The sequence below is a fragment of the Electrona antarctica genome (genome assembly GCF_951216825.1).
Source record: "Electrona antarctica genome assembly, chromosome: 7".
Classification (NCBI taxonomy): domain Eukaryota; kingdom Metazoa; phylum Chordata; class Actinopteri; order Myctophiformes; family Myctophidae; genus Electrona; species Electrona antarctica.
In genome coordinates this window covers 12,861,443-12,932,951 of record NC_136812.1, presented here as the reverse complement: position 1 = coordinate 12,932,951, position 71,509 = coordinate 12,861,443, and the positions used below count along the sequence as shown (strand labels likewise).

Sequence of the window (71,509 nt, the reverse complement as noted above, 5' to 3'; positions counted from 1 at the left end):
TGGAATATGAAATATCGGACAGATCCCACTTGAGCACATGACCATAGAGATAGTGTGTAACGATTTGTGAGATTTTTTGACAGAATCTGGAGGAGTAATATCAAAAAATGTGTTTTACAAAAGTCGGCCTCATGGTGGCGCTATAACAGGCCGTTCTGGAAAATGTGGGGCAGAGGTTCATCGTTGGCATCCAGGGAGTGTGTGTGCAAAGTTTGGCATCGACCGGGTTAACGGTGCCGGAGATTAGCTGGTAACAGACGGACGGACACACACACACACACACGGACACACGGACGGAGTGCAAAACATACTCTCTCCCCATGCCTTCGGCCTGGTGGAGACAATAATAATCAACACAGGGCATATATGATGCAGTACACAAGCTAGATATAGCTTGGTGACGGTAGAAGGCTGCAGGTAAAAGTGCCCATTTATTATACAGTTCAAACATTAACTCTAATTTCAGATCTATACAGCAACCTTTCCCTCAAGGACCAACTAATAAATCAGTTTTATCTATAGGGAAAGTGGTAATTGTGTGCATGGAACAAACTCTTCATATTCTATTGGGAGGCTCTCAGTTCTCTCTAGTAGTAAAATCCAGAGTTAGTTAGTTAAATACTCAGGATGTTGCATTGTATGTACCTCAAGACCAACACACAACTTTGCCCCCTATTGCTACATATATTTAGACACAGTGACTACTAGCCTACAGTAATCACCCTGTGTACAAAAGCAACAATACACTTTTACTAATTACAATGTTTGGTACACAAGACGGACACGTTGTCCCCCATAATAATAACAACTGTGTTTATCTTTTTTAGTACAGAAGAAACACACAAAACTAACCATGACTCTAAATAAGTATCCAGGGGTGACTGTGAGGTCTATGGCAGAAGATCTACTACCTTCAGTCAAAATGTTCTTCCCATCAAAGGTTGTCAATACTGGAATGAGCTCCCTGTCACACTGAGGGAGATCCCCATGCACGTTCACAGCTTTTAAAGGACAATTGAAACAGTGGCTAAAAAAACTTAGACCACAATAGAGTTGGCCTACCCTAGCAATAGTTCTAATCTTTTCTTTTACTGTGTTTGAAATGCATTAAGTTTCTGTATGGTGTCCTCTCATGTCTTATGTTATGTCAGTTTTGTTTAATGTTCAATGTCCAGGGACTACGTATGGAAATTAGCATCTCTGCTAATTAAATCCGGTGTATTTATGCTAATTTATTTTATGTAATTTTCATGAATATACTCTGTCCCGTCCAAATAAACAAATAAAGTAAAGTAAATAAATAATATGATCAGCAATAGAAATTAGAGTTAACTTAGTTAAGCCTTCTTAGTAAGGTAGTAAACAGCATAGAATGGCAGGATATTCTGTATGCTAATGATATGTTTGGTCTGTTCTGTTTTAAAGGCAACTGAATAGACAAACACATACTGAATAATCTATTCAGTATGTATTTGTCTATTGTCTGCTGATTAGGCTACTCATTGTCTTACCTTTCTGAGCTGTACAGCTAACAACAGAGAGCAGCAGACAGAACAGAACTTGTAATATAGACATCTTAAATGTTGTGCAGATCACACCTGGATGAAAGAGTGAACAGGTCTAATGCTGCACTCAAATATATGCTGGACTATGTACAGCTCTGTTGAGATATGTGTGAATGTGTGTGTGTGTGTGTGTGTGTGTGTGTGTGTGTGTGTGTGTGTGCGTGCGTGCGCACGCGTGCATTTTACTCTAATTAGGTTCAAAGTCCAGAGGAGGTGGCCAAAAGGTTCCAGATTGCCAATGATTGCCATAATATCCTTGTTTATGGCTGTGTGTGTGTGTGTGTGTGTGTGTGTGTGTGTGTGTGTGTGTGTGTGTGTGTGTGTGTGTGTGCAGGGCCGGATTAACCCCCATGAGTGCCCCTGTGCAGATCATTTTTAGTGCCCCCCATGGCGTGGGTGCGACCGACCCCGAACACCATAAAGAATAGGCAAATCATACAACTTCACTGGAATAAAATGGGTAACCATTGCAATAAATTACATTGGTTTTCTTTTTTTAACCACCTCACTCAGTGCCACAGGACGCCTTATGACGCCTCCCCCTTATATGCATTTCAGAAATGGCTAAAATAGCTCATTTACAAGCTCACGTGTTGCTTTGCTACACATCCTGAGCCTGTAGATTAGCCATTTTCACTATTTATTTAATTTGTAGGGCTATGGACCAGAGCTAGCCTAATGTGTAACATTAATTATCCTGAACCAGGATCGAACCCAGTACAATAAATTACATGAATGAAAACAGAATATGATTGGATTTTTATTTCAAAATCCACAAACAAAAGTGCAGTATATAGGCTACTGTTAACGTTGTTACTAAAATATATGAGACGTGTGGGGACAAGATTTAGCGGACATTTGACCTGAATTCCCCTTTCATTGTCAATGGCAAATCTTGAGACGTGTGGGGACAAAAGCTGTACTGTATATAGGCCCCTAAAAAACTAAAAATAAACCCTGCCCTTTTTTTTCTTTTCAAGATGCCCCCCTTGTGCCCCGGTGCAGCTGCACCCAGCGGCCTATGGTTAATCCGGCCGTGTGTGTGTTTCTTCTGTACTAAAAAAGATAAACACGGTTATTATTATGGTGGACAACGTGTCCGTCTTGTGTACCAAACATTGTAATTAGTAAAAGTGTATTGTTGCTTTTGTACACAGGGTGATGTGTGTGTGTGTGTGTGTGTGTGTGTGTTACTCAGCAGTCATTTACAGCATATAGATACAAATCCAGATTTTTACATTAGCAATATCTCTGCCAAGCCGAAGGCAAATGTGTAGATTTGTAGGTTTTCACCAACGTTTACTGGACGGATCAACGCCAAATTTGTTTTTCCAAAACATAAAACTTCACGTTTTAAATTGAAATATTTAACTTACATTTCATAATGGAAGTCAATGGTGAGAAGGTCAAAACCTTATGCAAAGCATTAGTAACAGTTATGACCCAGAGTAGAGTGACTTCAACCAATCATGGGAACTATAGAGGTCGCAACAGCCAATGGGAGTGGTGAATCTGTAGCATCAGGATGCTAGCAGATAAACTGGCTAACACACATACACTGACACGAAGCTAGACAGGAACGCCCAAAAACGTCACATCCGGTTTTAGCCTGGGGTAAGAATTTTCTATGGCTGCCAATGCAACTTGGTCCAATCCTTAATCACATACGGACAAACATCTATGCCGATGTTATCTAACTTGCGGAGGTAGCGTGCCTTGTCCACAGGCAACAGATCTTTCAACGTATGGCATTGCAAATACGTTTGATAATCGCTACTCTGCTCAATATTGTTTTGAAAATGCCGCAGATTGCATTGCAGTGAACGAGCGCAAATCACAACTTCCCCAGGGGGTGGGCGGAGTCACAGTTTGAGGCGCTGATTACGCGCCGTGGTGTCGGTGTATTGGGTAACAGTAAAGAAAGAAACAAGATAAGGTCATACTGTACATACACAGTTTAATAGCTCTTTTCAGAATTTCAGTGATACATCCCAGTCAGTCTGGCCTAGTGACAAACAAATGGAAACTTTCTGTACAGTACAAAGCTATAAATGGGATTTGAACAATGCTCGTTGTCTCACAAGCTACTTGTCTCGCTTTAAATTAGGGCCATGCCATCATGCAATAATCGCTAACCAATGATAAAACAGACGAATTACAGAGGATTGCAATACTATCAGGAACTATTAATAATAATAGCCAGGATTCTTTCAGGTGGTCCACACAAGCAGAACTTTCTGTCATTCTGTCTGAGAATTATAAGCAAATTTGGATGCTTGTTTAGACTGTGGACAAATTATTTAGTCTTTGTGCCAGCCAGTGATCTCAATGCATTTCATTGCAATTTAGGAATAGTACATATTACATAATCTAATCCTGTGGACTAGGTTATGTAGAAACTGTAATTCTTTGTCTGTTTTACCACCACAAAAGGTGAACGATCATGTTAATATCACTATTATAATGTCACTTGGTCTAATGCATGGATGCAATGAGAGAAGACTCAGACAAGTCTGTGTGCACCACCTGAACTCACAGCCATTTAAAAATCATGTAATATTAGGACATCTTCTGGATTTCATCCTCCCGTCTTGAATTCTGATTGGTCTCTCCATCCTCGTTGGTACATGCACATCATCTGTGAATTCCGATTGGTCTCTCCATCCTCGTTGGTACATGCACATCATCATCACGGGTGGGACCATAAGCATCCAGTCTGTGCACACAGATGGAAGAGAGAACGTGTGTGTGTGTGTTAGTACCTGCATGCTTGCATGTGTGATAGATTACGAGGTCGAGAGGGAGATAGAGAGAGAGAGAGGTGTGTGTGTGTGTGTGTGTGTGTGTGTGTGTGTGTGTGTGTGTGTGTGTGTGTGTGTGTGTGCATGCATGCGTACGTACATGTGTGTGCGCGCGTGTGTTAATCCAAGTGTTAGCTGACGGTGTAGGTCAGGTATGGCTATATGAAGGTTAAAGTGAATCAGAGCAGCTCAGACACACCAACCCTATAAGCTGATTAACGGGCAATAACACTCAAACTGCAAAACAATGAAGTGGGGGGCCCTGGAACACAAACTACCGCTATAAGAACGTGTGTGTGTGTCTGTGCAGGAAATGGGTCTGAATATGGGGGAAAAGAAGATCGAGGTCAGTGCAGAACAGAGGCAGTTCAGAGCTTAGAGTTTGACTCGAGACGAGAGCTGTTCCACGCGCCGTGGTTAAAAGCATTTTACACTCCCAGTCCCATTCATTCATTCATTCATTCATTCATTCATTCATTCATTCATTCATTCCAGACTGTCGACAGCAACGTCACGCCAACAGCATGGTCCTCCTCGTTACATCAGCCAGCTGTGTGGATGCAACAGTGCTTACACCTTTGCAATATGGTTGAATATGATGTGCCACCACGTACCCTAAGGTCTTCTGGCCGGGGTCTACTTAAGGTGACCCATAAGGCTAAATTGGTCACCAAAGGAGATCGGGGCCTTTGTTGTAAAGGCCCCGATGCTTTGGAACAGCCTTCCAGAGCAAGGAACTGAGGTTAACTCAGTCTTTAACACGTTTTAAATCCCTCCTAAAGACCCACTTTTATAGAATGGCAGTTATTACTTGCGCGAGCAGAGCGCGCAAGTACTGTTTCCGGCTGTGTATGTCGGTGACTGTCTCGGCCAATGAGGGATTGTGAATTTTGGTGGTCCCCTTGGCCAATTGTGTATCTTGGATTGTGTATCTTTGGTGGCGTCGCTCGGCCAATCCAATCAGGGATTGTGTATTTTTGGTGGCGTCGCTCGATTGGCTGATGACGTAACTATGTTTGTGTAAAAACTGACATTATGTGGATGACGTAACCAATATGAGTTTCAAAGTTGTATATCCCTGTAAAACCTGGATTAATTTCTACTTGCAAAAACCGTACTACTACTTTTTACTACTACTAGGACTTATCAGAGGAAACTTTGCAAATGTTATGCATATTTATAATAATAATTAAAATCATAATAATATAATAAATTAATCATTTACATTTGGGGGATATCTTTCACAATATTAAATAAAACATGTTCTAGACATTCTAATGATCACAAAAAAACATATATTAGTTATTTTACTTACTTTTATCAGGGTTGACCGTCAAAGGTCATAGGTTAAAGTCTAGAGATTTTTAATTTGTGTGAATTTCAGCCTCTGTGGGGGGTATTTATATGCAAATATCATGACCAATGGCATTGCAATGAACATCAATGATGACGTTTAGGTGAAAGAAATAATGAATGAATGCATTAAAACATGTTGTATTATTGCAACGCTGGGTGTTACAGGGATATAGGGAACTTAAAATATTTAGAATCACTTGTAATGGGTATCTCGAATGGGACATATAATTCGGATGTTTCAATAACTTGATTGGAGTCTGCTTATGGCAAATTAAATTGATTTGACATAACTTAAAAAGTCAATTTTATTTACCGTAATTAATACAAATCTAGATTTGACGCCTGTTACCAGACAATCCGGAGGTCAAAGTTAATTAGGTGCAAGAACCTATTAATTCTCTAAAGTATTTTTGTTGTTGTTGTAGGAAAGGGATTTTGTTTTCTACGTGTAAGTTTTATTTTAAATTGTTTGTTTGTTTATGGGTTTCGTCTTTATTTGTTATATTTTATAGAGGGAGGGATGGTAAGTTGACAAGAGTCAGAGGTAAGTTGCGCGCTCTGCTCGTGCACAAGTAGGCCATTCATGGCCAACTTGTGTGCGAAGCGCAGGTTGGCAGCTCGACAGAGTGCATTGTGTCCCTTTTATGCCCATATATGGAGTTCTTTGTCAGGCATGCCAAATGAGGCTTTTGTGCCGGTTCTGGACAACCGGAAATGCAGTACCCGTTCCACCCATCTGTCTGTGTCCCTTTTATGCCCATACAGTATATGGAGATTTCTGTATGTGTCTCTCTATGTCCCTGTATTCCTATATATGGGGTTCTGTGTCAGGCGTGCCCAAATATGGAGTGGTGTGATGTCAGAAGAGGCCAGCTCCATATATGGACCATGGGCCCTGTCCAGAGATAGATATAGTCTGGTTGCCTACTGCGACCACACTAACACAATACAATACCATGTGTTTGGTCTAGGTCTAGGACAGGGGTGGGCAACTGGCGGCCCGGGGGCCACATGCGGCCCCCACCTTCACTTAATGCGGCCCGCATGTTAATATCAGAATACTGATATATAATTGATTTCAGCTGTTACAATTCCCAACCCGCTTTAATTACTTCATGACTAGTATTGAATGACTAGTTATTGTCTTTTTGTGTCCAATGTAGTTACAGTATGTAACACATAAAGTTAACATAACTATAACTAAATGCATTTGAAATTCAATAAAAAGGTTACTTTTCAGGATTCCAATTCAAAAATAGCAAAAATTATTCAGGTTTTCAATTCAAATATAGCAAAAATAGCTGATCTACAAGCTTGTAGATCAGCTATTTTTGCTACGACAGTAACATGCACTGTGGGCCCTCTGGCGCGAGTGTGGAAATATATTGGCCCTCTCCATCGTCGTCGGTCTAGGACAATCGCTTATCCCTTAGCTACAAGCACTGTTACTGTTCAAGTAGCTTACAGTTAGTGTGAATAATAAGAATAACAATACCTTTCAGGTGGTGGTGACGGCTTCTGGATCACCTGGTGATTCTGGCGCCGCCTCAATTGGTTTACAGAAGACCTCTCTTAACAGGAACTGCCACAGAAACACTGTTAAAGAGGTGTTGGTAGTTAATATGCTGATTAGCAGGGGATGCATGGCTGGACGACTGGCTCGCTGGAACAACTTCTGCTCAGATGGCTGGAGGAGTGACTGTGCTTGCTGATTGACGGAGGAAGGCTGAATGAGTCTCTGGCAGTAATCGTGGCTGTAGACTGCACAGCAGGTTGTCTGTTTGGACGTAAGGCTCGGTCCCTATAGAAACAGGGTTAGTCGAGTATTGTTTGGTGATTATGTACTGACGGCTGGTTTGGGGTGAGCAATCCTGCTGATCTGTCTTCCTCTATAAACAGCTTTGATCCTGTTCTTCCCATAGGTGGAATATGCTTCCACAATGAACTCAATCTAACTGCTGCTGGCGCAGCTAAAGTGTGTGTGAATCTGGATTATTATAATCTGTGTCAGTATGATGCTAGATAATACCCACCTCTCGGTGTCTCAGGGGTAGAGTGGCTGGATGGTAACCGCAAGATCGCCAGTTCGAACCCGGGCTCCCCCAGAGTGTCGAAGTGTCCTTGAGCAAGACACTGAACCCCTAATTGCTCCTGATGTGCTGGTTGGTGCCTTGCATGGTTTCCACAGCCATCGGTGTATGAATGTGTGTGTGTGAATGTAATGCACAATCTATGTAAAGCGCCTTGGATAAACGCGCTATATAAATGCACCATTTACCATTTACACACACACACACACACACACACACACAGGTTGCCATATTTACAACGTCCAACATGTCGTTTAAGTCACTTAATAAAATGTTGTAAAATTTGTAGATCATAGTAAATTTGTTAACTCATATGAGATAACAACTTTACTATGCTCAATCTAAAATCCGGCCTGTCTTATTGCTCAGCAGACATTTACATTTTTGATGCAAACAGTTTGTTACTGTGTAATTGTATCAATTAAAACCAGACCCACTTTAGGTAGGTAGTGTGACTTGTTTACATCAAAAGGAGATGTATACACTATGTGTATACAGTGTATACATCTCCATTTTGACCGTTCTGTACACTGTAACAGACAATTGTTCATTATTGACATATAGTTGAATTTCAAAGATAACAACCAATGCGCACCTCCTGTGGACGTAGTCGCAGCTGTTTGTTTGCAAGTTAGTCAGCCAATTTGTAAACAATCAGATGGCATGGTTTACTCCAAAGATAATCTTCCAACAGGAAACTAAAATGTTCAGAAAATAAACGTTACTGTAAACAGATCGGCTTAAAACTAGCTAGGCCACACTCAGCAGTATAATTTGACTGTATAAAACCAAATAACGAGTTTAGCACGGCAGTGTAAATTAAGGGGTCTAAATCAGCCCTGTACTGTATGTCCTGCTTGAGAACATCTTACTGTTTGAGTAAGATCACAGAATGCATTGGAACCTTATACAGTATATTCCATCTTTAGATACACGACCACGTTAACAAAACAAATTACATCAAAAGAACACATGCAACAACACACAGAACATCAGATTCATGATATTTTTAGACTGGCGTCTGCCTTTGAACAAAGTGGTAGCCCAGTTCTGGTTACTCCTTCCATATAGTTAGAACAGAAATTCCAATAGACCAAAGAACAAAATGGCAACCGATTTGAATAGCATTGACTCAACTAGAGTAGAGCACAAGACTGGACAATAGACTAAAATAGATTAGAACAGTCACTATATTAAAATAGAACTGTCTGTGACATAACATAAAAGTGTTGATTTCATCAACTAAAACTATGACAAATGTTCGTCAAATTTCACTGATGAAAACGAAACAAAAACGAAATAGAAACTAAGCTACGATGACTAAAACTAAGACTAAATACACTGACAATTTCGTCCACCACTAAAAACTTCACTATAATACTGGAGAAGAGATCCAGTAGAACTAAACTTGATTGCACCCTGAACATAGCGATCTATTTTCAGAGTGGGCAACCAAGTGTAAAATCAGGCATTACGAGGCCATCAATGCCCACCCAAAACACATATATTAGTCGACAAAATCTACTGTAGATTTAGTCAACTAAAATCGTATGATTTTAACGCTAAAACATTTCAGATGACTTAAATATTACTCAAACTAAATAATTTATTTCGCACATTCGCTGTCAAAATCAACACCACCAAAGTATAGAACAAACCATGTTATACCTGCATGGTCTATTGGCAGTCACACTCATCAGGTTCTCTCCTACAGAAGGCTTCAGTGAGGATGTAAATCCAATAGAGGACAGTGATGGATACGTTCACCACCAGCACACACAGGATCACTGGGTGGAGCATCATGAAAATACGCCACCTTTTGGTCCTCCGTCGTTTAGTGACCAGCTAGCCTATATCAGTCTATCCTCTCATCCGATTTCTCTCCCCTTCAACCACTATCACTCCGTCCTTACATCGTCTCTCTCTACTTCAAGGTGGGAAGACAGTTAAGACACGACCACGGCCAGATTCTGACCTGATAGATTCGGCCCTCAGGAAAGATCACGGTGGAAAATCCTACATTGTTGTGGAGCTTCTCAAAGGCTTTATCACACGGCACCCCTGATTCTGTCCTACAACAGTAGTGGCTTACTTAGTTAAGGCTTCTTTAGCCGAAGGAAGGTGAAAGAAGAAAACAATTCTGCTTAATCACTCTCCTGCTGCATGGGGGTTGTCTTGATGAAGAGTGTGTGTGTGTGTGTGTGTGTGTGTGTGTGTGTGTGTGTGTGTGTGTGTGTGTGTGTGCGTGTGTGTGTGCACGCGCGTGTATGTGCGTGTGTGCTGTGAGTGATGTGTGTACACGTGTGTGTGGGGGGGGGGGGGGGGGGGGTGTCCCAAATGCATTTGGGGGTGTCCCAAATGCATTTTAATGTGACCATCATCTCTGACGCTTTCAAAACTTTGTGTAGCACATACAAATTCAAACTCAATTTGCAGTATACAGTACTAAAAGATGCAGCTCAGCAGTACTGGGGAAGGGAGGAGGCATAGCAAACTGTCCCACTTATCCCAGATAATTGACTTAAGTAAAAGTCGCAATACCACAGTGTAAAAGTAGCAATACCACATGGTGTAAAAACTGTAAAAGTCCAGCTTTCAAAATCGTATCTATAAACGTATCAGTGTCAACAAATACTTTAATTATACCAGTAAGACGCCTGAGGGCAAGAGGTCACGTGCACACATCTGCCTGGGTGACAGCAGACTGCTGGGCGAGCGCTGGCGCTTTGGCATGGGGGGTAAGATCTTCATTTTCGGGCCTGGTGAGAACTCTAGTTTTCGCCGGCTGCCGGGCACGGCTGCACTAATAATTTTGGGGCAGGCCCGTCTAGAGTTTAAATGGACAGGTATCAGTCAAAAGGGAGACATCGAAAAGGAAGGATGGATGGGGAAGGATCAACATATGGAATGTCAGAACAGATCAGCTCCATATATGGAGATCTCTCAGATCTATGGGATTGAGGTCAGATGTAGAGTTGCTGGCCAATATTGATGACATCAGGGATCTCCATATAGACGCCTTAACAGACGTCACACTGATAAGCAACAGCATGCGCACGCATAAAGGCAGCAGAAGAACACCACCTCTCATAAGATGCAATGGAAAAGTTCTAACTGCACTCACGTGTAAAAAATGCCCCATCAAACTTTCAGATGCTGTTTTTATCAGTGTGGAGGAAGAATGAATAGGATTTTTATTGTGATCTCTCACCCTTGAAATATATAATCCATTGGTTTCTGTTGTGTTTGAACAATAATAGCAATTCAAAACAATTGTCCTCAAAACCACACCTCCAGTCGCTGTCATAAGAACGGGAGGTGCACTCATGATCACGGCAGCAGAGCCTGTTTGTCCATGGCTGCACGCGCACCTGCAGCCCATCAAGTATAATCTATGCTTCGTCCCGCGATGGTGTCGCGCACGCAGACCTCTACGCTCACAACTGTCGCATCTGTGATGCGATGTGAGCTTGTATATCAGCTGTTCTCTGTGCGCAATACTGTTGCGCTTTGAAGTATAAATGTCTCCTAGGGTGCATCTCACTTGCCAACACACAAGAGAGATTGAATGGACTGAAACCAGCGCTCCCCAAAACAACAGGTTTGGAGATCTGTTGGGAATTGATTACATGAAACAGTCACCCGTGCGCCCAGTCCCAATGTTTGTAAAGAAATAATTGGTCTATATGGGATTAATATTGATGACATCAGGGATCTCCATCCCTGATGATGTCACGTGCCCGACCAAAACACTAGCTGACGGGAAATGCACGATTCCATAGTTAACACCCCGAGCATAAACGCATAAACGGAGTTCTCCGTCCTATCAAATAGTAACGCCCAATGTATTTCAAGTACCTTGAAATAAAGTTTATGTGTGTGTGTGTGTGTGTGTGCGTCAATGTATATGTTATACATGCCCACAGCGGGTCGGGAATGGGCTGTGATTGTAATCAGGGAAGGCAAGTCAAAGCCCAGGCCATGCCCACATAAAAGTCACCCCCCCCCTAAAACATCATGTCACGCCCACACCACAATATAACCCAAACACGGAATGACAACTTGCCAAGCCCATATCCACGCCTAAAGAGCGGCATGTCATGAACACTTTTTCTATGAACATCCCTATATAGTTATACACCAAACATACATATTCTATTCTCCAACCATCCGTCATATTTTAGATTATATTCTAACCCAGCCATATTCTTCCCAGGAATTACTCCTCAAGTGGCCTCAACCTCCAGTCACCCAGTTTCATTTATAAGCTCTGTTGGATGTTCCTGCTTTGGAAATTGTAACAATCTGTATTGCGCTCTGTCCAGATGTCAAAACCACCAACATTCTCAATCCAGAAGCTTCAAGAAAATAAACATAATTTGGTACATCTGTAACACTCAGTAAGTCTCCGTGTCTCCCCCCCAAAAAAACACCCCAAGGGAGACATGCTGTAATTCTTCCACTACCCACAACGTAAACTGAGCTTCCTTTCGTTTCCTTCACATGCATGTGTGATATAGAATTTTCCAAAGGATCAATACAAGGTCTGTGAGACCTCCCCGGCCCTTAGAGTCAGAAGGTTCTGGTGAGCACCGTGAGAGCACTGGTGATGTGCAGGAGAGAGCACTGGTGATGTGCAGAGCACTGGTGATGTGCAGGAGAGAGAGCGCACTGGTGACGTGCAGGAGAGAGAGCACTGGTGATGTGCAGGAGAGAGAGCACTGGTGATGTGCAGAGCACTGGTGATGTGCAGGAGAGAGAGCACTGGTGACGTGCAGAGCACTGGTGATGTGCAGGAGAGCGAGCACTGGTGACGTGCAGGAGAGAGAGACTATCTGTCTTAAGAGGGAGAGAACTGGTGATGTGCAGGAGAGAGAGAGCGAGAGAGCACTGGACATGATCACCTCCCTGAAGGTAGCCAGGGTTGAAGTGATGGCGTCGTGTTGTAGACGCCAGGGTCGAAGTGATGGCGTTGTGTTGTAGACGCCAGGGTCGAAGTGGTGGCGTGGTGTTGTAGAAGCCTGGGTCCGAAGTTGTGGACCACCCTTGATACGGTCAAGAGGGCGTTAGTGGTGTTGTAGAAGCCTGGGTCCGAAGTTGTGGACCACCCTTGATACGGTCAAGAGGGCGTTAGTGGTGTTGTAGAAGACTGGGTCCGAAGTTGTGGACCACCCTTGATACGGTCAAGAGGGCGTTACTTCAAACTGGAACTGCATGGGTTGGCTGACTCTGACCCATTGACAGGGAACGCCCTTAATGGGTGGCATGTGATTTGATCTTGAGGTTTTTATGACCCACCATAACATCAAAGGAAGAAAGCGGGACGCTTGGACGCCCTCAATGGGGTGGCCTGAATGGCTGACGTTTGCTGTTCAAGCCTCCGTATGCTTGTATTGGGGTGGCCTGAGGGGTCTACTGTTCAAGCCTTCTAGATATGGTACAGATTTCCATGGGAAATCTGGGGGTGGCAATGTAACGAAGTGGAACCTTAGAATGTAACGAAGCGGAGCCTTGGGACACCTGGGATCGAGACGGGACAGGATTTACAAGAGGAATTGCCGCAGCCGGCTTTTGCAGTCTTGACTGTAGCGGGAGAGTCCTTGTGTGTGGGCTGTCCACCACCTAAAGGGAGAGATGTCGTGTTGAAGGTGTGCAGGGTTCTGGTTTGTGGCAAGGTGATGGAAGTGTGTGCGGTTCTGGATGATGGTTCGGGGCGAACTGTTTTGTTACGCACAGTTGCCGGGCAGGTCGGATTGAGGGATCAACCTGGGGAGTTGCGTGTCAGAATCATGAGAGATCTTCAAGTTTTGCACGGGGTGGCGGTAACTTCCGAGGTATCTCCTGCCGCACAGCCAAACCAAGTCAATAATATTGAGGGAGCATTTATCACCAAATAGTTTGGATTGTGAGCATGCTCGCCAAATAGTTTGGATTGTGAGCATACACAGATCGTCAGCAGACTAATGGAGAGATATTAACATCTTCGAGGGTTTCCCTTGCTGGATAACTATCAGGCCTGGCCTGTTAGAACTTATCCGAAAGAAAGGAAAATTGTTCGAGTCTTCTGGATACGGTATAGATTTCAACGTGAAATCTGGGGTGGCTGTAACGAAGACTCTGACTAGGACGTTGGGCTATATGACATATGACATGTCTAGTATGACAATCCCTATATTTGGCCCGAGCCGACCTAGTGCTGATATCAGATAGATGTGGTAGAACCATATATGGATAGATCTAACTGGCTTAGTCATCGTGACAAGCATAGTCGGAGAGTATATAACAAGGGTTGGCTTCAGGGAGAATTAGAAGTCGAAGCATCCTTTTTATAAGTTCTAACCGGACACAACTGCGGTGGGTTCTAACCTAAGTAATCAGCAATACAGCCTTGAGCTATTTTATAATAGGTGATGCAGTCGAATATCAGCAGAAACTATAACACAGATCTAAGATGGAGAGTAACGGATTATTAATGTAGTAATATAGTCAGAATATAAATACATACATTTATCCTGATTTCACTGCAGACAAACAATAATTTAACAGATTCCTGAAAATGTTTTGATTTATGTTCCAAAAGGCAAGGAAGCAGTTACACTTCCATTACACACATTGAACTAAGGGCTGACAGTTGAATGCATAAGCGTTTACGCAACCATTTTAAGTAGGCAATCAGTCATCTTTAGTAGACTACATTTTTAAGATAAACTTTAGAATGACGCACAAAAACAAAAAAACCCTGTTCTGTTTCAGGTATATAATGAGCAAAACAAATAGCAAATGTACAGTCATTCAATTATGACATATCATTTTTAATTGAATAGTGAATGACCCAGGCCTGATCCTAAATCACAACAGTCCGTATGAACACATCAGACCAGGGTCTGAGTCTGACCCAGTCAGAACCTTTTACCACCATATTGAGGTCGTTTCATCTCCACAGCATTAACAATATAAACTTTACTTAATGTATACATTATCTATAAATAAATATGCATATACTGGTCTTGTAACCATCAGTCCTCTAAAATCAACCCATTTTGGCCAATTCTGATGTTTTTGATTACGTTTATATTCTGCCTTACCAAGAGCAGTTGGGTGGTGCAGTGGTAATGTTCCTGCCCACCACCACTGCCCATGTTTGGAGGGAAGCCGGGTGGGGGCTCCTCGCTGGCAGGCGAGTCAGTAGGATACATACAACAACAGTGACAACACACAAATGTGTGGGGAGAAATCAACTGGCAAAACAACTACATTTGGGGAGAAAAAAAAGCAAAGAATTCTGCTTTACGGGTCGGGAACCCAGAATTACAGCAAATGTTATGCGCCGATTGGCACAGTTCAACTTTGTGTGTCCTTTTTAGCCACCTGTTACTTCTCATCCACCATGTCTAGTTGTCTACGGATGTGGTCTCTGAACTTCCTGAACATTTTTATCAAAATTATTAAACACGATCACCAATTAAAATGTCTTTGTTGCTAATTGTGCCAATCATTGACATCTTTAGCCATTGCCTCTGATTATATTGTGCCTCTAACTATGATCTTGACATATGGAAATGGCACAATGTTTTGGCTGATGAACCTTGTGCTATGGTGATGAGATGAGGGCAAGGTGCAAAAGCTGACCAAATAGGACATTTTAACACTCCGAACGCCCAGGACGAAGTTCTTTGTCCTTTCTATTAGTAACGCCCGTCGCCCAGGACGAAGTATTGTCCAAAAGACGAAGTTTATTGATACGAGAACAGATCGCATGGCTGTATAGCCCAGGCGCGCCTCCTGGGCTCTCCTCGGTGATGCGCAAGAGTGAGACGTCATCGAAAAAAAATCATTGTGAAACCTCAAATCACATTATTTGTTTAATTTCGATTAATTGTGCAGCCCTCGCCTACCTGTAACTGAAATTCTAGAAACTACACCAAATTCAAGTTTAAAATGTGTTTTGCAAATTGACTTGGGTGTACATTGAAGTGGGTAAAGTGACATTCACACATTCAGACCTGACTGCTTGCCCTCCTGTGCATTAATCTTATCTCCCGTCAGTACCATCTCCATAGCCAGTGATTTCCCCACAGCATGGGTGAGTCGCTGAGTACCACCTGGTACACACTAGGTTGAAAACTGTATACCAATATAAAGGGTTCATGACCGCCGGGCACATAAAACATCTGCACAATTCAGAATTGAAAACAGAACTTATTTTTGAGTGATTACTGACTTGAAGATAATGTTTTCTCTTGGGTGACTTTTTAAAGGTTTTAAAGCTTTGATCTGTCGGCAAAGGGGCTGAAGTGTGCCAGGTGTCCTGAGGGTCCTGACACCGTTTTCTGCCCCACGAAGGGAGGGACTTTCACCCTATAGCTTTAGACCGCGACGGAGGGGCGCTGTCTCAGGCGAACTTGAGCCGAGAGACACCACCAAGCGAGCGAGTCGCCATGTCGAACATTGCGAATTTCGCTTGAGCCGACTCAGAGCCGTCCGAGTTGTAGTAAATCCTCGTCCCCCCCTACAATGAACACAGCGGAGCGCTCCCTACCCCACTGACGGCCCGTCTCGACCCAATCACAAGCCGCGGCTCTCCTTCCAGCCCCTCTCTTCACGGGGCAGAAAACGGGGCCGCGGCCTGGCGTTCTTGTCCGTATCCCCTCCAGCTTTAGCCCTGTAACCTGGCCAGTCCGTCGGCGTACTGGAACTCATCGCTGTTCTCGTACTCTAGCATGTCCAGGGCCACCTCGCAGCTCTCCTTGACCACGCGCTCCCCGTCGCCGCAGTACCGCTGCAGCACGGTGATGCAGTCGTCTCGGCCGATGGAGCCCAGCGCCTCGGCCGCCTCGTGGCGGACCATGGGGCTTTCGCCGGAACGCTCCAGCGCGGCCTGCAGCGCGGGGATGGCGGCCGGGTGCTGCATCTGGCCCAGGACGTAACCGATCTCATGGCGGAACAGAGCGCTGGAGCACTGCAGACCTAATGGGAGACAAAAGAAAAGTGCTGCTTCAGCAGTGACCTTTTCATGTTTCACGTGGGTAAACGAGGTACACAACCGTTTCACCAGACAGTATAGCAGATGTGAGCCCTCCTGCTTTTAAAAGTAAAGTGGGCAAAGGTTCATTTACTTACAGTACATAGGAGACACACAGTGGAACGACCTCGAAACCAGTGTCAAACTGACAACCAATCTGAGGTCTTTTAAACAGCAGACAAAGGCATGTCTATTAGAAAAGGTTCCCCTATAGAGGGTTATTTGTATAGGATAGATAAGGGAGCTCTTCATGATGTAATGTATATGTTACGTCATGGACTGTCTTGTGAAAATCCTCGAAATGCTGTAACCATTTGGTTTTGAATGCTTTAAAAAAAAAACTTAGATGGTTAAACAAAGACATATTGATATATAAGGAGACGGATTATATACATAAATGTATTGCAAAATTAAAGAAATGAATTGAGCACGTTTCATAAAAATACTCAAAGATCCAAACCTTCAATCTTTTTTCTTTAATACAAATTTTTATCCCATTTTTGTAACCCATTTTTTCACCCGGTGCCAATTGCCTAAAGCTGTAATCCTGAGTGGTAATTTCCCTCTGCCAACGTGGGGAGAGCCCAGAACTGAGCTCATGCTTCCTACAAAGCATAAGGAGTGAGCAGGCCGCTTCTTATCACCTGACAGGGGGGAGTTTCCCCGGTTGGACGTAGCGCGTGAAAAGAACACGTTATTCCAACCAGTTCCTTTCCCCCTCCATCAGGCACCCCGGCTGACCCGGGGGAGGCAAACCTTCAATCTTTAACGCATGTGCTCTTTTAAAGTCTAAAAGTGTTTGTGGAATTCTGTGCTACTTAAAAATACCATCTTACCATCTCCCAGTGCCAGCACTGCCTCTTCGCTGCCGAGGTTACGCAGAGCGAACATGGCTCTGTAACGTTCAAAGAGCGGAAGACTCTCGTCCAGCAGGGAGTCTCTCAGCTCCGGGGTGCTCTTCCTGGCGGCGGGCGGGGCGGGGTCAACGGAGCAGTATGGGTTAGGGTCTGTGACATCATCACCCGCCTCCTGCTTCTCTGCTCCACTCTGGAGCCACTCCAACCGACGAACAGCCAGCTGGCACGTCTCTGCCACCTACCGGTTAGGAGCAGAAAATATACTGTTACGGGTTTTTCACAACAGCCGTAGCCAGCCATAGTAGTATTACATACTGTACTGTGCCCCCTACATTAATCCTATGTGGGAACAAACACGATACAGAACTTCTGCATAAAGGAGGCCAACGTGTGAATGACTATCCACTATGCGTTGGCTATTTTTGCATCCAGCAATGTTATGAATTCCATGTACAGTAAGAGGCTAAAGAGAGAGGCTGCAAAATCAATTTCCTTATTTCTCTTCCTCCATGTGAGGAGGAAGGGGTTTTACCATAGAGTATATAAAAGGATATAGACTGAACTGGCGCGAAGCTCCACCCCCCAGCTATTCATGTCAGTGGAAGTTGCTCAGTGGCGTTTTGAAGCACCCGGAAGACTGCCGGAAGTACCGTCTCAGAACGTCTACTTCCGCATTTGACCACCAAATTTTGGTGGTCAAATGCGGAAGTGCAACCGAGCGCTCAATGTTAAAGCCCAGCTGCACAGGGTTTCCCGGTCATGAATCCACGGGTCCGCCTGTAGTCCCTCCTCCTACCACTAGGGCCCAGAGCTTCAACGTTGAATAGCCTCACTGGCCCCTTGGGTTTTACTGTGTATTTCAGTAAGTCACAAAATTTGGCAGACACCATGACAGTAACCTGACTCCGCCAGATGGGGCAGTAGCGAGTACACAGTAACCTGTGTACTCTCTACTGCCCCATCTGGCGGAGTCAGGTTACCATGGCAGACCCTCTGAAAGGAGTTTTCAGAACCGATCCCACTTGGCATCACACCGAGCTGTACTTAAGAACTATGCAAAGGCTTTATATTATGATATTACATCTTTGCAACCTAGCGGATGGGTGGTGAACAGTATATAATTTTTCACAGGTTCTTATAGCAGACAGTGGTGGTGATGGTGACAAGTTCAGCAAATTAAGATAATGTCCCTGTGGCGAATGGTACATTATTGATTGATATGTTTATTGACAATGCTTTCATGTACAAAAAAATGCACATAGTTATACATCACTATCAAAAGGATAAATGCAAGAAAGCCAACGGCGTATTTCCATTGCAGTCCCTTAGTTACATATATTTATTATAATTTAAACTAAAGCAATATATCACTGTTGTCTAACCTAACCTTGGTATGTCCCAATGATGTGATGAGTTGTCTATAAAAAGTGTGGGAGAACTTTCCTCAAGGTATTAAAAGTCTCACACTGATAAGCTCCCCAGCAGGGTTTCCCTCATAATCATTAGGTTAAGTAGTTTTGGATTACCAATACAAACAGCTCCTACTATACCACTGTACAGTATGAGGAAATATAGTGCATTTAAATGACGACAACCGACAGGTTTCTGGAAGTCACACCAAATTGATATTTGAACCATAAAACTATATGTTTTATGGTTAGTTGACCAGTCTATAGTAGTCCCCTCCATTTTCCCCTCTACACTATATACTGTATCCTCGCCTCAAACAGCTAATCTACATCTAATCCTTGTATTTTTGAGGGGCGCTAGCCCCTCAGGTTTAATGTTTGTTTTTAGTTCAATGTTTGTTTTAAAAACGCCATTGACAATGAAGAGAGAATTTACGTCATCTTGTCCCTAACACAAACATTAAATGCCATTAAAGATGGAGTGCCACAATTTTTGTATTTCCAGTTTTTCATGTGTCTATGAGGTGACAGTACTTCATTAGACATCCTGGAGTCGTTTTTATGTGCAATGGTGTATTAACTTTGTATTTAGGGTTTCTTCCTGGAGGCTGAATCCTTGACAGTCAAACGGGCCAAAGAAATAAACGGTAATATAGTGACATCACACTATCAGCCCCTCCCCTAATCCCTCCCCCTTTATCATATAACTACAGCTGTGGGTGCGGCATCAGTTCAGGTGGATCACCACCCATCACCACCCACCAGGCAAACCAGGCATACTTAATGAACTGGTGGGCGTGTCCACATAAAAGCATGATTTTAACAAATACTGTACACTTTTTGGAAAAAGTTCTTCCTCCTTATATTATAATAATACCTGATGATCATGTTTTAGGGTGGAAAAAAATCGTGGCACTCCATCTTTAACAATAAAGAGAATTTAATGTTTGTGTTAGCACCGTTTGTTTTACATCAGCATTACATCACCTAATCAACATGAGTTAGACTTTAATATAGCTCCCCTCACTTCACACCGGTGTGATTTTCATTTTTAATGTTCGCTACAGAATATGGACATTAGGGTTCATGTGGTTAAAGGTTAGGGTTTATGATTTAAGAAGTGAGCCAGGGGGACATTCCTACCTCTATGACAGGGTCCTATAAGAAGTGGGCCAAGGGGACATTCCTACCTCTATGACAGGGTCCCATAAGAAGTGGGCCAAGGGGACATTCCTACCTCTATGACAGGGTCCCGACTGTATTCTTTGAGCAGGTCCAGAACCTCAGGTTCACCAATTGCTCCCAGCGCCTCGCCTAGAGAGAGACACACACACAAGTTTTAATACTCATCTGTTCCAAATAAGATGAACCCTAAAGGCTCACACATACTCCAGTTTTTAGGTGATAACATACTCACCGCGGTGGTTGGGAAAACTACATGGCGACACTGAGCCGCTCACCCTAGCACATCTCTCTGTTTTTACTAAAACTACAACATGACGTCACTGAGCTGCGGTGATAAGAGACTCACCGCAGCACACCTCATGTTGTAGTTTTAGTAAAAACTACAACAGGACGTCACTGAGCCACGGTGATAAGTGGCTCACCGCAGCCACCGCTGTGGTTAGGTTATCAAGTGAAGTCTGGAGTATGTGTCCCGCTTTACAGTGACAATAGCAGAGCCACAAGCTTGCAACAAGCTGTGAGCTTATAGATCAGCACATTTTCAGCAAAGAGATTTGGTGCAGTGGGAGAAACTGAAGGTACCGTGTACTGTATACTATAGGGTTGAAATAAACAAGGTGTGCATTGGCACTGCCCTCACAATTCAATTAGATTATGATTCACCAGGTAACGATTCGATTCACATTGTTCTATATTACTGCACAACATGGCAATTTTTTCATCAGTCAATACAAGCAGTCTGATATACTTTTATTTAGAATTAGATTATATATAATATTATATACTGTACAGTATTATTATATTATATATAATTATATTTAGGCTTTGATTATGTCACATTGCTGCATTGCAGAATGGTTGAATTATATAATTATTTTTGACACCACTAAACAAGATGACTTGAATAGTCACAAAAATGAGAACCTAACCTCGCTCCATCTTAGACCATATTCTGGCTTCATATTTCAGTAGTTGTACCTACCTGCCTCATGCCTGACCATGGGCTCTTGCTGTGTGTCTTTTAGGACGGTGATCAGCGAAGGTATGGCCCTTTTGTCCTGCATCTGTCCCAGACAGTAAGCCAGCTCGTGTTTCAACAGAGCAGAGTCATCAGCGAATGCTTTGCTGATCCACTCTATGGCTTCAGCACCTAACAGAGTTCAGGAGTAAAAAGATAAGTTACGCTAAAGCTCTATCCAGATTAATGAATTAATCATCATTTTGTAACTTCATCATTAATCACAATGTTTTTGTTTATTGAGGTTTGGCTTTATAGATGGAAATGTGGCCTTTACTGTGTGTTCCCTTAATTTTTAGACCAGTCATGTAGTCCGTTACAAAATACATTTGTAAACATTTCAAAAATAATACTGACATTTTTAGCTTGGGGCCCTTGGACTTTTGCTGAGTGGCCCCTGAGCCATCTTAAGTAATGTTTCTGTTCCCTTAACAATTCTGCTCTCCATCCAACAGCTGATAAGTCCCACTGAATGCAATGTACTACCCTTGTTTTTTTTGCAACATGTTGTGACTTGTGAGCTTGTAGATCAGCCATTTCCGAATATCCCAAGTAAAAAATTGGGTTAAAGTGGTTAAACTGATTTTGAAGATACATATTAATTTGGCTGTGGACCCTCATCAGGGACCCCGTGAGCGGGGAGAACCACTTTTTTTAAAAGCACTTTGGATAAAAGCTGCTATGGAAATGTATACAATTAAGATTTAAATTATACAACACACGGATTGAATGAGTAAAAATGATGAACAATTGCAAATGTAGTTTACCTCCCAAGTTCCTCAGAGTGAACAGTGCTCTGAAGCGTCGGGTCAGGTCCTCTCCTGGTGCCACCAGGACCTGTCCAACTGCTGCGATCTGATCAACACTGGCCATGCCTGCGTGGGACAGAGATGCAATTGACCCATTTAGACCCGACACCAGATTCTACAACTGTCTTCTAAATCATGAGTTTTCTGAAAAACCCATGTTTCTATGTCAGTGGTTCTCAAACATTTTGTCAAGGATCCCCAAAAATATATGTAATTGCCCGACAATCCCCATCCGAAAATATGTTGTTCCAGGGACCCACCCAGAAGGAAAGATTTGAGTTTAAAACGTTCGCTCTGAAAGATTATATTCAAAAGATTTGTGCCACATTTTCACGATTTTTCAAAAATAGCAGATCTACAAGCTCGGCACCGAGTGCCACGCTATGAGCTTGTAGATCTGCTATTTTTCAATAGCTTAACACTCCCAACGCGGATCGCGTATCAATACGTTATCAATTAATCAAACGTCGGGTGCGGATCACGTATCAATACGTTTCAATCACTTTTTTATAGAATACTTTCATTCATCTTTTTACCCACCCGGACAATGAAGAACCATCGCCCTATCATTGCTGCTTACTCCCGCTCACGTGATCAGAAAAAAAAACAAAAAACAAAAACCCCCCTCCCCTCCTGAAAACAGGAGGGCTGGCCGCTTTACGTGTAGAAGCCAGTTGAACGCTGAACGGAACGCTGCCTATTGCCTAAACACATATGCACCAGATCGGCATTGCAATGCATAACATCTGCAACACACATGGACAGATGCATGTTTCCTTCTTCATACTGTAGCGACCAAACGATCCCCGAGCCTACAATACTACGAACAATAACCACCGTATCGAGGGGCCGCCACGACAAGACAGTGTTCCGTTGGTGGATCACGTATCGCCATGCAGAGCCGTCATAATCGGAGATCGCTCAGACGTGTGATTGTAACGCTTTTTTATTCATTATAATTGTAGTGATAAGACCGCAATGAACGCGTCGGGGACGTAATCGACCCGGGTGTAATGTATAACGAACTTTTCCGCGACCTAAACCGTGGTGTTGTCATCTGTGGAAGTCATTTTTTCCTTCTCGTCGACATCACAGCCGGGTGACGCTTTTTTCCCCCTCCATCGCCCCCAAGCTGCATGCCCATAGCCTGGCTTGGCCAGCCTCATAGCGGGGATTCACTGAAGATTCTTCCCCGGAGGAAACATCAGTGAACCCTCGCTATGAGTCTGGCCGTGCCAGGCTAGCATGCCCAGGCATGTTCCCCTACACTAGCTTGAAAAACAAAATCAGCTGATGACAACGCGTCTCGCCGTTATACTATAGTTCTGAACCGAACGGTGGAATGGGACTTTTTATAGCCGTACGGATCAAGACTTTTGCTGCCCAATGTGCCCATGACCCCCCCCCCCAATGTTACTGCGATCAAAACAATGAAAGCAGTGAGATAGATTAGGCGAGGCGGCAATCATCATCAAAAAGAAAGCATAGTTATGAAGGTTTATAGTCAGACATTGACAGGCAGATATAACAATAAACACAATAAATATGCTATACATCCTATACATCGAATGAAAGCCCTGAATGTGTACTTTTACGAGGAAAATAGTAAACATTGATCCCATGTACAGTTTGTCATAAATTGGATACTGGGTGGATGCACATTGCGCCCACCAGATATAACTGCAGAGAAGACATGGACCCGAACTCAATATTCACAAAATAAGGCCTATAGCGACATATAAATACTATATACCGTATGAAACAGAAGACTCTCTGCTTTCATAAGGAAAAAAATTGTACTGTAATAATAAAAAAATCACACCCCTGTGAAGTGAGCAGTGCAACTCTACTTCTCTACTTATTCACTACAGCTCGCTATATACGGACTGAGGCAGAAAGTCATGTAAACCTTTTATTTACAGTTTGGTCTGTAAACTTCTACTGTAATAATAAAAATCACACCCCTGTGAAGTGAGCGTTGCAACTGTTCTGTACTTATTCACTACAGCTCGCTATATACGGACTGAGGCAGAAAGTCATGTAAACCTTTTATTTACAGTTTGGTCTGTAAACTTCTACTGTAATAATAAAAATCACACCCCTGTGAAGTGAGCGGTGCAACTGTTCTCTACAGTTGCACCGCGCAACTATAAAGAACAGTTGCACCGCTCACTTCACAGGGGTGTGATTTTTATTATTACAGTAGAAGTTTACAGACCAAACTGTAAATAAAAGGTTTACATGACTTTCTGTCTCAGTCCGTATATAGCGAGCTGTAGTGAATAAGTACAGAACAGTTGCAACGCTCACTTCACAGGGGTGTGATTTTTATTATTACAGTAGAAGTTTACAGACCAAACTGTAAATAAAAGGTTTACATGACTTTCTGCCTCAGTCCGTATATAGCGAGCTGTAGTGAATAAGTAGAGAAGTAGAGTTGCACTGCTCACTTCACAGGGGTGTGATTTTTTTATTATTACAGTACAATTTTTTTCCTTATGAAAGCAGAGAGTCTTCTGTTTCATACGGTATATAGTATTTATATGTCGCTATAGGCCTTATTTTGTGAATATTGAGGAGTTCACGTCCATGTCTTCTCTGAAGTTATCTGGTGGGCACAAGCTGCATTCAATAACCAATTACTGTCTAACTGTAGATGGGATCAATGTTTACTGTTTTCCTCGTAAAAGTACACATTCAGGGCTTTCATTCGGTGTATAGGATGTATAGGATATTTATTGGGTTCAATTTTATATCTGCCTGTCAATGTCTCTGACTTTAAACCATCCATAACTCTGCTCGCTGTTCAAGATAACCACTTCCAGGCAAATGCAGGTGTTGCAAAAAGGTCAATATCTCCAGAATGGAACATGGTAAAATCAAAATGTATTTTTTTAATTGAAGTGGACAAGTTCAGCTTTCTTTTGATGTAGGCGTGTGATTCTCGCTATAAGAGAACATTTTACTGTGGGCCCCCGAACAAGGCCTTTGTGCAATGTTAAACGGCAGCAACATCCAAATAGGCCTGTTGAGATCTTGCAGCAATCAAAGTGTTAAGCATAACATAATGCTTAAAACACCAAAAGGGGTTCCCCCCCTGAATGGGTTAAAGCAGTGGGTTTCAACCTTTTTCATATCAAGGCCCATTATTTATTTGGCATTTGATCCACGGACCATCGTTTGATGAGATTTAGCCTCTCGGACCCAAAACAAAATAATGTTTTGTTATCGTTGGATAAGATTTTGTCCACAATTCCATGCTGTTGGCAAACGTTGATCAAAATAATAATTCTTCTACATTGTCAAATTGTGTAAATTAAACTTCTTGTAAATTAAGTAGAGCAGATGTTTAACAATAATTTAACTCTTGAGAGCGTAAATTCAAAACCAAATGGACCCGTATGGGTCGATTTGGTTTCATTTTACACACACAAGGGTCCATTTGGTTACCAACTCTCCATCATTTAGCTGGTGACCACCTGGAACCCCCTCAAGGACCACTGGTGGTCCCCGGACCACTGGTTGAAAACCACTGAACTAAAGTGTAGTCTCTCAAACCAACAGTGGTGGGTGGAAAAAGTACTCACATTTATTTATTTTGTCACATGCTTTAGCTGTCCAACTCCCATTTTAGCACGTACAGCTTGTCAGTTTTTATTTTTATTACACTCCGTTATTACATTCTGTTCTTCAAAGGAATGCATTTCTTGTCAGAAAGCATAACTTGCTTTTGCCAGAAGGAACTCGAGTGCATTCATTAATACTGTAGGCATACTTGAGTTCAATGAGGTTTCATTTCAAAATGTCAGAAATGACATTAAGAGAAATGTATGCTTAAATTAGAAGCTTATCTGAATGTAAACCTACAGTATCTCCGATATGTTTGGTTAGCACTTCCCTTTGTTTACAAAATGTTTCTCTCTCTCTCTCTTTCAAGTAAAAGTATCAATACTACAATGTAGAAATACTCAGTTAAAAGTCTGGAATTCAATTCATTTTTTTTATTTTCCAAAGTATAAAAATCTTTTGAACACAGCACGCATTGTGAGCTTGTAGATCGGCCATTTTCAAATGGCCAAAATGAAGTGGTTAAAACTTAATGTATTTGTGTAATAATCCAAATCTACAAAGTAACCTACCAGTAGTAACCAACGTTTTCAAATAAATGTAGTGGAGTAAAAGTACAATATTTTGGATCTGAGATGTAGTGGAGTAGAAGTAAAAGTATTGGAAACTGCAAATACTCCATACTACATAGGCCTACCACTCATTTTCAACATTGTACTATGTCATTAATATACCTTTGAGCTGTTGTGTGGAAATAATTTAAAAAAAATCATTAATATAGAGAGTATGCGCATGCTTAAAGTGAATGGCACATCGAGTGGCAAATCGAGTGGCAAAGCAACAGGCAAAGTGAGTTTAACATTGTTTAATGCAATCAGATATGACTTTTCTGTGTGGATGTATGGGCTGTCAATGATGATGATGTCACGCGCATGCCCTCTATTGTGAATCACATCTTGATGATGTCATCAAGATGTGATTCACAATGTTAATGATTTTTTTCAGACCTCCAGTTCTAGGAAACACAGAATGGGGGGATTTTTTTTTAATTATTTCCAGCAGCTCAAGGATAGCCTATATTAATGACATAGTAAAATGTTGACAATGAGTGACATGCCCCTAAAGTAGTAACTGTACTTACAGTAGTTACTTTCCACCACCACTGTTACAGTCCCAGAATCAGGTTATCTTGCTAAAAAGTCATCTGACATCCAAGGAGGAATGTGATGCAATTTTCGGAAGCACAGCTATACAGCACAGACAGACTACCTTTAATAGTAACAATCAAGAGAACTTGGAAGTGTATTCGGATTAGCAATCGAATTAAAAATAAATAAAACAATTCCCTTTCAAGCCAACGCTCAGGACCAGGTTAGGTCTTGTAAATGTGTCTTTACTCTTTAGTATCGCAGCTAATAACTTTTACAAATATTATATTTGACATAATGTGAATGATTGGCATCACTTAAATTCCCTGTTGATAATATCCATGATGCCACACTGGTGGTCACCTCACCATCCATCCATCCATCCATCCACTTATGGCTAGCCCACGTTGCTAGCAAGCTAGGCTAACGCTATTTCTGCCATCTCAAATTAGTTGGTGGTTAAGCGTCTCCGGATATAGAATAAAGACAACAATTAAAGTAAAACACTCAAAGGTTACCATAATGTCACTATACGTACTGTACTCACTTGACGTGGTTGAATCAGGACTTTACTTCATCTTCTTCCAGACAGTGTCAAAAGTGCTCCACTTGTTCCACTTCTTCCAGCTGTTTGACAATACAGTAACCATGATGCACGTGCTTCCTACAACAACGTAGTCACCCCTTCATAATAAAAGCTCCCCATTGTATGATAATAATAGTATACCATCACTATGGCCTGCACACGCTTTCCACGGATCGGGTTGGTACCGTCCGTACGGGTGATGATACCGTTAATAAGTTAACACTGCAGCCAGGCGCACACTTATAATAACCATTATTGTGTTTGTTACGGGTAATCTTCTAAACTTTAAAAGGGAAGCGCGGACATACAGTAGGCCTATAATAGGTTACGGTAATGGGTGCTACCTACCGGTAATTAAATTTGACAAGAGTTTGGATTCGACACTATTCAATTTCCATAGAGTTATTATATGAATTATTTACTTATACCCGATATGTCCAGACTCAGAGCCATAGAGACAGAGTTACGACATTGAGGGGGCAGAAAACAGCCTGGTCACGTGGTTCATGTACTCGCTCGAGCCCATAGACTACAATGCATTCCCCATGAAGTGAACGAGTTGTCGTAACTCTGTCTTACTCTATGGCTCTGGAAATGTCGGGTCATTTATTTTGAAAACTCACACCATAACCCGGAACTAACCGTTAACCAAGAGCAGCAGAGGAAGCCACAAACTAAATAAACTGACAACAAACCTGACAGCTAGTCGAACTGTTGTATTGCTGTACACTTTAGTGGTGTTTTTTTTAAAGGCGTGTTATAGAAATGTCTCGTTTTAAAAGAGGTGCTAAAGCAGATTCTCTGTCTGGATTCAAGACGGAGATCCAAGAACCCTCGGTGCCATACGGACTGTTGAAGGCAGCGAGAAAGAGCGGGCAGCTCAACCTGTCTGGCCGTGGGCTGACTGAGGGTGAGATGGACATGCTATTATCTATCGACTGTACCATAGAGTCACTTAGAGTATAGAGTCATAGACTGTAGAAAATAGATCTGTACTAGCCTTGGATCAAATCAAGACAGCCATTTGACATTTGTATATGTGGTTTGTATGTTGCAAACCAAACGTCAAAGCCTTGATCCAAGGCTACATTTGAGAATTTGGTACATTACAGTGCAGGTAAGAGATTGTCTGTACTTAAAAATCACGTGAGTAAAAGATGGAATTAACATTTAATGCTATTCTCTGTACTCGACATTGACATTTGGCCTTTTAACTGATCCTCATCCACCTGTTGTAGATTCATCCATAGTCCATCCACCTGACCCATGATGTTACAGAGATCAAGTTGGGAACCCAACTTTATCTCTATTTATGATCAGCACTTTATTTGATTTTTTTTTTTTTTTTTTTTTTTACAAATAGACAGAAAAAAACAAACGCGTGCGTGCGTGCGTTTTACTCTAATTAGGTTCAAAGTCCAGGGGCGGTGGCCAAAAGGCTCCAGATTGCCAATGATTGCCATTGTGTGTGTGTGTGTGTGTGTGTGTGTGTGTGTGTGTGTGTGTGTGTGTGTGCGCGCGCGCGCGCTGCACGGTCACACGTGCGTGTGTGAGTCACAGGTATAGAACACAATTGTTCTTTACTGTTTTATATATTACATTTTTATTTTGTTGGTGTGTATATTTGTATGTCTTTATTATGTTTTGATGAATTGAAAATGGAGGACCCTGATGTAAACAAGTCTTTAGTGTTTTTTCTGGTTTTATCCTCTTAGCAGTTGTTGTATTGACCTGTACCTTCCTTGGACTGTACTCATTATACAAACTGTTAATAAAAATGCCAATCAGGTAGGCCTACATTTTAACTACATGGTAAAATCCTCTGTGTTAATACTGAGAGTCCGCCTACACATTTAACCAAATGGACCTTAGTACAGGTCAATTTAATTTGGTTACATTTATACACTCTTAAGACAAATGTATGGATTAAACACTGATGATTTATTTGCACAAATGGACAAATTAATGCTGAGGAAACCGTCATCTGTCTCAGTTCCGCAGAATGTGTACCGTCTAAACGTCGACACGCCCGAAGAGGCCAATCAGGCCACATCGTTTGGAGAATCGGATCGTTGGTGGGAGCAGACTGACCTCACCAAGCTTCTGCTCTCATCCAATCAGCTTACAGAGATATCTGATGACATCAGACTACTGACTGGACTCACAACACTTGATGTAAGTAACACTGTCTGTCTAAAAAGCTCCAAGATGTTGTGCTGCTCCGAACACTAACAGTAATATCTTTTGACATGTCTTGTTTGGTACCAAAGTCATCACAATCTGCCCGATTTTGATATCTACTCTTATGTTTTTGCTACGACAGACTGAAGAGAGAGACTTTAAGAGTGGTTTAAGTCAAGCACTTTGATGTTGTCTGTTTTACAGCCACAGTAGTTAATTGGCTCTTCATCTCCAGCAAGTTTCATGGCAATAATAATAATAAAACTTTATTTGTATAGCACCTTTCATTGCATTTTTCTGAATACATTGAGCCCTGCCTACGCACCCGCCTCAGAGCATACAGGTGTGCATAAGACTTTGTTGCCTATAGCACCTTTCATGACATGAAATGCAGCTCAAAGTGCTTTACAGAGCAATGATGAAAAAAAGAAAAGCAAGGCAGAAAACATTACATTAATAGCAGTAATGCAACAGTGAGGACATGAATAACAACAAATAGATTAAGAGATATCTTTCAATACAAAGTTGACAATTTGGCCTGAGGGTGGCGGTAAAGGTAAGGTCATGTTGTCAACTTGTGACTCAAATCAGTAGAGGGTTCAGCTGAGCATGAATGTTCTTAGCAAATTATATTGCAATCTAATCTAGTAGTTTTTGAGATATCTTGTTTGGGTCCAGACTGAGTGTTGACAGACCAACCGCCACCAGCAGGGTTAAAATAACCAACCTGGTTGTCACTCTGTCTTATGATGCTAATGAAACAAACATGAGTTCTATAGACGAATAAGTTTAAGTCCACACTAATTATCCATAATGTATAAAGAATGGATAACGGGTCAGGACAACAAGGCCTTTTCTTGGAGGGGTCAGAATAAAATTTGGACTTAAACTGTTATTCGTCTATAGTACTGTCTGTTCATTACAATCGTAATTTCACTGAAAATGTATGTTGTAATTTAGTTTATTTGTGTGTGTTTTCCAGCTGCATGATAATCAGCTGAGCAGTTTACCCAGCACCTTAGGAGAACTGGAGCAGCTACAGCAATTACGACTCGGGTAGACGCACACGCACACACACACGCACAGGCACATGCACACGTGTGTGTCTCTAACATTAAACCGACCATTGTTTTGAAATCTGACATTTAGAAACAGTAAGTCAAGTCAATTTCATTTTTATAGCACATTTCATACCAGGCAATGATCTTCACATAAAAACAGACAAAGTGCAGCCACTACTGTCCCATCCACATTCCACACATCCACATTACACACAAAAAGCATTTGAAGGGCAGCACAGGAAAAGCACAGGAAGTATTCATGTCTGTCTGTCTGTCTGTCTGTCCTTATACCGTCTGTCTTTTGGATCTGCCTTTCCAGTCACAACAAGTTGAAGGTGTTACCGGTAGAGGTGTGCCTTCTGATGAACCTTCACAGTCTCACACTCAAACAGAACCTTCTAGAAACTCTACCCGAAGAGCTGGGACAACTAGTGAATCTGACAGAGATGGTAACTAATAAACAGTGGTGTAAAGTAACTAAGTGCATTTACTTAACTAATACATCGCCAATGACTTAATTATCGTGTTTTTCATGAACTCCTGTAGTGCCAACAACGTGTTTTACGTGTTGTTTAGCTTCCTATTAATTGATAACATTATAATGACTTACCGCATATCAAGGCTCCCGTTCGATCGGTAGCTCTCGGCTCGATTGGCTTTGCCTGCAGCCTCATGCACGTCCGCACACAATGGAGAGGCCTTCTAGGCCTTTTTTTCGTATTTACGGCTCGGATCGCGCTGGATGGATCAATAGTAAATCCACGTCGCCACCCTGGTAAAATATTAATGCTTCTAAAGACTTGGATAAGATAGACGATGTTGACATTAGCTTTTTTTTTTTTATATAATCTTTTTTATCCCAAGATTTTGTAACCCATTTTTCACCCCTGTGTCAATTATCTAATGTGATCCTGGGCTCTACACACCCTCTGCCAACCTGGGGAGAGCAACGGACTTGAACTCATGCTTCCTTCATGCATGAGTGTCAAGTTGACATTAGCTTTAGCCGATTTTTGGTAGCTGCTTTTGGGGAGGCGGGGGTGCTCTTCTTCTACAAGCGAAATAGAACGAGACTATGGTGGCAGTAGCTGAACTATCGCTATTGCCCCCTGGTGGTGGACGTACTGTACTTAGGTATTTGTAGTTTACTTGAATATTTCCAATTTCAAGTACTTTAACTTCTACTCCACTACATTTATTTGAAAACGTTAGTTACTAGTTACTTTGTAGGTTTTGATTATGATTACAAAACATACATAAACTACTTCAGCCCTATACATTTCGGCCATCTGAAAATAGCCGATCTACAAGCTTTGCATTGTGAGCTTGTAGATTTCTTTTCAAAATATGTTTAAACATTTGAAAACTTGAAATGGGACATTCTGCATATTGAGACTTTTACTTGTGGGAGTAGTTCTACATTGCAGTATTGATACTTTTACTTAAGTAAAACATGCGAGTACTTCTTCCCCACCACTGCTAATAATAATCACAATTTGCATACATCTAACTTCCAGAATATAGAATACAAAATTCTACATGAACAGTTTAAAGAGAATCTGACTGATTGCAGCATGACTTGATTTTGATTGATTGATTGATTGATTGATTGAAGGACATCTCCAGCAACAAATTGAAGTCCCTGCCCTCCAGCCTGGGCTGCCTGGTTCGTTTGCAGAAGCTGGACCTGTCTCACAACCTGCTCACCTGTCTGCCTGACAGCCTCGGCCACATGTCTGGTAAGATGATTTGTCTGTCTGTCTTCATCCATTTTTTGGTTTCCAGACATTTGCATATAAAACAAGAATGACACGCGTATCATTAACTGCCAGGTGAAACAAGCGCTCTCCGTTGTGCATCACCCCCCGTTTTTTCATGTCAAGGACGTCTAAAATGATACAGTATGTAGTTCGGCCGCCGACCCCCATCTGAAAATGTTTTGTACCTCCCAGAGGCAAAGATTTGAGTTAAAAACGTTCGCTGTGAAAGAATACAATTATATTCAAAGATTCGTGACATTCGTGTTCACGATTGTAAATAGCAGATATACAAGCTCATAGTGCAGCCCTGTGTGCCGCGCTATGAGCTTGTAAATCTGCTATTTCTCAACAGCTAAAGTTTAAAATAATGGTTTAAGTGATTGATGTGACATAGATGCGTTCCAGGTCTTAATTTAACAGTTTAAACCAAAACTAAAAATCACACCCGTGTGAAGCGAGGGGCGCTAATATATTAAAGTCTAACTCATGTTGATTAGGTGATGTGTTGCTTTTGTTGGTTTAATCTGTGTTTTTCTGTAGCTCCATAACATCTTATTATGTTATTATAAAATAGCTCAAGGCTGTATTGCTGATTACTTAGCTTAGGACCCCCGCAGTGGTGTCCGGTTAGAACTTAAACCAGGATGCTTTGACTTCTGCCTTCTCCCTGAAGCCGACCCTCTATATATTCTCCAACCAGGCTTGTCACGATGACTAAGCCAGTTAGATCTATCCATATATGGTTCTATCCATATATGGTTCTACCATATCTATCGATATCAGCACTAGGTCGGCTCGGGCCCAAATATAGGGATTGTCATACTAAACATGTCATATATCATATAGCCCAACGTCCTAGTCAGAGTCTTCGTTACAGCCACCCCAGATTTCACGTTGAAATCTATACCGCATCCAGAAGACTCAGACAATTGTCCTTTCTTTCGGCTAGGTTCTAACAGGCCAGGCCTGGTAGTTATCCAGCAAGGGAAGCTCTCGAATATGTTAATCTCTCTCCATTAGTCTGCTGACGATCTGTGTATGCTCACAATCCAAGCTATTTGGTGATCAATGCTCCCTCAATATTATTGACTTGGTTTGGCTGTACGGTAGGAGATACCTCGGAAGATACAGCCACCCCGTGCAAAACTTGAAGATCTCTCAGGATTCTGATACACAACTCTTCAGGTTGACCCCTCAATCCGACTTGGCAACTGTGTGTAACAAAATGGTTCGCCCTGAACCATCATCCAGAACTGCATATACTTCCATTACTTTGCCATAATTGCAAATTAGAACTTTGCACACCTTTAACAGGACATTTCTCCCTTTGGGCGGTGGATAGCCCACATGCAAGGACTCTCCTGCTATAGTCAAGATTGTAAAAGCTGGCTGTGGTAATTCCTCTTGTAAATCCTGTCCTGTCTCAATCTTGGGTGTCCTAAGGTTCCGCAAATGTTCATCTGCTCTCCGGTTCAGCCGGGTCCGGCTCCTATTAATACTGTGAAGGGCCAGAGGGTGCCTTCCACCACAGTTCACTCCTAGTCTGTAGTTAACAGTTTCTTGCCTGATGACGACGTCCATTGCTGATAACACAGCTTCATCTGTCATATCAAATCTCGTTTCGCCATTAAACTCAGTCGTTTGAACCTGTGCCGCTATTACAGTACTGACAATACAGCTTCTTGCCGTCTTGCTGGTTGCTTGGTGTACGATCGGCAGGATTGGGTGCTACTACCGTACCATGCATGATGACTGTTCGTCTCCGGTTATGCTCATGGTCATTTCTGCAGGAGTGACCGTCCAGCCTCCTTGCTGGACTACTTCGGTCCCTATGAACCTGGACTTCTGGTCTGTCAGCTTGCACTTTCATCTCGATATCCTTATCGGTGAACGAGGCCTCTGCTGTCCTCCGACTGCTCCAACATCTATGGGAGGGTTGATGTAGCTCCGATGCCCTTGCATCATCATGCTGTCCAGACAATGCTCTCATGATATGCTCTAGGTGAAAACCTTCGTTAAGCTCTAGGTGAAAGCCTTCGTTACATTCATTGCCACCCCCAGATTTCCCATGGAAATCTGTACCATATCAAGAAGGCTTGAACAGTAGACCCCTCAGGCCACCCCAATACAAGCATACTGAGGCTTGAACAGCAAACGTCAGCCATTCAAGCCACCCCATTGAGGGCGTCCAAGCTTCCCGCTTTCTTCCTTTGATGTTACGGTGGGTCATAAAAACCTCAAGATCAAATCACATGCCACCCATTAAGGGCGTTCCCTATCAATGGGTCAGAGTCAGCCAACACATGCAGTTCCAGTTTGAAGTAACGCCCTCTTGATCGTATCAAGGGTGGTCCACAACTTCGGACCCAGGCTTCTACAACACCACTAACGCCCTCTTGACCGTATCAAGGGTGGTCCACAACTTCGGACCCAGGCTTCTACAACACCACGCCACCACTTCGACCCTGGCGTCTACAACACGATGCCATCACGTCAACCCTGGCGTCTACAACACGACGCCATCACTTCAACCCTGGCGTCTACAACACCACGCCATCACTTCATCCCTGGCGTCTACAACACGACGCCATCACTTCAACCCTGGCGTCTACAACACGACGCCATCACTTCAACCCTGGCGTCTACAACACCACGCCATCACTTCATCCCTGGCGTCTACAACACGACGCCATCACTTCAACCCTGGCGTCTACAACACGACGCCATCACTTCAACCCTGGCTACTTTCAGGGAGGTGATCATGTCCAGTGCTCTCTCTCTCTCTCCTGCACATCACCAGTTCTCTCCCTCTAAGACCGATAGTTTCTCTCCTGCACATCACCAGTGCTCTATCTCTCCTACACATCACCAGTGCTCTGCACGTCACCAGTGCTCTCTCTCCTGTACATCACCAGTGCTCTGCACATCACCAGTGCTCTCTCTTTCCTGCACATCACCAGTGCTCTGCACATCACCAGTGCTCTCGCTTACCTGCACATCACCAGTGCTCTCTCTTTCCTGCACATCACCAGTGCTCTCTGACTCAGATTCTGGTAACCGGGTGGGTCTCACAGCTTCGAGACGCTGCTGCTCACCTATGGAGCAGCCAGGACCGACAGAGCGGTCATGCTCTGACGGCGACAACTGGGTGGGTCTCACAGCTTCGAGACGCTGCTGCTCACCTAAGGAGCAGCCAGGACCGCCAGAGCGTGGCTCTATTGGCAACAGAGTGGATCTCACAGCTTCGAGACGCTGCTGCTCACCTAAGGAGCAGCCAGGACCGCCAGAGCGTTCATGCTCTGGCGGCAACAGAGTGGATCTCACAACTTCGAGATACTGCTGCTCACCTGCGGAGCAGCCAGGACCGACAGAGTGTTCAGACTCTGGCAGCAACTGGGTTACCATCTGGTTAGAATCTTGCCACTGAGTCAGGGGTTGGCTACTCAAGGTATATGGGTTGTAAAGCCAGATACCTTGGTCTGTATGTGTCTGGAAGACTTCAGCATCCCGTTACTGCGGTAAGCCCTAATCCGTACTCAAGAAGGACCATATAAAATAGCTCAAGGCTGTATTGCTGATTACTTAGCTTAGGACCCCCGCAGTGGTGTCCGGTTAGAACTTAAACCAGGATGCTTTGACTTCTGCCTTCTCCCTGAAGCCGACCCTCTATATATTCTCCAACCAGGCTTGTCACGATGACTAAGCCAGTTAGATCTATCCATATATGGTTCTATCCATATATGGTTCTACCATATCTATCGATATCAGCACTAGGTCGGCTCGGGCCCAAATATAGGGATTGTCATACTAAACATGTCATATATCATATAGCCCAACGTCCTAGTCAGAGTCTTCGTTACAGTTATAGTTATACCAAAGATATTCTATAAGAAGAGGTGAAACTCCCATTAAGTCCCATAGTAACAACCAGCACCCAGTGCCTCCGCCATATTGGAGTGATGACGTAATTTCCGGTTACTTTAAAAAATATTAAGCCATGCTGTACAAAACAAAAACTTGTTTTATCCTATTCTACTCTCATATATTGATTTACCCATTTATTTATCATATTTATGAATGGATCAAAGCAGAAATTAGTAACATTCATTCAGAATATCAGGGCGCATGTGTGCGTATGCATGTGTGCGTATGCATGTGCGCGCACGACCGTGTATGTTTACATGCGTGTTTGAGGCGTTGCATAGACAAAGCGTTGCCGCCATATCGGAGTGATGGCGGCAGCGCTACCACTGCGCCATCTAGTGGTGATTCCAAGTATTTGAGGAGTTTCGCCTCTTGTTCTAGAATCTCCGTGGTTATACTGTGGCGCCGTTGCCATAGGGCTGGGTTAACAGTTCCGTGTTGCAGCCTTTCAGGGCTTAGGAATGAATTCAAAACAAAATCAAGAAGTAGTAAAAATAGCCGATCTACGAGCTCACAACAACGTGTCGCATCGTGTTGGGGTCCTGGGGAAACATCACGTTTCTCTTTTGGGGTCTCGAGCTAAAACATTTTGGGAACCAGTAGTGCTGTCATGTAGCATGTGCATCTCTTGGGGTGCTTATCCGACACACCAACAGTCCAACATGCGCAAATCACCCGTTGCTCCCGTCATGCGTTGGTCCGCCATGCCTTGCATCACGTGTGCGGTTTGTAGTAGGGTGTTGGACTAATGACTGTCGGACTGTTAGTATGTGCATCTCTTGGGGTGCTTATCCGACACACCAACAGTCCGACATGCGCAAATCACCCGTTGCTCCCGACATGCGTTGGTCCGCCATGCATTGCATCCCGCGTGCGGTTTAGGGTAGGGTGTCGGACTAATGACTGTCGGACTGTTAGTATGTCAGAACTTATGCCTGCCCTGTACCCCATCTCTTTGTCTACAGGCCTGAAACTACTGGAATGCAGCAACAATCAGTTGACTGGCTTTCCAGCGAGCCTGTCAGCGATGGTCGCTTTGGAGCAGCTCTTCCTGAGAAACAACAGGCTCCGCCTCCTCCCACAGCTTCCCGCCCCTAGCCTGAAGGTATTTAATTAAGCAGTGATTCTCAACCTGTGGGGTCGTGTACCACTGGTGGTACTTGAGCGGCGCCCCCCTCTGGTGGTACACGGAGGAGTCGCCCAAAAAAAAGGAGAAAAAAGACAAAAGTGGAATGAAATATTTATATTACTACAGATAGTTATTCTGACCAAGCAATTGGTTGAAATAGGCTATGACAAGCCGTTAACCCATTTTGACCTGAGATCAGATTCTAAAAATGTCTTCTACATCCTGACAGTTTTCTGAAAAAGCTATGTTTCTATGTCAGTCGTTCTTCGATTTTTCAAAAATAGCAGACCTACAAGCTCGTAGCGCACGCTATGAGCTTGTAGATCTGCTATTTTTCAATAGCTAAAGCATAACATGATGCTAACACCAAAAGGGGTTCCCGCCCAAAATGGCTTAATAGAAGATTTGAGAACCGATCAATCACATTAGAAATATCAGTTGTGCTAATTAGTGATTAGACTGAGTTTTGTCAGAGCATTATTGGTTTAGGAATGGAAGTTTGGAACAAAAAAAAAATCAAGGATTAAATTAAAATGCCCCTCCCTTCTGTGTTAACTGTGCATAGCTGAATAAGATGGGGCAGGTATATGCTCCTATATTCTAACATCAGTTATTATGGTGGTACTTGGAGCCAAATCATTTTTGAGGTGGTACTAACAGTTCTCTGAAAAAACTATGTTTCTATATCAATGGTGCTCAAACTTTTTCATGTCAAGGACGTCCAAAATTATATGTAGTTCGGCTTTCGACCCTCATCTGAAAATGTTTTGTACCCCCCAGAAGCAAAGATTTGAGTTGAAAAGGTTCGCTGTGAAAGAATACAATTATATTCAAAGATTCGTGACACATTTTCACGATTGTAAATAGCAGATATACAAGCTCATAGTGCAGCACCGTGTGCAGCGCTATGAGCTTGTAAATCTGCTATTTCTCAACAGCTAAAGTTTAAAATATTGGTTAAAGTGATTAAAGGCTAATGTGACATGCGTTCCAGGTCTTAATTTAGCAGTTTAAACCAAAACTAAAAATCACACCTGTGTGAAGTGAGGGGCGCTAATATGTTAAAGTGATGTAATGGTAATGTAAAACAAACGGTGCCAACACCAACATTAAACGCCATTAACAGGGGTCATCGATGACCCCTTTGACTTCCATCCATGATAAAATGAAAAGTTAAATATTTCAGAAAATATGTTTAAAACATACATGAAAGAAATGCGTGGAGGTACTTCCTTGGCATATGGTTTGTTATCAGGTTGATGTCATGGACCCTCCATATTTGGTCATGACCGGAAGAAGCTAACCCTGTAAATACAGTATGTTTTTCCTCCTTTGTCATTGGACGGGAAAACATTGAAATGTTTAGATTATTTTATGTGGCTGTGTCACAAACGAGGAAGAATATATTGTTCGTCAGTGGTGTCTGGTCTCTCAAGTAAAGGAAAGTCTCCCATAAGGATTGGAACACCCGGACGGACTGGAACACCCAGACGGAGGTGTTTCCTCAGAGGCGATGTCCCCCCACGGCAAGCATGCGAAGGAGCTCAGAGTCCTGGGCATCAACCTGAGCCGCTTCGGCACCGTGACGCAGTTCTTCATCTGCGTGGCCGGCGTCTTCGTCTTCCACCTCTTCTACGGCTACCTGCAGGAGCTGATATTCTCCTTGGAAGGCGTCAAACCTTTCGGGTGGTATCTCACCCTGGTGCAGTTTGGCTTCTACTCCGCGTTCGGCCTGTTGGAACTGCAGCTCGTCACCAAGGACAGACGGAGGATACCCGGGAAGACCTACATGATCATAGGTTTTCTGACCCTGGGCAGCATCGGGCTGTCCAGCAGGTCTCTGGGATACCTGAACTACCACATGCAGGTCATCTTCAAGTGCTGCAAACTCATCCCCGTCATGATCGGAGGCGTGTTCATCCAGGGTAAGCGCTACAGTGCGGCCGAGGTGTCCGCCGCCCTCTGCATGACCCTGGGTCTCATCTGGTTCACGCTGGCCGACAGCAAGGTGGCCCCCAACTTCAACCCCACGGGTGTGCTCCTCATCTCCACGGCGCTGTGTGCCGACGCCCTCATGGGAAACATGCAGGAGAAAGCCATGAAACGCCACAACGGCTCGATGGCCGAAATGGTTCTGTACTCTTACTCCTTTGGGTTTGCCTACATACTGGCCGGCCTGTCGGGTTCGGGTGGCCTGGGCCCCGCCATGGCGTTCTGCTCAGAGCATCTGTTGAAGACATACGGCTACGTGTTCTTATTCTCTCTTACGGGCTATTTTGGCATGTCCTTCGTGTTGGCTTTGATCAAGCTCTTTGGCGCTCTGGTTGCCGTCACGGTGACCACCGGGCGAAAGGCCATGACCGTCCTCCTGTCCTTCATGTTCTTTGCAAAGCCTTTCACCTTCCAGTACATCTGGGGAGCCCTTCTGGTGGTCATTGGCATTTTCCTGAATGTTTACAGTAAAAACCATGACAAGATGAACCTTCCCTTTGTCAAGAACCTTAGGAGCTGGCTGCTGACCAGGAAGAATGTCGGAAAACGTCTAGAAATTACCAGTGCCGTGCAAAACGGTGTGACGGGCTCCCCAAATGACAGTAATATTCTAAAAAATCACACCTGTGTGAAGTGAAGGGCGCTCTTATCATCGTACATCATCATGCATCATCTCATACTAGCCAATCAGAATGCCTGTTGCCACAAATTTACGTCATATTTGGCGGACATTTGACCTAAAGGGAAATATGAGACGTGTGGGGATAAGATGACGTGAATTTTCCCTTCATTGTCAATGGCATTTAATGTTTGTTGCGGACATTTGACCTACTTTCTCCTTTCATTGTTGATGGCAAATATGAGACGTGTGGGGACAATGACGTACATTTTCCCTTCATTGTCAATGGCATTTAATGTTTGTTTTTTTGTGGGGACAAAAGCTGTATATAGCTCGACGATCACCGCTCTTATCATACATCAGCCAATCAAATCAAACACACCTACACATAAAGCTGTACATAGGATAGGTGCATAGGATCAAAAGTATTTAACACTTGTGTGAAGTGATGGTCACCCGCTAATGTTTGTTTAAAGTGCTCTAAACAAACAGTAAAAGTCCATAGACTTGGCTGCCATATGACGCAATTCCGAAAGCCAGACGTTGGAGGGCTAGCGTCTTTCAAAACAAATCACAGCCTGATCTGCTTATTTTCACTTGAATGGGAATTGGGGGGGATACTATGGCATATACATACACACAAAGCCACACGTTGGAGCTGTTGGCACCGCTCAATAAAGTAGAATATATTTAATAGAGTAACCACATTTTATGTCGGATAAACGTTCAGTAGGGGCAGCACCCTTTATCCCGCACACATGTGGCTGTCATGGCGTAGAGTACGGTGAAACGGCTTCGCCTAAAATCAACTTTTAACACTGGCCCGGCCGCTAGGCAACACCTTGCATACCCCCCAGCACCAGCATACGTGCGCGCGTCCCATAGGGTCCCATGACAAGTAGGATATTCGACTGAAAATGCGGCGCTGTCCGTGATCATCATCTATCCGAGGTTTGGATCTGATTTATGATTTTCTTTTTTCTCGCACGTGACATGTTAACGTTTCTGGCGAAAAGGTAAACATTGTGAGCTATTGCTAACATTAGCCGTTCCTTACAATGGCGGTCTCCAAGCCGGGAAACCGTAAATGAAAGTATACCCAAATATGGGGAAATAGTCCTGGCAAGGCTTACCTACCCTTTGCTGCCACCTAGTGGCAGACAAAGAATTAAGGAAAAGAATAATGAAATTACTTTGTTTACATGTTTTAAATGTGATACTGACAACGGCCACCCATGGACTACAGATGCACAGTTAGCTCTTTGCCATCTCTGGTGCATTACATAATTGCACATTGTCCCTGTCAAATTAAATATACTCATACACACATATGAAGGCACATTGGGACACTAATGGCTAAGGTTGTTTGGCCACACCATATTTGGGCATGGCTGCTTATGTCACGCACACATCACAACATCCATGAACTTTATAAAAGCTCATCAAAGTTTTAATGCTATTAAAGCTTGTGTGAATTATTTAGGTTTTGGTCACTTGATCACAACAAGGTTTAGTAGCATTGTGCTTTGTTTGTAAAGATGGCAGGGAGCAACACGGCCCGAACAAACTGGGAGATGTCCAATAGCATGCAGGATGTTCAGGGCATAGATGAAATTTACAAATATGACCAAAAGCAACAGCAGCAAATCCTGTCTGGGAAGCCATGGCAGCGGGACCGTCACTATTTCAAGTACTGCAAGATCTCTGCGTTGGCACTGCTGAAGATGGTGATGCATGCCCGGTCAGGAGGAACCCTGGAGGTGATGGGCCTGATGCTGGGGAAGGTGGACGGAGAGACCATGATCATTATGGACAGCTTCGCCTTACCGGTGGAAGGCACCGAGACCCAGGTGAACGCTCAGGCCGCGGCCTACGAATACATGGCCGCCTACATTGAGAACGCCAAGCAGGTCGGTCGACTGGAGAACGCCATCGGCTGGTACCACAGTCACCCGGGCTACGGGTGTTGGCTTTCGGGCATAGACGTTGGCACTCAGATGCTCAACCAGCAGTATCAGGAGCCCTTCGTGGCGGTCGTGGTGGACCCCACTCGCACCATATCGGCGGGGAAGGTCAACCTCGGCGCCTTCAGAACCTACCCGAAGGATTACCAACCTCCAGATGACGGACCGTCCGAGTATCAGACGATCCCCCTGAGCAAGATCGAAGACTTCGGCGTGCACTGCAAACAGTATTACCCCCTGGAGGTGTCTTACTTCAAATCCTCCCTCGACAGGAAACTCCTGGAGCTTCTTTGGAATAAGTACTGGGTCAACACCTTGAGCTCTTCCAGCCTTCTCACAAACGCAGACTACATCACGGACCAGGTGTTCGACCTGTCCGACAAGCTGGAGCAGTCGGAGGCCCAGCTGGGCAGAGGCAGCTTCATGCCTGGCCTGGACACGCACGACCGGAGGTCCGAGGACAAGCTGGCCAAGGCGACGAGAGATAGCTGCAAGACCACCATAGAGACCATACACGGCCTGATGTCTCAGGTCATCAAGGACAAGCTCTTCAATCAAATCAACACACCTGCAAACTAAACCTGGCTGTCTGCATTTCTTGAATTTACTGAAATAATTGACTACCGGTTACTTACTTACTTACTACTCATTTCTCTTTGGAGAACTTTTTTTTCTTTCTTTTTTCTCTTTTTGTGGAGGCCCGACCCCTTATGTCACCCGTTTCGAATGCTTTCAACCCATAATCACCAGTAGGTTACTCATCAAGACCATGCAATGGAGCCAGTGGGCTCTACTGGAGCCTACTGGCTGCGATTAGGAAACGTGGAAGTGAAATGACTGCTGCCGAAGCGATGTCCACAGCATGGGGATCCAACTCAATTCGACACTTTACTTGCCTTCTTATGGCATGGCTCTGCAAGAGGCTTGACACCCATCCATAAGACGGTCGGACTGAGTGTGTGTTTGTGTACTGTAAACAACCGGACCAATCAGTGGCGCGTCTTGCACTCACTGACACCAGGCCAAACATCTTTATTAGGCCAAACAGCTTTATTACTCTTTAATTAGAGAAATTGTAATGGCAGTCAATTGGTTTTGTGTTCAGATCAAGCTGAAACCTTGCCCAAATGTTTCAGCTTGAAACCCAAAAGAGAAATCTGATGTCTCTGCGGGACCCAAAAGGTGTGAGAATAGTTGATCTACTTAAAATATTTGTTTATTTATATGGTTATGGAAATTCTTAGATTTTTATTTTAGTGCATGAAAATGATTTCAATTTGTCTTTAATTTATGATAAATATTTTAAACAAAGGACATTTTTGAAAATCCTTTGAAACGATAGATTGATAAACCCGTAGAAATGGGTCCCGACCCACTGTTTGTGAACCAGTGTCATAAATGACTAATGTCGCAGGCCCACCACATGAAGGCAGAGAATCGAGATACACATTTCCGTTTCATCTATATTGAAATTGACACGTCGTGTCACAACAAAATGTCACAACACCGCGCAGGGTAGCGCTCCTCTGATCTTACGCTATGATTTTCATGCTGCGAAGCATACAGTATATTATGTGAAGTCACAATAGTAAAATGCCCATATATGGAGACCACTTGAAACAATATTTGAACATCTCGTTCCAGTGCTTTTTATGGAGTGACTCCTATGGGGGCGAACAGTCTGTCTGGCGCTAACCTCCCAAACCACTGGACTGATTGTATCCTATATACAGGTTTAATGTTTGTTTTTAGTTCAATGTTTGTTTTAAAAATGCCATTGACGATAAAGATAATTTAATGTTTGTTTTGTCTCAATGTTTGTTTTACATCATGTTGTAAGATGATAAGAGCGCCCCTCACTTCACACAGGTGTGATTTTTCTTATACACGCAAGGAAATGCATATTATTCACATTGTATACTTTAATACGTGCAAAAATATTTACCTTTTTAAAACCTTATTTTTTCTACTGAAATTCAGTGAAGGTCGGATTGGGCTGACATCTTATCGAGATGACTGACTTCATAGTACAGAGTAGACATCATAAAGTGACCCACGTCGTTTTTTGACCCTGTGTGTTTTATAAATACTATTAAGCCACTGCCTTAGCCTACCAGGAAAGTTTGCATGCGTCGCTTCTTTTTCTTATTTCCAGGGCCCTTCTCCCCAACATAACTGTTATCATTTGGTGTACATTAATAAAATGCGTATATTATCAGGTATCGCATCAAGACAAACATGGATTCAATTGGTACAGTAGATCTCTCTTCCTTTTACCCCTTGGCAAAGTGATAGTGTTTTTAGGGTGATCACCAATCATTCCAGCCACACAGTAATCAGAAATAACAAAGTGCTTCACAAAGTTGGAACGAATTATATTAAAAAGATAAATCCCACAATTTAGCATGGTGAGTAACAGATACAAAGAGCTAAAGTAAAACCATTTTTTTTATTTGATTTAAAAGATGAGAAATAAACAATGTGTGTCTAGGACAGCGGTTCCCACCCGGAAGTGGGTCAGCGGTAGAGTGGCCGGTAGAGCAGCCGGATGGAGAACCGTAAGGTTTCCAGTTTGATCCCGGGCTCCCCCAGAGTTAGTGTCAAAGTGTCCTTGAGCAAGACTCTGAACCCCTAATTGCTCCCGATGAGCAGGTTGGGGCCTTCCAAAGTTCCATGGTTTCCTTCGCCATCGGTGTATGAATGTGAGTGTGTGTGAATGGGTGAATGTAATGCACAATCTATGTAAAGCGCTATATAAATGTACCATTTTCAATAAACTAAGATTTTATATTGATATTATAACATTAAAAGACCACTTTAATTCACAGTTTATTACTTTTTTTCTACCCGGCGTGTGTCTCATGGGAGGGCTGTGGGTAGTTCAGAAACCCGTCCACCAGTGACATCATCGATGGGGAACGCAAGCTAATAGAAACTGTAGACTTTCCATTCCTGAAAAGTTGCAATGCGATAATGGAAGCCATCGTTCTCACGATAATAAAAATCTAAATATTTAAAAAAAATTGTTTAAAAGAAATCTGCCTAACGATGATGTCACTGGTGGACGGGTTTCTGAACTGCCCACATAACAGCCCTCCTATGAGACAGAGACTGAGTAGAAAAACATTGTGATATTTTATCATGAACATTAGTGAGGACCAATTACATGAAGATAGGTTGAAAAAGGTTGAAAAGTGGTGAAGTGGTCCATTAATATAATGTATATATAACGCACACACATACATATATTAGTGTGTGTGTGTGTGTGTATGTGTATTTTTAAGTTAAGACCTCGTTATTTTTCTGTCATAGGAGCTGTATGCTGGTAACAACCAGATTGAGTTATTTTCCTGTCATAGGAGCTGTATGCTGGTAACAACCAGATTGAGGAACTGGAAGCAGAACAGCTGGCCAGCCTGTCGGCCATTTCGATACTAGAACTCCGAGACAACAAGCTCAATGCTCTTCCCGATCAGATCACCTTACTGAGCACGCTGACACGCCTCGATGTGACCAACAATGACCTCGCCACGTAGGTTCAAGGCCTTACCATCACGGCACCTCATTTGTTCATGGCATCATCATGTATGTAGTACATTCAGGTTTGGCACTGTGGTGGATCTTGTTCGCCGTGTGCTTTCAATCCATTTGCCTAATGTAACAGCGCATGAAACCAAAATCAGCACAACTCCATTTGTAGAACACAGCAACGCTTAGTTTAAAGCAATATTTGTGCTTCCATTGAATCGGAGAAAGCGCAAATGCTACAGAAAGGAATTTGTTGACCTGGGTGAACAGATCAACTCTTTTTACACCAAAGTAGTTTAAATACAGATAACCTTGTGCCCATGCCTTAAGCATGCCCGTATGTCGATTTTGGCTCTCAGGTGCACGTAGCCACACCTTCCAACAGACTTCATTCGACTGCCAGTCTGTTGTAATCTGTAGTAGTATGTTTGGTGGAGAGCTACCTTTAGGTTTGTACAAATCATTTCTTCGGTTGTATTATTTTACCCTAACTCCAACTATGGCCTACCGTTAACCGTTTCCGTGGGATAAAGCCTGGGATTAAGTGCTGCTTGAGAGACTAAATGCATGCCAAGAAAGTCGCTTAAAATGGCCGGTTGCACCAGGTTTCCTTTTCTACCCATAAGCAAGACCGTATCCACACAGTCAGAATTTAGCTTCCCTCCCTAACCCGGAAAGAAAAGCTCTCTATTAACTGCACATTTACTTGAACCAGAAAATATACCCACAAAACTCTGGGAACCCTTATTCTGTCCCTAAAGTATCTTCCATTCACTGAGAGTGAAGGACAACAATGTGTAGCCTACTAGCCTACAGAATCTTCATTAGTGAGCATCACAGGACCTTGCCAAGTGTAAAACATGCATCCTTTGAAAGTCTACATGGGTTGTGAAAGGACGCGCTGTGATTGGCCAGTAGCCACTTTGAGTGTCAGTCCGGGCAAACGCTCTCGCCAGAACATGATATTACAACCCGTGTAGGATTTACAATGTTGCGTAAAACATTTGTGTTTAGATGTTTATGCATGCCTGTTTGTGTGTGTACAAATATACCAGACTTCCAGCCTCTCTCAGCTTGTTGCCCAACCTGACGATGTTGCTTTTGGAGGGGAACCCACTCAGAGGAATCAGGAGAGACCTACTCACTGTATGTTACACACACATGATCTGTCTCCCAACATACTTTACTCACTGTATGTTACACACACCTGATCTGTCTCTCAACATACTTTACTCACTGTATGTTACACACATACACACACCTGATCTGTCTCTCAACATACTTTACTCACTGTATGTTACACACATACACACACCTGATCTGTCTCCCAACATACTTTACTCACTGTATGTTACACACACATGATCTGTCTCCCAACATACTTTACTCACTGTATGTTACACACACATGATCTGTCTCCCAACATACTTTACTCACTGTATGTTACACACACATGATCTGTCTCCCAACATACTTTACTCACTGCACACAAACAGCTACTAGTTACACTACAAATGTCATAGTCTTTAAATAAACTGTACATTGCACCTTAGAAAACACAAATCACATCTTTCTATTATGCACTGTAGTTACCAACATCATTAGGGTTAGAGACAGATATATGTGTAGCTTTGTCCATGTACAGTACCTTCACATACCACCATAGCCCTTTTATCAGCCAGGGAATGTTGGGCTACAAGACCTGTGCATGTACAGTGCACAAGTCTTAGGAAGTACTACTGTAAACTTCCTCCCTAAGACCACATTCCAACTCCATTGATCTCTGCGACTAACTTTGTTTGTCTATGGTCTTTCTGACAGAGGGGAACCGGTGAGCTGCTGAAATATTTAAGAGGACGAATTAAAGGTACAATACACAGTTACTTTCTACTGACTCATACTGAACACACCCTGTCAGTGCAATCGCCAACTCATGTGTGTATATTTCTCCAGAGGAACCAGAAAACGTAGATGACAAGCCTACAGCCATGACTCTACCTAGTCAAGCCAGAGTCAACCTGCATAGCATTAAGACACTCAAGACCCTGGAATATAGGTTGGTTATGTTCCAAATTCATCAATCCTTATGTTAGCCTTACCAGGCAAAATTTTACCCAAGAGTAAAACATAATTGAACTACAAGTGCTGTATGAATGTGATTACACTGTGAAATATTGTATATATTATTAGTATTACCATAACCAAGTAAAATATTGCTTACATATATTGTAAAATATACATTGACAGTTTAAGAAACTTAAACTGTAAATTGACTCGTAGCAAAATATGACTACAAGCTAACAATGGACTTTACTGGACAGTTACTGTCTTTGACTATGTTGAAATACGTTTATATGTGCCTTGCATGTGTGTCTCAGTGAGAAGCAGGCAGAGAACATTCCAGATGACATCTTTGACGCTGCAGCAGGAGAGCCAATGACCTCCGTTAACTTCAGCAAGAACAAGCTGACTTCCCTGCCCAACAGGTACAGGGCAGGCACTCAGTTGTGTTAGTTATTTTTGGGCCCCTCCCATGTCCAGCTTTGAGGGTTTATGTAAACAAACATTGTCTTAACACAAACATTGAATGGCCAGTTTTGAGTGTTTGTCCTATCACAAACATTGAATTCCATTGACAATGAATGGCCAGTTTTGAGTGTTTGTGTAAACACAAACATTGAAGACAAAAGTGAGGTCGCAAATTGTGATTGGCCGGACTGAGATGATGTATAAGAGTGCCACTGACTCCACACAGGTGTGATTTTTGGGGGGCGCTAGCCCCTCCTATATTCAGCTATTAGTGTTTTTCGACTTCTGTTGTTGATGTTGCTTTATTCAGATAGGATAGTAGAAAGACAGGAAAAAGAGGACAGAGGTGGAAGAATATGCAACAAAGTTTTGGTGCTAACATCACTAATTTGGTGGATTATAGACCGATTATAGAAAAGGATAAAACCAGAACTCATACTAAATTGCAGTTACGGTATAAACCAATTGGGGTTTCATTCCTCACCGTCTTCCCAATTTCCTGCGTGTCTCTACAGACCTTGGAAAGATTGTACTAGGAACAATTCACAGGGTCTGCTGCTCAGGTTTAACTCTCTTGTTCCTCTATACCGGTGGTTCCCAAACGTTTTCATGTCAAGGACCCCCAAATTGACACTCATTAGCCCTGCGGACCCCCATTTGAAAAGATATGCCAGGTACCCCCATAACAGAAGATTTTTACGGCTCTAGCAGTGATTCTCAACCCGTTTAATTTCAAGGCCCCCCAGTTTGACATGCATTAGTCTTCATTTCTATTCTATTTCTCTCTCTAGGACCCCCAATTTATATTGTAAAATCAATGTTACAGACCCATAAGGGTCCATTTGGTTCCAAACTATAATTTAGCTGGGGACCCCCTGGAACTCCCTCAAGGACCCCTGGGAGTCCCCGGACCTCCACTTTGGAAACCACTGCTCTATACATTTTTCATTTATTTTAAACTGTACTTTTAATAGTTCTAAAAAAAAATGGGAGGGGGGGTGTCTCAATCCTCCAGTGTGTTTTCCGAGAATTAAATAATGATTGATTGTTTTTTAATAAAGATTAATTAGATTTTTTAAATAGATTCATTACTTCAAACGTTTTATTATGCTTTCTGAGCAGCAAGTGGAAAACAATAACCCCATATGTCCTGCACTCTTGTTTTCTCCCATCATAATTTAAAGAAGAGCAACATAGCAGCAGCAAAAACTGTCCTCTCTCATCTCGCTGTTGTACAGTCGCCATACAAACAAACAACTCTACAATGGAAATATATGTCCTTGATCCTTGTATGATGTTGTTGTACAAATGCTTGATGTAACTAAATATATGTTATTTCATCTCTCTCTCCCTCCTTCCCTCCAGACTTTTAGAGTTTCAGTCTTCATTGGCTGAGTTAAATCTGGGCTTTAACACACTGAGCTGCTGCTCGCCTGAAATCGGCAAAATGCTTCAACTAACGCACATAGACCTCAGGTATACGCACGCACGCACAAAAGGAGAGACATAGTTAAATTGGCTGTTTTTTAAATAGAAGTAAAAGACAGTTTGATGTTCTATTGTCGATCGTCTTATGTTTTCTTGTGTTTCTTTCAGGAACAACCAGCTGAGTGATCTGCCTTCTGAACTGGAGAACCTGACTAAACTACGCTCCATTATCCTCAACCAGAACAGGTCAAACTGACAAACTGCTCTTTTTAATTAATTATGACCGGTTACATTAGGTTATTCACTCAGCCAGTCCATCGATCAAATAACTGCTCAGCAATATTTCACAGGTACTTATATAACGTTAAAAGATTGTTCATTTGTTATAGTTAGTTACTGTCGCTCAGTCGCGTAGCGTGGATTAAAATGTTGACTTGGCAAATTAGCATCGCGGGGGCAGGACGCGCAACTGAAACCGGTTTTGCCGACCTGCTAATGGGGAACATGTATTTAAAACAAAGGCGGCTTGCTGTGGTTGGAGTGATTTTGGACACGTTGGCTACAAGAAATGTGCATGCACAGGGTGAGGGGCTACCACTCCGAGGTGAGGTAGAAAGTCTGGTGACGCGAGGTTACTGCCAATGTAGGCTGTCTTTTGTTGTTTTTCTTGTTTTTTTGCCCCAGTATTTCAGAAGTTAGACTGGGCAAGATCTCAATTGACTCAGGCTGTGCCCGAGTGGCCCAATGGACGCCACACTGGTGCTGTCACTGCAGAACTTAGTTTAGTTTTCAAGCACCACCAAAGTTCCAGGTGACAAAAGATGACCTCCACCAGCGTTAAAATAAGCAGAAATGTGTAATTTATGGATGGCACAGGAATGAGGTAGCTTTTGGCTAATTTACAACATCATTGCAACTAAACACACAGAGTTTTGTCATGAAGTGGCATGTCAATATGCAGACTAAATTCAAGAAACTTGACAGAGCTTGTATCAAATTCTAAGTTAGTTATCCTAACACAGGTAATTAGTTCACCACTTAGTCAATTACTTAGGCAGCTTTTCAGTTATTCTTGAGGGGCGCTAGACCCTCCTATGCCCAGTTTTGTGTGTTTGTGTGAATTTCAGCGATGATTTGATTGGCTGATCACCCTATAGCGATGTTTTGATTGGCTGAGCACATATTAGTACATATTGAGGATGAAAAGTGAGGGCAGAAAATTGAAGACGCAAATTGTGATTGGCCGGAATGAGAAGATGTTATGATGATGTAATAAGAGAGTGCCCCTCACTTCACATGGGTGTGATTTTTTTTTGTACCTTCTGGTTGCAGGTTCAAGACTTTCCCTGATGTCCTGTATCAGATCGTCTCCCTGGATTCTGTGTTGCTAGGCCACAACAAGGTTGGGGCGGTGGACCCCGGTCGACTTGTGCGAATGGTCAATCTGTCGACACTGGACCTGTCAAACAATGACCTGTTAAACATTCCACCTGAACTGGGCCTGTGTACAAGCCTAAGGTATTATACATAACACTTAAGGCCGATCCATACTCTAGTTTTAGATGATAAGGTGACCACCGAAACGGTAGTTGGTCAAACCAGAGAGATGTGTTTGGGTGAGTGTTGAGTCGCTGATCACCGCAGCGTGACATCATGTTGTAGTTTTCCCAACCACCGCGGTGGTCACCTTATCACCTAAAACTGGAGTATGAATAGGCCTTAAGTTAAAACTCTGTACCAGTCTGAGATTAATCCTAACATAGTCCTAGCTCAGTACACAAGTTAACACAACCTTACTAACCTAACCCTAACCTTCCTGCAGGTGTCTGACTCTGGAGGGGAACCCGTTCCGCACTCCCAGAGCAGCGATCGTCACCAAGGGAACAGACTCGCTGCTGGAGTACCTCCGCAGCCGCATACCCACATAAACTCTTCCCTCACCCCATCTTAGCCCTATCCATCGTCCTCAAATCAATAACGAGGATCGATCAATCAATGATTACTTCTACAGTAAATTCATCAATAAAGCCTTAAAAAAAACATATATATATATATATATATATATATATATAAAGTAAAAGCACAGGTGCATTGAACTTGTCACTGCCATCGTGTACACTGTTCTCATGACAGCCCATCCACTTGCTGACTTTATCACTTTGACCAACGGCTCTTTTAAATGCTTGATGATTTAAGTCAAGCACATGAAGAAAACACTGTTCTGTTCATGGGATCATGAACGGTGAATTTAGCAGATGAAAACATCTACTGATGGACAAACTTGGACACATCACCAGTGTTGTAAACCTGGAATCGTTTGGTGTTTCTGGGACACCTCCAGGCGACCGAGCAGACCCCGGCCTGTGTCCAAGTGGCATGCATGCTACAGCCCCTACTGTCTCGTGTGAGACTGAGAGACGATTTTACATCATAGTTCAAGCTCTGATTGCAACGCTAGCTTGTACCTTTCCAGTACTGGATTTGGAACAGGAGGTGCACCGTGACCGGTTACTGCCACCACCATCTTCTACTGCCCTCTATCAGTCGTATCATTAAAGTACCAGTCAACTTTATTTTGTATTGATGGTGGTATTTCTAATTCTACCACCGGACATGTTTTTACACTGCAGCTTTATTTGATGAAACTGCCCAAGGGATTGTGACATAAAAAAAAGTTTTTGTACATTTTCTTTTTAGGTTTTCTGAGCTCAATTGCACCCAAAAGACCTGAACTTTTAACATTCAGTAGATTTTCTGTGGTCTGGGGTTTTCTGGCTCAAACAAGTGCTCTGCTTTTCTTGCCGTTTGTGATGTCACAGCCTGCAAATCCCATACAGTATATGTCAATAGGATTTGCCAGCAGATGTCACTGTTTTGCCTGTTTTCATTGCAGCTCAAAAGGCTTCCAAACCCCAGAGAACACAAAATTAAATGTCATGAAACCTTTAAGACTATGTATTGTTATACATTCATTTAACTGAGGCTTAATTCTTTACAAAACTGCCCAGTGGCTTTAAGACTTCTTGTATTGTTGTAAATTCAAATTGATACTACATGCTTGCTTAGTGTTCCTGAATATGTTCCAAACCTTTTGTACGGGTGCCAAATATGATATAATATAACCTTGATTGCCTGCAGTGAGTTGAAATAAATAATGTAATAAAGCGTTTAAAGCACTTCTCAATAAAAGTTCACTATTTGTTCATTAAGAGAATGATGTGTACAATTTATAATGTAGGCATTTAGCAGACTTATGCTGTTATTACCACCCTAAAAAAAAAATCACACCCGTGTGAACTGAGTGGTGTGAGGTCTTATATAGCCTGATCAGCTGTGGTCTGACGTAATGTCAGTGACCATAGTAACCATGCTCACCTGTGCACGTACACAGGTACACAAACAGCTGGTTGTTGGAGTGGTTTGCACCACTCAAAAAAAAATTGTCACTACACAGAATAGATCGATTTTTACACTATCAGGGTTCAACTAGCAAATAACCACCAAATTATTTTGGCCTTGGAAAATCTTTAAGTGGCTGCCACAACCAAGTGTCACATGCATACCACGTTACAAATGCATTTAGGTGGGCCTAGGGACATTCCTGTACACGTCTCAGGTTCATTTATTTGTTTGTCCCTGAAGGGGTAAGGTTTTTGCTATGGAGGGTATACCCATTGGTCCACTGTATTTGAGTAGGTATATCAAATAATACAGTTGGAAAAGAAAGTGGCCAGACTTACTACTCTAAAAGCCCCACTAGTGGCACCTAGAGGCCACGCTGCTCCTTAAACCAACAGTGATTTGAACCAAATTACATTTTCATCCTTAGAGCCATATGCTCTCACCACTCACCAGTTGTGCAAATGTATCCAATTACTGACATTGTAGCAGAAAATACATGTCGCTTTTGTAGTAGAGTACAGTAGAATACAGGTCTTTTCGCTTGCCTTGCAAAAAGTGAAAATTGGCATAGTGATTTATTTAGACTTGAGATGGTGAGCAAGATGATGACTCTGTGAGACTTGTTTTGAATTATTTCCTTGTTTATGTGGGATATGGCTCCAGACTGGCCTACAAGTACAGTCTTGTTTTGAATTGTGTGTATAATGTAACAATGTGTATAGTGCCCCCATGTGATCTTTATTGCAGAATGTTTCAATAAGTCACTTGTCTCACTCATACCTTTTTTTCACTGGAAGTCAGCCAGGTGATTATCTTCAAAATCTTCAGAGAAAAAAAAATGCTCTGCAGTCTCATTTAGTATTGTAGACTTAGACTATACAGATGTGCAATTCTACATTACATACAGTTTGTGAACATATAAAATAACAAAATTAAGTAACTGAAAAGAAAGGCTCGATCTCTAGCCTAAATGATGAACAATGCAGGGTTTGTTTGGAGCTGTTGCTGCCTTGCTGGGTCTGTGTCTGGGTTGGTAATGGACTGGCTGGCAGGCAGGTGAGATTTGGGGAACCTGCTGCAGGTGTGTCAGTCTGACAAGAGAGGAAAGACTGGGGGTTAGTGTGTGTGTGTGTGTGTGTGTGTGTGTGTGTGTGCGCCCGTGTCATGGTCACGCACCGATGACATCAATATGAAGTCAGTCTTCTTGCCCAAATATAGAGTTGGGGGACATGTATACACATGTATTTGGGCAAATATTTGGGAGGTAGGCCCTACATACACAGACACATGCTGTTCTAGGTGGCCGACTCCTTCGATGCAATGCCGTAATAGTACAAGGCAAGCACTCTGCATGTATAGCTCAAGGCCTCGCTCCCACTTGAGCGACACCTGACAGTCTCCTTTTAAACACAGCACAGAATTTGGCTGAATTGCCCCACCCCCCTCCAAATTAAACCAAAAGCCAGGTTAGTGGAAGGTGACCAATGGCGGCGCTGTTGGGGTTGCGTGTGTGTTGCTCTGCTCTCCAGGTTTCCTCGCCCAGCCTCCTGCACAGTTCCATCAAACTGTGTGCTGTACCCCTGACTATTGCTCATCGGCGGACATTTGCTGCAGAGGCAAAGATTAAGAAGGCGTACACGAGGGAGAAGCCTCATGTAAATATTGGCACAATAGGCCACGTTGATCATGGCAAGACCACCCTGACTGCAGCCATCACCAAAGTGCTGGCAGAGGTTGGTGGAGCAAGCTTTAAGAAATATGAGGACATTGACAACGCCCCTGAGGAGAAGGCCAGGGGAATAACCATCAATGCCTCGCATGTGGAGTATTCCACAGCAAACAGGCACTACGCGCACACAGACTGTCCTGGACATGCCGACTATGTAAAGAACATGATCACAGGCACGGCGCAGATGGACGGCTGCATCCTGGTGGTGGCTGCCACCGACGGCCAGATGCCGCAGACCCGCGAGCACCTGCTGCTGGCGCGGCAGATCGGCGTGGAGCACGTGGTGGTGTTCATCAACAAGGCCGACGCCGTGGACGACAAGGAGATGCTGGAACTGGTGGAGCTGGAGATTCGCGAGCTGCTCACAGAGTTCGGCTACGATGGCGAGAACACGCCGGTCGTCATCGGCTCCGCCCTCTGCGCCCTGGAGAACAGACAGCCTGACATTGGAGCCAATGCCATACTGAAACTGCTGGAGATCGTGGATGACTATGTTCCCCTGCCCAAGAGAGAGCTGGAAAAGCCTTTCCTGCTGCCCATTGAAGGGGTCTACTCAATCCCAGGCAGGGGGACTGTTGTTTCTGGAACATTGGAGAGGGGAGTTATAAAGAAGGGAGATGATTGTGAGTTTGTGGGGCATAATCGTTCCTTCAAGTCTGTGGTCACAGGTGTTGAGATGTTCCACAAGTTTCTGGATCGGGCAGAGGCAGGAGACAACTTGGGCGCTCTGGTCCGAGGTCTGAAACGAGAGGACCTAAGGAGAGGCATGGTGATGAGCAAACCGGGCTCCATCAAGCCACACCAGAAGGTCCAGGCACAGGTGTATATTCTGAGTAAGGAAGAAGGAGGCAGACATAAGCCATTTGTCAGCAACTTCATGCCTGTTATGTTCTCTCTAACTTGGGACATGTCGGTTAGAGTCACCCTGCCAGCTGATAAGGAGATGGTGATGCCTGGGGAGGACACCTCGTTGAGTCTGACGCTCCGCCAGCCAATGGTTCTCGAGAAGGGCCAACGGTTCACTCTGCGCGACGGCAACAAGACCATTGGCACCGGCCTGGTCACGGACATCCTGACCATGACGGAGGAGGACAATCTAGTCAAATTTGGGGGCGTTTAGAGGGCCAGGGTGAGGGAATGTTCGGTGGGGTGGGCTGGCCGGCCCGGCACCACGGCGGTGCCAGAGGGGGCCTAGCATCGTCGGATCCAAATTATGCTCCCTCAGTTTAAAATTGTGTACATAATTGTTTTACTATATTTTCAAATGACCCCTCAGTCATTTCGTCCTGGAGCTGAGCCTGTGGGCTGGGGATGTGGCAGGAGACTCCTTGTCCTTGGTTGGAATGAGACATGGCAGTACGTAGGTACTGGTAGCCGAGCTCAGAGGAGACCTCGCGACGCAGGGCTTCAAAGTGTTGCCTCCATGTGGTGGTTTGCTACATGATGGGCCAGGTGGTGCAGCTCAGCTAGGAGTACATGATGCATCATTGTTTTGAGTTTTTTCTTGGAATTTTGCTTCTGTCAAGCCTACAACTACTTCTCATAGAACATTGTATTTGTGTTTTCCCTCAACTTCTGTCTCACTTAGGATCACTGACCTTGATTGTGGATCCTCTCAACTACATACATAGCCATAGTTTTACTGAGGGAATCGATTGTCTGTAAGAAGGACAAAAAACAAACATCTATCTGTGAAAACAAAGAGAGAGAAGATATATGGATAGGAAGTATGATGATGAAATGATTGGCACCTTCGCTTGATTCTCCACCTCTGTTATTGCCACAGTATGACGAAGAGGCTCCTCATTTTGATTCTGCCATAATAAAAAGATTATGGTTAACCAAAAAAAAAAAGGAAGGTGACCACTCAAACTAATCTCAAATGCACGTGCCCCTAGCCTAGAGCACCCTCTTGTGGCTAATACTTTGCACTTTCTGGGAGTCGGTAAAGTGTTGCTTATATGAGCAGGCTGCGTGGGGAAATGTCAGATGAGAGATGCAGCAGAGAATATGGCAGGGACGGGTGACAGAAAAAACGGTATAAAGGGAAAAAGAGAGGAAGGATTGAGAAAAGGGATGTAAATTAAATGTGTGCCAGAAGAGAGTAAAAGGTGAAGACTGACTGGAGCAGATTATAAATCCGAGGAAAGAGATCTCGAGGTAGAGGAGGCGAATAGAGGTCAAGAAGTGTGTATCAGAAGACAATTAACTCAGGTCAATTTATTCAGCAGAATAATTCACCAGGTTTTCTCCATGTTAAGGCATGATGAGGCATTTACAATGAGCTTCTATGACAATCACTTCTAGGACTACATACCCACAGGAATAGGGTAAATCTGATATTTAACCCTATGTGCCTGCACTTCCACATGCACAAAAGACCAGTTTTTAACAAAATTCCAAAGATCTGATCTTCTACTGGCTTTCTAAACAAGGACAACCACCTTAGAACATTTTTTGTTGGTGTTTAATCAGCTCGGCGAAGATCAGGGTTAAAAACGGACTCTTTTGCTCCTACATAAATACAGTCTACGTATATGACCATTATCTGAAGGTTTTTCCTTGTTTAGCCTGCAAGGAAAAGATCATATAGCTCACACAGCTAACAAACCATGTCTCTTCCTGCAGATAGATGTAGCCTTTAACAGACAGAAACTAATCCAGACAGAGTTAAGAACAAACAAAATCAAATCCCCGTTTATTGTTCAACAAAATAACACGGACATAAAACCATTAAAATCAGGCCATAATAACAGATGGACAGACGGACGGACAGACAGACAGCAGAGAGCTTACGGCCTTGATGTTTCATACAAACTACCACTGGATGGTATGGTACAACTAATAGACACACAACGTTCTTTAAAAAGCTGCTCTTTTTCAACACATCTACCAGTCTACGCACGGGATGACACACGTTATGTGTTACTTACACCAGAACTTGTGTTATTATTATATATTAAACATCAACACATTTGTGTGTAATCCACAATTGGACACGTAGATGTGTTGACAACGACACAGCCTCCTTAAGATCAGGAGTGGGACTGGAATGTTTGGCTGAATCGTTCCGCTTGTACAGGATCTGGACGGGAGATAGATGAAGTATATATCATGGATCTAAAAGTCTTCAAAGCACCGCTTGATAACCAGAGAGAGAGATCACTGTCGCAAAATGGCCGACCTCCTGACAATATTTACAAAAATATAAAATGTAAATAAAAATACAAACAAATTCTCCTTTTTAAAGTATTCTTGTTAAGAAGGGAGGACCGTGAAGTCTTGAGGGTATTCTAGAAAACTGGCTGTTTGTTGGTGTTTATTGTTGATGATGTTGCCGTCCTCCAGGCAGAGGGGTGCTCGTCTCTAGTCATCAGTTTTCTGTTTCTTGGTTCCAACTTCCTCCTGGAAACAAAGACGTGACACACTCTGAGTACATTGGTTTCTATTCCACCGCACGACACGGACAGAGAGTTTGGTCCGGTTGTGCACGGGCCAGGGTGCTCTGTTGTTGCACCAGAACTGATAAGCCAGGGGTCATCAATGTGTCCGTACACACGGACAAATGCAATGACCCCAGCTGATAAGGGTTGGCTTCAAACATGGAACACACTTCTCCTTTCTGAACATAACCTGACGATGAATCATTGGTTGTTATAGCAGTAGCCATGGACTGCAATTTTAGAGTTTGCCCTGACTGCAACTAAAAAGGGACTAATTGTAGTCTACGGCAGTGGTTCCCAAAGTGGGGTCCAGGGACCCCTAGGGGTCCTTGACGGAGTTCCAGGGGGACCCCAGCTAAATGATAGTTTGGAACCAAATGGACCCTTATGGGTCTGTAATGTTTGTTTTCTGATGCCAATAAAAAGCTCATTTGAATTGAATTGGGTCTGTAACTCTGAGAGTGTACAAATGGTCCATTTGGTTCCATTTGTACACTCTCAGAGTTAAATTAACTTTGATTTTACAATATAAACTGGGGGTCCCAGAGATAGAAATGCCATTAAATGGGGGTCCGTAGACTAATACAAACTGGGGGTCCTTGAAATGAAACAGGTTGAGAATCACTGCTAGAGCCGTAAAGGTCTTCTCTTATGGGGGTCCTTGGCATATATTTTGAAATGGGGGTCCGCAGGGCTAATTAGTGTCAATTTGGGGGTTACCAGTGGTGTTAAGTAACTAAGTACATTTTTGAGGTATTTGTACTTTACTTGAGTCTCAAGTAAAGATCAATTTCCAATACTTTTACTTCTACTCCACTACATCTCAGAGGCAAATATTGTACTTTTACTCCACTACAATTATTTGAAAACTTTAGTTACTAGTTAGTAGTTACTTTGGATATTTTGATATCGGCCATTTGAAAATAGCCGATCTGCAAGCTCACAATGCGTCCCATCGCGACACGTTGTGAGCTTGTAGATCTGCTATTTATTTTTTATAGATTTGAACTTTAAATGGGACCTTCTGTATAATTAGTACTTGTAGTCTTGTACTTTTTGGTACTTTAAGTACATTTTTATGCCAATACTTTTGCACCTCTACACTTTTACATTTTGAATTCTGAACTTTTACTTGTAACAGAATATTTCTATATTGCAGGTGTTGATATAAGTAAAACATCTGAGTGCTTTTTGCACCACTGCTGGATAGAGATCTATTCACAGCTGTGGGCTGACATATACACAGCACGGTACAGTTGCAGGTACAGTAGAGTGTTGCATCATCCAACTGTAACTGCAACTGTAAGAAAGCTTTATAATGTTTAAAGCGGTGTTCTTTCGAGAAAAAGCGGTCCATCTCACCTCATCATCATCATCCTCCTCAGCTGCTCTCTTCGCCGTTGGCCCATCGAGGTCATCTTCGTCGTCATCATCGTCGTCACCTGAATACACGCACAGAATGAAAATCATTCAGTCGTTCAATTGAAATATAAACGGCAACCCTTAAAACAGTGAGGGGAGAAAAACAATTAGAGTTCAGAGAATGTCATCTACGCAAAGCTCACTTAAGTTCTTTCTTATCTTCAACGTATGTTCTTATCTTGGAATGCGCTGCTAAATGGTGGAGTTTTCAGCTAGATATATTTAAAGCAGTATTCCCCTTTGATGGAGAATTTTTACTTTGTTTGCACATACAACCTTTATATTTAATTCAGTCAACCTTCGCTGCCCTGAAGAGCTGAGGTCAGCACAAGACATTCAATTGTTTTTTTCCCCCTCAACTCTCTGTACTGTTGAAAAAAGGCTATTGCTGAAGCAAAAGTGGCACATTCTTTTCTTTGAGGTACGTTCATCTTTAGATGTTTAAAAGGTGCACTGTGGTTACCATAAATGCCATTTTTGGTGGTTAACTTGTATGAACATCTATAGAGATATATATGTAATAAAACGTGAAAAGGACAAAATCATACTTCAAGTTCAAATGCCAGTTACAATCTAGTCGACAAATAGGAACAATGGATTTCCTGTTCCTATCTTTAGCTGTGCTTTCAGTTTGTTGCTTTGCTCTAACTGAGTAGCAGGCATTTATTTGCGTGGTTTTCATCGACTGAGGCTTTTATGGTCTCAGACAACAGCTTGGTGGAAACTTCTTTAGTTTTATTTGATCTATATTAATGCAAATAAATAAAAGGTTCAACTGTAAAGGTGTGCATGCTTTCAGTGTGTTCAGTCGTATTAATCTGTGTGGCCACCAGGTGGCACTCTGTGACTACTGTGTCATAATAATTTGAACAACTGAATGTAATCTTGTAACTCATGTTTGTATGTCAGCAGTACAATACTCTCAATACACAGTATATATACTTTAACATCGCTAAGGACCCCTGCATGATACTTGATGTTCGATGGCTGGTGTTAATCGCCGGTTTAAAGTAACTAAGTACATTTACTCAGGGAGTGTACTTAAGTACAATTTTGAGGTAGTTTAACTTTACTTGTGTATTTCCATTTTCTTCTACTCCACTACACCTCTACAATTATTTGACAACTTTAGTTACTTTGCAAATTTAGGTTATTATTACTTACTGATGCATGAACGCAATCTAATACATTCCAATAACGTGATTTTTCCAAATTTGCATAATGAGTCATTTTATGTTTGGTACTGTAAGCATATTTTACTTTTGTTACTTTTACTCAAGTAAAATGTTGAATGCAGAACTTGTATCAGAGTATTTATACATAAGAGTATTGCTACTGTTATTTCTCCCACAGTGGTGTTAATCTTTATATTGCACTGCACGCAGTACTCTACAACTGGAAGCTCTATTTAGTTTTTACATTTTACAATTTAGGCATTAATTTTAGCAGACGATCCAGGGCGACTTACAGTAGGAAGCAAGAACACATGGTAATACATCAGATGCATACAAATAGTCATCAAGAATCATAAGCAAGCTAAGAAGCTAACATCCGTCTAACAGTAGAAATATCTATGAAACTATGAGTAGGCTATACACTATAGAGTGCTATGTCTACATAATATGCTATCTAAATTACACAAGTTTAGCCTTTGCATACACCTATATGGTCGTCAAGGCTGGGGCAAGTGCTACGGCAAGTGCTACGGCAAGTGCTACGGGCTAAAATTGAGTCTAAAGAGGTGAGTATTCAAGACTACGGCGGAAGATTGGGAGTGAACCTTTAGTGAAGGTTCTGCCAGCCTCCCTGTGTTGGCTGATCTGAGCAAGCAGGGGGGGTTGTAGGGTTTGATCAGACTTACTTAGAAGATATGGTGGTGCCATAGCTGTGTAGGCCTCAGGAATCAGTGTTTTGTACTCTGTACGGGCAGTAACCGGGAGCCAATGGAGGGAGCGGAGAAGGGGGGAGACATGTGAGAATTTTGGCTGGTTGAAAACCAACCGTTTTGCATAAGTTTTTTAGCTATTTTAGTTTTTAGCCATTTTCACAAAATGTTGGCATAAGTTCAGAAATCTTCTCTTATGTGGGTTCCTGGCACAAACTCTTATAAAATGGGGGCCCGCAGCCAAATACATAATTTGAGGGTCCTTGACATGAAAGTGTTAGAGAACCACTGCACTGTGTAAACAGTGAGTGGGTGGTCAGATTTAACAGCAGGGTCAACTGCTGCGTAAAACTACTGTCTCTATACTTGTCTTTAAAGGGTTTAAGGACATAGGAGGCAACATATTATGTAAGTACTCCCTTAAACAGAAATGGAACAGGCATAATGTTGAATGTCTACACACAGGGCAACAAAGAACAACGCTAACAGGACAACATACTATTGGTCACCATTCTTGATGCAAGTGTATATTTCCCTTGCATCAAATTGTTGGCTGCGCGTCACGGCCCAAGAAATAAAGTGTCTGGTTTGGCTTTCTGCCATCTTCTCATCCCTTTCTTGAGTTTATTCCAGTCACCTACCCTCTCCATCCTCTTCTTCCTCTTCCTCGCCAACATCCTCGTCTTCCTCCTCTACCTCATTCTCCTGCTCTCCATTCTCCTCCTCCTAAGAGAGAGACAGATAGAGAGAGAGAGAGGGGGGGGGGGTGGGGGGGGGGGGGGATGACACCATTGAAAGGTCAAATTAGTTCATCACTCAAGTTATGTTGACCTCAGCAAACGAACAGAGAGGAGGACTGTGTTCTATCTAAAGAAGGTGAAACAGTGGAGTTGTTCTTACAGTCTTCTTGCTCTTGCCATTGGCAGCCTTGTCTTTCCCTTTCTCCTTCTCTTCTGTCAGTTTCTTCTCCTTCAGCTCCTGAAACAACACACACACACATAACTCGCCTGTTAACAGATACACACATGTCATGGTATTCAGCGTGCTCTATCTCTCTTTACTACAATTCAAGGTGTTTACTCAGGAAGCCAGAGCAAAGAGGGTAAAGCATGTATGTGTTGTTATCTCGTAGGAAGATAGGAACCTCCCCATTGGGCCCACTTCCAAGGACTGAACTGCACCACAAGGCTGTGAAACACACACTAATGGTACACTTGAATTACAGTACGTTATAGCACATTTTACACATCTGGCACTTGCATATAAACTATATTCACCCCAAGGTCTGATCTGAAATGACTTCATGCCTTGTTATGGAATGTTTTTTTGCCATGTCTTCTTGGTATGAGATTGTTTTATTAATGTGCAAACTGGGACATGCCCAAACTAAACTGGGCATACTGCAATGTTCAGTAATGTTTCCGTCTGCAGTCCTCAATGAACCATTATATATTGACTTGGATTTTAATGTTAGAACAAAACATTCAGACCTGTGTTATATATGTGATCATTTAACTAGATACACACATGAAGCTAAGGTTGATTCTTTCGTGGTAGAAGGTGGAACTGCCTCCTCCAGAAAGGAGCGGGAATCTATCAGAGATGTTGTTTCTCCCCCTCCCCCTTCTCTCCTCTTTCTTCCCTCCTCCTTTAAACCTTCCCCAAACTTGTTGGGGAAGGCATGTTGCATTCATTTTCCATTTGAAATGTGATACTTAAGATGTTATGGCTTCCTATTGGTCGGCACTCTTTAAATCCCTCCCAGCTCTCCGCAACCGTGTTGCAACATGACACTGTCTATAAATGCTTGTAGTCCATTCTGAGCTGAGTGTCATTAGGAAACCAAAAGACACACCCGTAAAACAACTACAAATTCCAGCGGAACAAGTGACGATTACTTTAGCCCATAATTAAAGAGAGATACCCATAAGAGGCATTTTATATATATATATATATATACACACACACACACACACACACACACACAAAAAGAGAAATACACAACATACATACATACATACATACATACATACATACATACATACATGCATGCATGCATGCATGCATGCATGCATGCATACATACATACATACATACATACATACATACATACATACATACATACATACATACATACATACATACATACATACATACATACATACATACATACAATACAATAATAAAATAATGAGTCCTCTGTGTTAGAAAGAACACATTTAAATTATTCAATTATGGTAATAGAAATATGAGGTAATGAAAAATATATGCATATATGCAAATGTATAAAACTTCCCACCTTATTTCTGTCAGTAAATAAGACTAGAGAACATGCACTTTACATTGGTCTGGGACCCTATTAGGCTACACAAAAAAGAAGTGCTGCCTCGACAGAAACTTTTCCCCTTACTGTGAGTGTGACAGAAGACAATGAGGAAATCCACCTCTGCTTGCATGTCCTGATAGATTAGTTCAAGCTGCTGTGTTTTTCTCTGTTTTAATTGGTCTGTCTGTCAATGTTCTAGGTAGCCAATCGCAAGCGAGCGAGCGGCTGCCTCGGGCCGTCTCACTATAACAGGCTGATTTCCAATGCCTATATAGTAATCATTTACATAAACCATACACACACACACACACACAGCTAATGTTGAGAGACATGGACTTTGAAATAGCCTACCTACAACTATTTATATATTTAATATTATGTCCATACATCTATCATCACATCATCAGTAACCTATGTCAGTGTCAGAGTGCAGACGCGCGGCATGCAGGCGATGCTTGATGATGTGATGTCAGCAGAGTGAGTGATCTAGAGACGGGTAGTAGGGTACCAGTCCCCGGAGCCGTGGCGACCCTCCTCCTGCCCAGCCAGGCAGAGTCTCCCTGCCTGCCTGCGGCTTATAGTCTGCCAGTAGCCTACCTAACCTCGCGTCACCAGGGCTTTCCACCTCGGAGGAAAAGCCTATCTAACCCCTAGGCTATTACCGTCTACAGAGTTCCAACCCTCCGTCCCCCGAGACGAGAGAGAGAGAGAGAGAGAGACGACGGTGAACGGTCGTGCCCTCCCTCCCTCTTCTTCCTCCTCCTCCTCGCACCAGCTGCTCGCAATACTTAACTGAATGAAAGAAATGAAAGCAACCACGAGCTGCGTTCAAACGACAGAGAGAGAGAGAGAGAGACGCCTGTTCTCGCTCGGTACACGGTCCGTAATAACGCACCGTACGCACGACGAGCAGCGTGATATGGAAACGTTATCTGTCTCCCTCCATAATTCTCTCTCTCCAGTCAGCGGATTAGACTGAGACTCAGAGCCGAACCCAGGCAGCAGGCAGAGCGACCCGGGGGCTCATCATTAAACAAACAATACAACCAGCAGCCTGCCTGAGCCTTTCTTTCGCTCTCGCCCTCTCTCTATCCACCACGGTCACCTCGCCGGGGGAATTGGCACGCGTTACGGGCGTCAAGGAGAAGAAGCAAAGCGCCGGCGCATGTGAAACTGTCTGTGATAATACCAGGGAATTATAAATAAAAAATAATATTTTTTTTAAAAAATAAAGTAAATGATATCCTAATCGGCTAATAATACTAATAGCCCTAAATAATAATTAATCGCAACCGGAGAGGCACGCAATAACGCGCGCCCCGGGGGGATTTCACTGAATACCTAACAAATAATCAACAATGGACTCTGTTTAGTTTTGACTTAAACAGGGGGACGGAGTTAAGAGCCGTGAAAAGAAGCATTATCCACATCCAAACATGTTAGTAGCCCACACAGTCAAACCCTCAGTGGGTTTTTTAATCCATTTGCAACTCCGACGAGACTATTGCACAAATGGAACCAAATGGACGCTCCACCGCCACTCAGAGTTAAATGAACAACAGTGAGGAGGAGGATTTTTTTTTACTGTGTACAGTCCAGTGATGTCGGGAGGCTGGAGTCTATTCATTCCTGGTTGAAGGCTCACGGACAGAGGCATGATGATGATGATTAGACCGTGGGGGCTAACAGTTCGTTCCAGTTCAGTCTGTCTGTCTGTCTGTCTGTGCACTTATTTGGATCGTCAATGTTAGTGTTACAAAGCTGCACGGTCGGAAAACGCTTTCATTTTTTCCTATCCTGTCCGTCTGTGCTGACACTAAACAGTCTAGGTCAGTTTATTATTAGGCTTATGTCTACACACAGAGGCTCAATCTCTCTCTTGAGGTTCAATGTTAGTCTACTACAGAAACCAGAGTTCCTCTTGTCCATCATTTACCTTGAGCAGTGCATCGGTGGGCTCCAGGCAGCAGCCTAACCTGGCTACACGGTTAAAATCCCAAATCTCTTTTAACTCAAGAGCGTGCAAAGTAGGCTATAAACGTGAGTCCAAGTGGACTCTCTCTCTCACTCAGGTCCGTTCGGTCACGTGTGTACACGTTCAGACTCAGGGTCGGGGAGAGTTATACGAACTGTTAAAATTAAAACACTGAGGATTGTTTTAGTAATAGTAGTCTCTTTCTCTCCATCCATGCGTCTCCTCTTACCTTGGCGCTCAGTTCTCCTTTGGTCTTGGTCTCCACTTTAGTGTCCGCCATGGTTAGATTTATCCTGCTTTCAATGAGGGGGAGGGCTGGAGAAACAAGCAAATGTCTACCTGGAGAAGGTGAAATGAGACGGCTTTGGCTTTTTTATTTATTTCCCTTTATAGTTTAAAAGGAGAAAATAATGGTCAGATTGCCAGCGGCTTCTCCGCTCGCCCGGGCTCACGCCTTTATAGACTGGTGGGCGGGGCCGTTCACTGGACGGGGCGCGCCGATTGGTCAGCCGGGTCTCAGAATACTCGATTTGCGATTGGTCCAGACGCGAACAATAGACAACCCCTCCTTCTCTCTCGCTCTGTCTTGTATGCGCGTGTATGTGCGTGCGTGTACGTGGGTTCCGTCGTGTGCTGCCTGCTATGCCGCCTGCGCAGCATCAGCGTGCCGTGTGCGACGCGTGATTGTGCGCGTGTACGTGTACGTGTTGAGCAAGGGCTACCTCGATGTGGAACACGGTCATAAATAACGGCTTCAGTCGGCCGGCGCGCGAGACAAGTTTTTAATCCCGTGCGTGCAATCACTCTCACCCGCGCACGCGCCAGCAGCACGCACGCACGGTCGGTCACACAGTGCGCCACACACACAAATAAGACAGACATAATAATAAGCGGCTCACGTCTTTTAGATCCGCTCTCCAACAACAGGCGCCAGGCGGTGTGTGTAAACTTTAGTTGATCATAATCCTGAATTGAACCTCACCATAGGTGTTCAAATAAGTACCCCCCCCCCGCCCCCCGTTTGAATTAAGTGTCTGGACTTCCCAATGCATATGGATGAGGAGACAGGAGAGAGAGAGAGAGAGAGAGAGAGAGAGAGAGAGAGAGAGAGAGAGAGAGCAGGGGCATTTGAATTTTCTGTAGGATAATGTATATCCATATCGCTCTCCTCCCATTTCTGACTCCCTTCCTCCCCCTCCTCCCCCTTCACTCTGCGCCTGCACTCACAGAGGAGGAGTTTATTTATTCTTTATCCACCACTAGGTTGTTTGCTGAAGGTCGGGAGAGAGAGAGAGAGAGAGAGAGAGAGTTGAACTGGGGGAGCTGAGAGAGAGAGAGAGAGAGAGAGAGAGAGAGAGAGAGAATTGAACTGCGAGAGAGAGAGAGAGAGAGAGAGAGAGAGAGAGAGAGAGAGAGAGATGAACTGGGGAGAGTATAACGCTCTCCTATATGGATGTACAACTATCTCTGACAGAAAATGCACAATCTTTGTAGTTTCACAAGATAGTATTACTCAAAGTGTTAATGTAACACAGCTCTGTTTACACGTTTATTTTCTCGTTACTTTTGCTTTGGCAATAATGTAAACGTATGTTTTCTCATGCCAATAAAGCTCCTTTGAATTGAATTGAGAGAGGGAGGGAGAGAGAGAGGGAGGGAGAGAGAGCTCAGTGTGTGTGTGTGTGTGTGTGTGTGTGTGTGTGTGTGTGTGTGTGTGGAACTGAGAAAGACAGAGAGAGAGAGAGAGAGAGAGAGAGACGGGGGCAGTGGTGGAGAGCGTAAAAGATTGAGAAAGAAACAGAGTAGAGAGAGGGGAGAGAGAGATAGAGACAGGGAGAGAGAAGATAAAGGTAGAGTGAGATATTGAACAGAATAGGCTGCTTTAGACTGAGATCGCGCAGGAATGAGAAGTGTCAGTGTGTGATTAATTCATATAGATAAAGAAGGGAAACTGCGTGATAGGCTAGCAAGAGTAAACATGGTCTTCTCTCTCATAGCTTTTAATAGGCTGTTATGTTATTAGTCCATTACACACTATCTACATCTACATTAATCAGATAGGAACAGTGGACACAGGTCTTTATGTCTTGGGAAGGATAACAATTTCGTCGAAGTTGATAGTTGTACAAACTGGATTAAACCCACAGTAGAGTAACCAGTCCTTTCTGTGGCAGTCTACTCTACAGTAGAAAGCAGCAGTGAGGTCAAACGATCGGACTTTCCCTTACCAAGATGGCTGCCATTTAAACCCGCATGGCGTCGTGATTGTTAAAGGGTCCATTCCATTGGATGATGAACTGGAGCAAACATAATGTTGACGCTTTGCGTCTGCTGATTGGATGATCCAGCTGTCAGTAAGTCAACTCGGCGCAAAGGGCACAGTTGCCTGTAAAACCAGGAGTGCATTTGTAAAGCGAGAAGGAGGAGCGCCTGTATGAAATAGGCTTATTCAATTATCAAGGGTTCAAGCCTGTAGGGCTGAAATCCTATTTTTGTCCTAGTTTAGTTTGTCTCCAGAACTCGTTTTGTCAGTTTCCGCTCAGACGGTGTATGAAGGAAACGCTGCACCATGACAAAAGATGTGGCATCACATTTTCTCATTTAGGCCTATGATAAATGCTTGAATGACCAAATAATGCTACTGCATGGTTCCACATGAAGTTGAGAAATACAAACAATATTTGCCAAAACGTGTTACAAAAATGATAGAAAGCTTATTTGTTGCAATTTTACACTTAACAGTAAAATAAAATAAAACTATGTTAATCCTGGATTGATATTTTTGAGGGCCACTGCCCCCCCCCCCCCCCTATATAAAGGTTGAATGTTTGTTTTAAAAAAACGCCATTGACGTTTGTTTTGTCTCAATGTTTGTTTTACATCATCATGTTGTAAGATGATAAGAGCGCCCCTCACTTCACACGGGTGTGATTTTTATTCACAAGACTTGCCTCTACACAGATAGATAACATAATAGGGATCCTGAAATATCCTCAAATTTGTTAATTGGCATTACAAGCTCTATTCAGATGGTTTTGGAAGCCGCAGGCTCTGGGACCATGCCACATGTTGAGAGCTGAACTGAATGATATAACTATGCTACCACACAATAAGATAGGCCTACCCTTGATTTAATTTAATTTGATGAATTAAAAAAAATCTAATGATATCATAGACTAGACTAGAGGATGAGAGTAAGATCACATATTCGCCATCGTGTCCCTCATGATGTACAATAAGGTAAGTTTGGCATAGATGTTAAAATATAATTCCATCAATTTGATGAATATGATTGTGATTGTTTGTGATTGTTTATTTATTTCCATGTCCTGCACACCCTCATGGGTTTATAAGACACCCTTTCACTTTAGCTTTTACAGCATGTTTACATTACAGTATATTCATAATACATTTCATTACAGCCCAGAGTTATACAGATTACTCTGTCTTCTCTCTAACAAATTTCCTTCGGGATCAATAAAGTATCTATCTATCTATCTATCTATCTATCTATCTATCTATCTATCTATCTATCTATCTATCTATCTCCCAAGCTTGACAAATACAATCTGCCACAACAAAAGTCCCTTTGGCAAAACATATACAAGTTTATTGCTGATGATTGAGTCAAAGTATAGATACGTCTGGTCAAATATTGCTCAACTAAATGTGAAAATTGCGAAGCCTAAATTCGAGGTGAATTTTTGTCATGAACTCAAGGCACATGAGGCGTGGGTTCTGAATTGTGTGTAGCTGCATGTTTCAGCACCTGATGAAGGCCAACTATGGCAGAAGCGCCGTGTACCGTTAATGATAGTATTGTTTTAAAATATAAATTAAACACTGCCGCTGGGGTAGTGGTCTGCGCACCTAGGCTGCAAATGCATACGGATAGTGTGTTGCAGGATCGAATCCCGACGACCTTTGCGTGTCACTCCCCAATCCCTATCTCTCTCCCCATTTCGTGTAAGACTGCTGTCCTATAAATAAAGGCATAAAAGACCCCAAAAATATCTTTAGAAAATCAAACTCGTGTGAAGTGAGGGGCACTCTTATCATCATACATCACATTCCATGCTCAGCCAATCAAATCATCACAAATGTCATTCCGGCCAATCACTTTTGTCGTCTTCACTTTTCTGCCCTCACTTTTTATCCTCAATATACACTTTGCTCAGCCAATCAAATCATCGCTATGGGGTGATCAGCCATAAAATCGTCGTGTTTGTGTTCACACAAACAGACAAAGCTGGGCATAGGAGAGGCTCACGCTCCTCAAAAATAAGATAAACGAAACACTGCAGAATCTCATTTTGTGTCCAGCACCAGTAAGAAACTGGATGTGCGCAACCCACTTTTTTTTAACTGAGCATGATACTGACATGAGTTCAGTATCATAGTCAGTATCGTGTCACTATCATGTCACAGGGCTGTGACAGACAGGGCATGACATCCCACAGCACTGTGTGACAGGGATGGTAACATGCAGTGGTGAGCTGTGGATTTTTTAACTAAGGGGGCTATAATTTATGACGTCACGTGCACGTGCACGCGCATGCGCGCGCACGCGCATGCACGCGCACGTGCACGTGCGCGGGCATGTGCACATAGCCACTCAGCTCAGTGCTAGTTGAAATACTGTATTCAACATGTGATTATTAATGTATTTATATTTCTTATTATTTTGTTGCATTGTTAATTTGTTGTTTTTATTTTTGTTTCAATTAATCAATTATTTTATTTTCCTTTACATAGACTCACCCACACATAAGTACTTAAAATAATCAGACAACTTTACTTCATCTTTACTTCAATGACTTTATTTTTTTTTAAAGACACAAGATGTCACTTACATTGCTTTCAACTTTCAACAGTGGTTTTAACAATCATATGAACAGTCACAAGAACTTCCAACAACGGTCAGGGATAACCGTGTGAGTTTCTGGTACAGCTCTCGTTCTTGGGTCCTCTGCTAAACGATGGTATCTATTCCAACTGATCACATAATCTGAAGGGTTCCAGACCTCTACAGGTGGCCCATGTAACTTGATGAACATCAAGGCTGATACCCGTTTAACCCCTAGACGTGTACGGATTGGGGTGATGATTAAATTCATCTGGCTGAATCCCCTTTCGCACTCTGCAGTGCTGCATGGAATGATTTGTGCACAATTTAATAAAGGCCTAAGGTCACCAGGTATAGTTTCCCCTTTGCTCTGTTTGAAGGCCCTGTATGCAATAACTGACCTAGTTGCTGGCAGCCTCAGTGATGGCTTCCACAGACGGTTGAACAACTGATAATCTTCTTTGAGCTTTGAAAGTTTTCCTCCCCTCCAGCGGTGGTGCGGTTTTCGGATCTTCTACCACAGCCGTTTTGTTTCCCAACAACAGCTGAGACTGAGCGTCCACATGCACGGGTTTTGTAGGCGTCGGCGTCGCAACAAAACACAGTTTCCTCTGGACTCCTGTCTTGTTGTTGTTTCCCAACAACAGCTGAGTCGGAGCGTCCACAGGCACGTGTTCTTCAAGCAGGCGGGTAGGCGTAGCGAAACTGAGTTCTTCAAGCAGGCGGGTAGGCGTAGCGAAACTGAGTTTCTTCTGGATGCATTTCTTCTTCTTCGGAGGCAAGGTGAGAGGCATTGTAGAATTCGCAGACAAGTGAAATACCTGACCTGTGTGGCTGTTAATACAGTGTAACTGAGGACGTAAGTGAGAACACAATGTGCTTTGCATAACATTGCTTTCTCACTTACGTCCTCAACCTGGCCATTGTTGTGTTAATGTTGACGGCTCGCGGCC

General features: G+C 43.1%; 6 protein-coding genes across 10 annotated transcripts; 4 read left to right on the top strand and 2 right to left on the bottom strand.

Annotated features, from left to right (window-relative positions):
* Positions 1-14,359: 14,359 nt before the first annotated feature.
* Positions 14,360-27,498, bottom strand: LOC306926527 (deoxyhypusine hydroxylase-like). 2 transcript variants are annotated; one of them, XM_079505877.1, is made up of 6 exons: positions 27,375-27,498; positions 22,071-22,178; positions 21,268-21,435; positions 20,338-20,414; positions 17,671-17,929; positions 14,360-16,779 (listed from the first exon to the last, which is right to left on the bottom strand). In XM_079505877.1, the coding sequence occupies exons 2-6, from the start codon at positions 22,174-22,176 to the stop codon at positions 16,469-16,471; spliced, it is 921 nt and encodes a 306-aa protein (XP_079362003.1). In that variant the 5' UTR covers positions 22,177-22,178; positions 27,375-27,498; the 3' UTR covers positions 14,360-16,468. The 2 variants fall into 2 exon arrangements, with proteins under 2 accessions (XP_079362003.1, XP_079362004.1); XM_079505878.1 differs by having other exon boundaries at positions 27,366-27,469.
* A 553-nt stretch (positions 27,499-28,051) lies between these two features.
* lrrc40 (leucine rich repeat containing 40) lies at positions 28,052-52,731 on the top strand. The gene is made up of 15 exons (XM_079504909.1): positions 28,052-28,323; positions 29,407-29,588; positions 30,577-30,650; positions 30,975-31,104; positions 32,271-32,394; positions 37,305-37,444; positions 45,403-45,575; positions 46,627-46,717; positions 47,393-47,438; positions 47,525-47,627; positions 47,950-48,057; positions 49,466-49,576; positions 49,697-49,774; positions 50,861-51,046; positions 51,351-52,731. Exons 1-15 carry the CDS (start codon positions 28,179-28,181, stop codon positions 51,454-51,456), a joined length of 1,797 nt encoding a protein of 598 aa, XP_079361035.1. The 5' UTR covers positions 28,052-28,178; the 3' UTR covers positions 51,457-52,731.
* LOC306927247 (adenosine 3'-phospho 5'-phosphosulfate transporter 2-like) lies at positions 38,982-40,981 on the top strand (the record flags this gene model as incomplete). Its single annotated transcript, XM_079506957.1, has 2 exons — positions 38,982-40,062; positions 40,965-40,981. The coding sequence occupies 2 exons, from the start codon at positions 38,982-38,984 to the stop codon at positions 40,979-40,981; spliced, it is 1,098 nt and encodes a 365-aa protein (XP_079363083.1).
* LOC306925816 (COP9 signalosome complex subunit 5-like) lies at positions 41,618-42,622 on the top strand (the record flags this gene model as incomplete). Its single annotated transcript, XM_079504910.1, has 1 exon — positions 41,618-42,622. The coding sequence occupies one exon, from the start codon at positions 41,618-41,620 to the stop codon at positions 42,620-42,622; it is 1,005 nt and encodes a 334-aa protein (XP_079361036.1).
* Positions 52,732-54,414: 1,683 nt separating the features above from the next.
* On the top strand, positions 54,415-55,918 carry LOC306926557 (elongation factor Tu, mitochondrial-like; the record flags this gene model as incomplete). The annotated part of the gene is made up of 1 exon (XM_079505911.1): positions 54,415-55,918. One exon carries the CDS (start codon positions 54,415-54,417, stop codon positions 55,777-55,779), a length of 1,365 nt encoding a protein of 454 aa, XP_079362037.1. The 3' UTR covers positions 55,780-55,918.
* Positions 55,919-56,864: 946 nt separating this feature from the next.
* ptmaa (prothymosin alpha a) lies at positions 56,865-66,153 on the bottom strand. 4 transcript variants are annotated; one of them, XM_079506256.1, is made up of 6 exons: positions 65,940-66,153; positions 62,310-62,387; positions 62,051-62,135; positions 61,386-61,442; positions 59,465-59,544; positions 56,865-58,064 (listed from the first exon to the last, which is right to left on the bottom strand). In XM_079506256.1, the coding sequence occupies exons 1-6, from the start codon at positions 65,988-65,990 to the stop codon at positions 58,026-58,028; spliced, it is 390 nt and encodes a 129-aa protein (XP_079362382.1). In that variant the 5' UTR covers positions 65,991-66,153; the 3' UTR covers positions 56,865-58,025. The 4 variants fall into 4 exon arrangements, with proteins under 4 accessions (XP_079362382.1, XP_079362383.1, XP_079362384.1 ...); XM_079506257.1 differs by having other exon boundaries at positions 62,051-62,132; XM_079506258.1 differs by lacking the exon at positions 61,386-61,442.
* Between the last annotated feature and the right edge of the window lie 5,356 nt (positions 66,154-71,509).

Excerpts from the sequence above, each read along its gene's own strand:
- lrrc40 (XM_079504909.1), top strand. The coding sequence starts at position 28,179 with ATGTCTCGTTTTAAAAGAGGTGCTAAAGCAGATTCTCTGTCTGGATTC. Across the intron at positions 49,775-50,860 it reads ATTATCCTCAACCAGAACAG|GTTCAAGACTTTCCCTGATG; the intron begins GTCAAACTGACA and ends TTCTGGTTGCAG. Across the intron at positions 51,047-51,350 it reads GGCCTGTGTACAAGCCTAAG|GTGTCTGACTCTGGAGGGGA; the intron begins GTATTATACATA and ends ACCTTCCTGCAG.
- ptmaa (XM_079506256.1), bottom strand. The coding sequence starts at position 65,990 with ATGGCGGACACTAAAGTGGAGACCAAGACCAAAGGAGAACTGAGCGCC. Across the intron at positions 62,136-62,309 it reads ATGGCAAGAGCAAGAAGACT|GAGGAGGAGAATGGAGAGCA; the intron begins GTAAGAACAACT and ends TCTCTCTCTTAG. Across the intron at positions 59,545-61,385 it reads GGCACCACCATATCTTCTAA|GTGACGACGATGATGACGAC; the intron begins GTAAGTCTGATC and ends GCGTGTATTCAG.
- LOC306926527 (XM_079505877.1), bottom strand. The coding sequence starts at position 22,176 with ATGGCCAGTGTTGATCAGATCGCAGCAGTTGGACAGGTCCTGGTGGCA. Across the intron at positions 21,436-22,070 it reads CACTCTGAGGAACTTGGGAG|GTGCTGAAGCCATAGAGTGG; the intron begins GTAAACTACATT and ends GAACTCTGTTAG. Across the intron at positions 17,930-20,337 it reads GTCGGGACCCTGTCATAGAG|GTGGCAGAGACGTGCCAGCT; the intron begins GTAGGAATGTCC and ends CCTAACCGGTAG.